The sequence below is a fragment of the Suricata suricatta genome, chromosome 5 (genome assembly GCF_006229205.1).
Source record: "Suricata suricatta isolate VVHF042 chromosome 5, meerkat_22Aug2017_6uvM2_HiC, whole genome shotgun sequence".
NCBI classification, from domain to species: Eukaryota; Metazoa; Chordata; class Mammalia; order Carnivora; family Herpestidae; genus Suricata; species Suricata suricatta.
The window spans coordinates 43821071-43893159 of record NC_043704.1 but is presented as its reverse complement, the minus strand read 5'-3'; the positions used below and the strand labels follow the sequence as shown (position 1 = coordinate 43893159).

Sequence of the window (72089 nt, the reverse complement as noted above, 5' to 3'; positions counted from 1 at the left end):
CCTCATTCACATGTACGCATTATATTGATACATGAGGATTTCATTTTGTCAGAGCAATTGCTAATGGTATTGCATTTTTAACTTTAGTTCCCACATGTTTGTTGCTACTATAGAGAAATATAATTGGTTTTCATGTGTTGATCTTTTATTCTGGAAACTTGAGAACTCACTTATTTGTGCTTAGGGGTTTTTGGATGATTCTTAGTTTTTGTTTTTTTAATGTACACAATCATAACATCTACAAATAGGGACAGTTTTATTGTTTTCTTTTCAATCTGTATGCCTTTGTTTTCCTTTCCTTGATTTATTGTGCTGGCTAAGGCTTATGGATCAGTGGACAGAAAACAAAATCTAGAAATGTATTTACATATTCACAGTTATTTAAAGTTCCACAAATTCCCCAAAGCAATTTATGAAAAATGAAAACCTTATCTACCAGGGTGCTGAGACATCAAACTTATTACCAAAGTCAAGTCTGGGGTGCCTGGGTGGCTCAGTCGGTTAAGCGTCCAACTTCATCTCAGATCATGATCTCACTTACGTGGGTTCAAGCCCGGCATCGGGCTCTGCTGACAGCTAGCTCAGAGCCTGGGGCCTGCTTCAGATTCTGTGTCTCCCTCTCTTTCTGACCTTCCCCTGCTCATGCTGCCTCTCTCTCTCTCTCTCTCAAAAATAAATAAAAAATATTAACAAAAACAAAAACAAAGTCAAGTCTGGACCTTACCTACATTACCCAAACCAAAAATTATCTTGAGCGAGATTAGAGACCTAGGCATAAAACTAAAAATACAAAGCATCTAGGAGAACTACTAGAATATGTTGTCCATCTTAGAGTAGCAAAAATTTACCTGAAAAGACACAGAAAGCATTAATCAGAATGGAAACAAACTGATAAGTTAGGCTTCACCATTTTTTTAACCACAGAAAAATGTCACAATAAGAAAATGAATATATGAATCATGATTTGAAACTATGCATTATACATGTCTACCAAATGACATATATATAACAAGAATAATTCATTAATAAGAACACACAAGCTACTTAAAATTGGCAAATTTTAAACACAAATCATATTTTACATACACAACAAAAGAAAAAGGTTTTGAAAAAACGGTTATGAAGAATATATACATGTGGATGATAAGCTCATTAAAAGGTGCTTAGTCGTAGTAGTCATTAGGACATTTAAAATTCAGATCACAATAAGTCTATTTGATACCCACTAAAAATGCTAAATTTAAGAATACTGATATTACCAAATGTTGGTGATACTACATGAATAAGCACCAAAAACTAGGACCCAAATGAGCTGAAAGCTGGGAGACCACAGTTCACTAGAGAAAGGTTTAGATTGGGGGACAGTGCAGATGGTACAGATTCCCCTACATGTCCCTGATGCCTATTTACTTCAGATATGTTATATAAACAAAGTAAAATTTGTTTTGTGGGCAGCAAAAAAGATTTAAAATTGATTAATCTAATCAATTAACTCTGAGTCTTAACTAACTTCCTAACTTGAAAATTTTCTTACAGAAAGTTACTTTCTGCTCCCCTTTTTTCCTAGCCCAGTCTCTCAGTGCATGCTCACCAAAAACATCATAATCCCTAATATCATCTATAAAGCCAGGGGGCACTATGTTTATTCTCTGGATTAAATATGACATGCAGAGTTTACTGATTCTTTTTTTTATTAAAGCAGGTTATATATTTCCCCAGGCCAACCTTTGGGGTGCCATAGTACAAAATCATAGCTAAGCACATTGGATATGAGAAGGAAAAACATTAATGGAAATAACATGGTTACAAGTAACACTGACTTTCCTACTAGTTGTATGATCAGGCATCAGCTTCTGTCTCTGTTCTTGAATTTTCTCTTCTATAGCTGAAGTTTCAAATGCATCTGGTTTGGAGATACACAGAGCTGATTAAGTCTTCTTCAATTTTTTTTTAACGTTTATTTATTTTTGAGAGAGGGAGACAGAGCTCTAGTGGGAAAGAGGCAGAGAGAGAGGGAGTCACAGAATCTGAAGAGGGTTCCACACTCTAAGCTGTCAGCACAGAGCCTGATGTGGGACTAAAACTCATGAACCATGAGATCATGATCTCAGTGGAAGTCAGACACTTGACTGACTGAGCCACCCAGGTGTCCCAAAGTTGATGAAATCTTAACTCACTGCTCCCCATGATTTGATGGAACTATTAGGTAAAAGCCAGATATAAGCAGTGGAAGGAATGCCCTGAGGAACCTTCATTCCCTGACCTGAAAGATTGAAGTCCCAAGAAGGACATACGAATAACCTGAGGTCCAGCCCCGTGACCATTTCGACCAGGGAGCAAGCTTAGGGTGGGAGACCCAGGAATACAGAGGCAGTAAAGGGAGAGGGTCACGGGTCAGGAGAGCTGGCTTGAGAGGAAGGACTAGAGGGCGGAGAAGGCAGTTAGGGCGGGGCCAGGGCCTCTTGGGTTCCTCCTCACAGAGGGACTGAGATTCTCTTTGCAGGGAGTCCCCTTTGACAACTATAAGGAGAGCCAAGTCAACCCCACATGTTTTCCAGAGGTCCTCCATGTCCAGTAAGGCAAAGAAAGGCTGGACTTAAGAGAATTTCACTCCACTCCTGTTGATTACAAAAGAGATCTAGCTGAAGTATGGGTTGTAGTTAAGGCCCCCATAGAAAGGCCAAACCTTCCTGTCATCCAACTTATTGGGACCACACAGCTTCAGAAGATGAGCCTCCAGACCTTTAAGGTCTCAGGGTCAAAGAATGGCCAGTGGGTGGGCTAGGATCACCTATGAGCCCTTTGCCTGAAGGAAGAAGTTTAAATCAACTGTCACATGCTTAATTATAAGTCCAGAGGTAATTCACTCAATTTTTACCACACACAGTTTAAAGATTTGAGCAATTTTGTATGAAGAAAGCCACATCCTATGGAACAGTGCCCAGTGTCTAGGTTAATCACAACAGCAGCCTCTTCTGAGTGAGAAAGATTACAGAGTCATCTGGTTATAACACAGAACATTAGTGTTTTGATTCAGATGAAATGGGAGTCCAATTATACCTCTCAAAATTCAATAATCATATAAAAACTAATGATGTGTAAGATGATGAGAAATAAAATTAACAAAATATATTACCTTATTCAGGCTTAAATACTGTTTAAGAAATAAATACTTAGGGTTTATTATCAAGGAAGTACCTTGGTAATACAAGAAAAGTGAGTGTTTAGGTATAAATCAAGCATCGAGGTAACTAGCACTATGGAACTATGGAATATGTGGTACATATTTCACCCAGGCATCAGAGCTGACCAGGAACCAGAATGAGTCAAAAAAGGACATGAAGGAAAAGGTGTTCGGTAATTTATATACTTACAGATAGCTAAACTCACCAGTTGAGGACATCTGGAGATCTGAAGCCTTGTTACTTCTGCTGACAAGTTACTTCTGCCACTAACTCTGCCATTTCTGGGTAGTTAACAAGCCTTTTAGCTCTATATCTTCAACACCTCATCTATTCCAAATATTCATTGTTAGGTTGCTTGGGGAAACCCTGGGGTAGGAAAGTCTCACTCTTTTGACATGCTGCACAAATTCACCTAAGATAAGACCAATCCAAGCATCCTACTGCAGAAAGTGGCATCCTTGTATTTATTATCATGGAAATGGGGTATGTTAGTCAACAATATGAGTCAATAAAAATGGCTTATTGTAGATGAATGTTAATCTCTTCCCATGATATGACTATTTCACTATGTTACACTTAAAATACTAATGGCAATTTCAAAATTGAATGCATCAACTTAAAATTGTAGAGCTTCATTTGAAATCTATGGGTCTTGTCTTTGCTTGCATTTCAAACAGACAACAGTTTCCTGATGTGTCAATTTGCTGCTAAATGAATGTTTTCCCTTTTTCTTCCGAACTTCAGAACTGTAGGAATATCACTCTAGAAGGCATAAAAATCCCTTATTTTACTATACAAATATTTAAGATATATTAAAACAATACATTGCAGATAAGTAATTTAGGAATAATCATGTATTTACTTCACATCATTCTGAGTATCTCAGTGTGCCAGGAGATTAAGTATTTCCATGTGGGTGTAGACAGTAACAATCAGTAAGGTCTGATTTTGAATTAGCATTGATCTAATTCAGAATTTGCAGCCCTTCAGCCTTGTTTTAGGCTGTCATTTATCTCTCCAAGCTCTATTAGGAAAGGATTTGTTAATCAAATTAATAGTATACATAAAGTGAAATACTATTTCAAACTACTTAAGATAATAAGTGTTTTAGAGCTCTTAAAGCACTTTTGAAGCTCACATTTGCTGTCAAATAATTGAAATGCTAATCTTAAACAGTTCTTATCTAAGCAGTAAAACAATCCCCCCAAGGGACTCTACAAAGTAAGAATTGTTCCCAAGATGTACTGTATAAATTGATAGTATTAAATTAAAACTGTATTTAAAAAAATATTATAATTCAAGGTTTATATCAGTTTAGAAAGGAATTTTCTTCAATTTTTAAGTTGTCTTTATTATACTGTCAAAATGGAACTATTATGGACACACACAGCTTTTTTTTTTTTTTCTAATTTCTAGGTTGATTTGAATTTATTGATTTGACGTTGGTGTTTTAAAGTATTATAGTATAGGACATGATATTTATGACATTGAGCTACATTTTTTTTTTTTGTAGAGGGAGAGCACCCACACTTGTGGGCAGAGGAAGGAGGCAGAGAGAGAGAGAGAGAGAGAGAGAGAGAGAGAGAGAATCTTAAGCAGGCTTCATGTTCATTGTGGAGCCCAACATGGGGCTCAGTCCCACAAATCCAGGATCATGACTTGAGCCAAAAGCAAGAGTCAGACACTTGACAGAGCCACCCAGGTGCCCCTATGTTTTTTAAAAATAGAATAATCTTGTCAAAGATATCTTAGTCTTGGAGGTAATAATGTAAGGACACAGGTTTGAGACAATAGAAGGGCACACATTGCCCAAGGCAAGAGGGACCACCCTTGTAATACCCTTAACATTCCTAGGGGCAGACCTAAGGCTAGTTACACCCTATGTGAGGGTCCTGGGTCCTGGGTCTACTCTGTGATTGGTTAACACTCTAAATGTTGTAATTGGATAATAATAATAGGATCACTGTACCTATGTCACAATTTCCTGTAACTCCCCCTTCCCAAACTCATAAAAGCCCTGCCCCACCTTTGTTCGGGCTCGCTCGCTCTCAGCATGGATCCACCACGCCGGTAAAGTCTGTGAGCCCGAGTTTAGGCCCCGGCGAGCCTAAACCCGTAATAAAGCCCTTTGCTTTTGCATGCGTGCTTCGGTCTCCTTGGCGGTTTCTGGTTTTGGGGGACGATAAAGAAATCTTGGGTATAGCAGTAATATGATTGTCTTTATTTTCCCAATTGGTGTTGCAGATTAGCTAAAACTTGTAACTATTAATTAAAAGACAATACTAACACAGTAATAGCAACATGTCATATCCAATAGAAATCATATAATGAAAAATTATTTAATAGCAAATTATAATATTATGTTATTTTGAATGGTTTCCAATTAATTTGAGTGGCATGATTTTTATGTATTGTGAATATATATTAAAATAAACAGGGAAAGTTAAATATGTGATCATAGAAATACATTTGACTGAATTATGGATGTGGGAAGATGAAGTGGAAAGTGAAAAAAGCATTTTAGATGTTAGTGGATAGTATGACAGTTCCCTTTCTATAAAATTATTAGCACAATGAGGGCTCTATCAATCATAATCAGTGTTTGATATTATAGCTAGCATAGTCTCTCCCTCAAGAACTGATAAAAAATAAGACCATTTTACTAATAAATCCTTTGTTGCCATATATTTTTTCATGCTTATAGTTTGAAATTTATAGACTATACATACAGAATTGTACAGTTTATTCTAACAAATACATTACACATTCTTCTGGGACAAAGCGTGACTAGATGTTGTAACATATTTTCCTATAGTAGCAGAATGCTTATACTGCTTTTTATTCTATGAAATATTGTTTCCAAACCCCACACTTATTAAGAGGATTAAATAAATAAGCTGTTTGAGCACTAGTTATTCTTTTGTATCTTAAATGTATAATATTACGTAAAATATAATAAAGTTCAATGTAAGATATTTAAGCATATCTGTATATTTTTAATATAAGAGGAATCAATTTTACAAAAATCGTGTGACTTGGAATCTACATGCTGGCTGATGGCAGAACTAGGACTCAGCTCGAATTTTTCTGACTTCTTACTTGGTGCCTTTTCAGGGACTGCACAGTTTTAAAACAAAACTAGACTTTCCTTAGAACTATAAGATAGGCATTGAGCTAATACATTGAAATGGAGAAGGGGGATGCGATGGGAAAATATGATTAAGTTTTTCTTACTGGAGGGATCAATACAGATTTCTTATAGATACATGCCCTATAAATAAGACCTGAAGTAAGTCTGCAAGGAAGCAAGGTCTTGGACAAAGTCCTTGGGAAACAATATTCCAATTAAAGATACCAAAATTCATAAATAGCAAAATTAAAACCACCAAATGAATAAGTACTATTGAGCAAGAATCTATTGTGGATATAAGAACACTTCACAAACTGGGAGCTTCCAAATTTAAAGCTGGTGTAACTGGTGTGAAGCTCAAGTCCATGACATTACAGGATGGCTTATAAAGTGAAAATGATGGAATGCTTTGACCTTTACAATGATTGATTATTAAAATGGAAGTTTCTAGATGACAGAAGATGGGTGAAAAGTGATGACCTTATACCATTTTTAGGAAAATGACTTAAGTTCTGTTGTGATTAACAAAAGGGTTTATAAGAAATAACCTAAGTTAAGCTTTGCTTAGGTGCAGGAAATAAGCTAGATTTAGTTTTGCTGAGTGATTTAAATGGATTGTCTGCTCAGATAAGTTTTAAGTCTGACCCTTATTTTATATTAATCTTAACAAAGGAATCAATGTGTGAAAAATAAAAGAATCTGAAAAATGTAACTTGAGTTGGAGATAGTTTGAATAATAAGACCATACTCATTTGGAAGCTTGAAGACAAAAAGCTGGGCATGTAAATATATGAAAAAGATTAGAGGCATTGATTTCAGTTCCATTTATATTAAAAACTGCCTACTATGAGCCAGGTAGCCAGACACCCTCCTGGGCTTTGAGAGGCCAGAGAAGAACATACATAGTCCTTTTTGTGAAAATAACTGACACATTTACTGATGAGTTTTATATATTATGGTTAGAAATATGATGAGGTCACGATGACATAGGAGTTGAGAAGAGTGGAACACAGCACAATTTGAGAATTTTAAGGCAAGCTTCTGGAAGATGTTACCTCTGAATGTTTTGGGAAGTATGAGATGAGGTCGGATTAGCAAGAGAGAAGAAACAACAAATGTTAAGTGTAAAGGTATTAAACAGGAAAGACGCTGGAGGGGTCCCCTTGAGGCCTCCCATAATACACCTTCCATTTCTTGCCCCAGACATGTGCTTGAAACAACAGAACCTCTCTTAGATCTCTTTTCTAGTCGGGAACCTTGTGTCTTAAGTTGTGTGCTCTGAACATTCCTTCTCTATGGTTCCATATCCATGACTATGAAATCTCTCTTCCTACCTCCTATTTGCTACATTTCTCTTCCCCCCCCAGTGTAATATCCTCCCAGGGCTCTGTGCTCTCTCCACTTTTTGGCGGTGGTCTCATCTAAATTAACACTGATGCAATGATTGAAGAGTAAGGGATTCATCTTGGTGATTTTGAAAGAATTTTCAAACTCAAAAATGTTTACAATTCACAAGAAAAGAAAAAGTATTATTGTGACCGTCTTATCCAAGAAGAAACAGAGCTTCAGGAGGATAAAATGTCCATGCACATGGGCAGCAAGAGAGTAGAGTAATCTGGACGCCATGCCTTGGCTTCTGAATTCTAAAACCGTACAAGGATGGAGTGATCTCGACATCTGGGGAAGACCTTTCTGCCATCACTACAGGCTCAACAGATGCAGCCAAACTGTTGATATGAAGGCTTCATCTTCAAATGCAAGCATAATTGTCTGACATATAAGGTGTCTCACTTCTGAGAGTATGCAATTTCATTCATTTACAACAAAGCGGTACCTCAAGTGGCAAAATTAGTAAGAAAACTTCTTTTAAAATGGAGTCAGGAAGCCAGCAGGGGGAGCACTCACATCATATCACTGGTTGTCAATGGCAGATCCAACAAGAAGAAAATTCCCTTGCAAGTCTATATTACTTTAATTACTTTACTATCCCAACAGTAGAATGAAGAGTTCTTTTCCTCAGCTGGCATCAGTCCGGCCAATGGAAGACTTTTACAACTCATTCAGTGAAAAGCAACTATACTTCAAACTCCAAGTTTATTCCCCAGGACTTTTATCTATAAGTCTTTCCAGGTCTGCCTACCTCTCCTCTACAAGAGCTTTCCCCCTCCTTTGTTCTCCAGACTTGCCTGTGGTTTTGCTGTAGTTTGCTTGTGCAGAAATGTAATTCTCTGCTATTTTTGAATAAACCCATTTTTGCTGGTGAAATAACTGACAGTTTTATTTTTAAGGTTAATACAAAGAAAAGGAGAGGGCTCAGTAACCAAGTATATACTTGGAGCATTCATAGCAGAAATGGAAAAAGTTTGGAATAAGAATAACCTTGACCACAGTTTTTCACCTGAATGAATACCTGGCTAAATGGAGCAACTCAAATCAGAAGAGGGAAGGAAAATTGAGTTAAATGACCCCTGCTGTATTCCCTGGAATTACGTGAAGGATTGTCAGAAAGAAGAAATGGAACAGGTGAGAAGTGGGGCAAGTCATAAGGGAAGTGGTGGTGGTGGTATTTAAGGCCTAAGGAAGAAGGAGCACACAGGGAGAAGAGCACATATACTAATGTTCAGTGCAAATCAAGCCCCCAGGTCAGTAGGCTGGGAGTCAGCAAGCCTACTTTCTTCTGTAGTCAGTAATACCATGACCCAACCCCTTCCCATGCCCTTGGGTCATTTCATATGTCATATGACATACATCAGGAGTAGGAGTCAGTCTGTATTATAATTGTAGCATCTTCAGGATTCCAGGGTCTGTCAGTTACTAGATTCTTACTTGCTGTAAACAAATCCTGAATTCTTAAATGTGTAGTGGAGATTAGGGAAGACTCTTCACCTTTGATATTGAGAACTGCTAGCCTAAAATGTCACTATGTTACCATTTATTTGGGTTAAAAGTTAGAGCCAAATTACATGAACTTCTTAGTAGAAATTACAGGCCACTTAGGGAAACAATTTGTTGTCATAGTGTATCAATTTATCCTTTACCCCTGATGGTTCCACTAGGGGCTTTTGTAGTGTCTTGAACCAACTGAATTCCTTCTTACAAAACTGTAATTCCTATTTCTATACTGGTGTTCTCTTTCTCTGGTTGTTTAGACAGCAAGCATCTTCTCACTTATCAAAAGTTAGATGAGCAATGCTTCTAGTGAATTCTTCCCTGTTTTTCAGTGTCTCAATTCCCCTATAATACTCTTACATTAAAAATAGCTATATTATTAATATATTCTTTTAATGGAATTTTAAAAATACCAAGTTTTTTATTTTTGCACTTACACATATATATTTTAATATAAATATCTAGGTTTGACATTATTTGTTTTTCACCACCCTACTAATGATAAATATTTCATTTAAAAAGATCCAAATGTCATGGTATTGGCAAGTCCTCAATGGGATTTTTTAAATTTAAATAGTGATTTCTATTTATAATGAAACTTGATTCTTATTCTTTTAAATAAGTATAGAGAGAATGCTAAAAACAATACAAGTGTTCAGTTCATCCCCCTTTATGTTTCTTATGCATTATACTGTGTTACAAAAATATATACCTTCATGTTTATTCATGAATAAGATGATGAAAAAATTCAAGCATGGTCACATCAGTAGAATTTGATTCAAAATTTGACTTTGTGATGGGAAAACTTACTTTTTCTTTTTCTTCTTTTCCTCCTTCTTCTTCCTCTCGTCCTTCTCCTTCTCCTCCTTTTCCTTCTTCTTCTTTAAGAGAGAGAGAGAATGTATGTGCACATGTGCTCAAGGGAAGGAAAGAGGGAGAGGAAAGGAGAGAATCTTAAGCATGCTCCATGATGAGCACAGAGCCCAATGCAGGGCTCTATCCTACAACCATGAGAACATGACCTGAGCCAAAAATCAGGAGTCAGTCACTCAACCAACTGAGCCACCCAGGCACCCCCAAATTTACTTAACTTCCATGAGACCTTTTTATTCCAAACATAAATTATTGTTATTTCTTCTGATTAAGTTGATATGGCATACAAAATATACATGACAAAAAGTAAAACAAAGTAACAACCATGCAGTAAATGATATGCACTGATAGTGTTTTACCCTGTATGCTATTTTGCATGTAATTGTTTTTCCTAACTATAAACAAGGAAGCATATCTCTTCATTCCTGGGTTCTTTACAACCAACGGGGATGGCTATAAAGTAAGGTAATTTATGCTATTTGGAAAAATTAAAGACAAAACTAACATAAATAGATATTATGCTAAGAATTATGGGCAAATTTCCCATGACAACAACTAAAGAGCAGTTTTAAGGAACACGGGATGCTTTTTTCTTTCCATCTTTAGTACATGTTTGTTTGTTCTTGGTTAAACAGTATCCAGTTTCATAATGAATAATCCCTAAATATTAATAAGTATTTTAGTTAAACCATTAAACAGTGAAACCAAAAACTGAGTTTTAGTATGACAATCTAAGCAGAATTTTTGGCAAGGTAAATAGAGGATTTGATTTAAAAATAAACTTCATTTCATAATAAATTTTTATTCTCTATGGGATTATATGGTACAGTGCCTTTATGTGATTATTATTATTAGGATAGATAATTAGCAGTTTCTTTTTGAGCAACTTTTGGCAGGAGATCTGGAATAAGGGAGAGTATATAGACCTTGATTCTGAGTTATTTAGGAGATAAAGGAAGGCAGATAGTATATCCCATCTCCTAACCTTCTACATGTAGCCAATTAAATTAATTTCTTAATTGCAAGATCTTCATAGTAATTATAGTATAAGAAATAATGCAGCCAACTGATCTCCCTTTCTTGTCCTCAAAGGAGCTTCTTTCTTGGCCTTGGCGTCTTCATTTTCCACAGATGTGGATGACAACAGTTGTGAGAGTAATAATTTAACCCAATTCATGACTTGTTTGCTGCCGGGCTTCAGATTCCAGTTAGCATTTTCAAGAAGGAAATCAAGTGTGGCAAAATGACCAAGCTAATATGGTGTTTGCACTAATTATGTTAGTATTATAACTATAAGTAAGCTTCAATAATTGAAGATAAATGAGGAAGAGATACCTTCTCTCCTACGATATCACTATCAGGTAACATATCAAAGGAAAGCAAATACAAGGCTGATTTTTTAAGTGAATTTAACCATTTATTAAAAAGCAGTTGAGTTGCAAGCATGTGCTGGCGCGTGCGTGCACAACATACACTCATCAGAGCATTACAATCTCATCCAGAAGCTCCTTTTAGTCACATACTCTATCTTTATAGACACATTTAAACATCTAGCCAAAAATATTTTTGTTGTTGTTGTTTAAGGCAAAAGGATGGCTTTAATGGTAAAATTCAGTGAAACCTTACTGGAATCATATGAGAGTCCCTGAACGTGAGATGGCTGGCCCTGGAGAGAAGGCGTATTTTAGCTCCAGAAGAATTCTCGTGGATGGACTTCGGTAGCCAATAATCCCAGCAGCTGGAAGGTGAGTGCCTCTGTCCTGGAGGGGAATCTAGGTGGAAAGTGACAATATTCACTACAACCTACATTTTGCACCTTTTGAATCCACTTATATAGTATAATAAATTCAATACATCTGGGAAGGCATCTTCAGGCATTTTGGTCAGTCTCTCTTTCTGGAAAAACCTAAAAATAAACTTTTTAAAAACTTAAAAATAAAACTTTTCAGTGGGGAAAACCACAGTTCTCTCTGCTGTAACTGGTTTTAAGATAATTATTATCTTTTTCTTCTGATATCAAGTCCAAATTCCCCTATAACTAATCTAGATAAGCGGAGGTATCTAAGTGCCTTACTTGGTAGGATACCTGGACACTGTTTTGTGGTACCTGATCACCAACCCCTTCTCATGCTGTGACTGTACCAAGTAATTTCAATTAAAATTGCTTAAGGGAGTTGGGGCACTTGAGTGGCTCAGTCAGTTAGGCATCCGTCTTTGGTTCAGGTCATGATCTTCCTGGTTTTGTGGATCTGAACCCTCGTGAGCTCTGCTGACAGCTCAGAGACTGAATCCTGCTTAGGATTCTGTGTCTCCCTCTCTCTCTCTACCCCTTTCCCTGGTCACGTTGTCTCTTTCTCAAAATTAAAAGTAAAAAAAAAAAAATTAATTGATTAAGGGAGTACCAGGAGATGGCTCAGGAGCTCACTTGGATGAAGGATGTCCTGGCAAATGTTTAACAACTAGCTCTCTGGAAAGAAAGTAAATAAAAGCCCTGCTTCAAAGCATTTTCCAATTTCTATAGTGAAATATTCCAACCACAGCTGGTTTAAAGCCTTTAATACTGTGTAACTGAACAAGGAATTGGGGAGAGAGGTGTAGAGCAGGCTCTGATGAATCGGTTGTCGAGCTTACACTGGCAAACCACTGCCTCGATGCCAAGCCTGTTCCTCTCTGCGCTGCTGGGTAGCAGCAGCTGCACTTCCTCCTGATGATCAGTCAATAATCTTCCAGGGTGATGTCTCCTTTCCTTGCCTACTGGTCCCTTGGCACGGAGTCCAATTAATTGGATGGCAGCCATCCTATAAAGTTTAATTCTTGATCTGTCCACTGATGGAAGAGGTTTCCCTCTGGGAAACAGAATCTTTAAATCTTCTCAGTACAGAATGCAAGGACAAGAGGCACCACCAACATCACTTACCCCTGGCCAGCAATACGTCACAAAGAGTAATGGTAAGCAGAACTTCTTCCACTTGAATCCCTCAGTACCCAGACCTTGTATGAACCTTTTGGGGACATAGCACCACAACGTTGCCATGGATGATGACAACAGATCTTCTCAAAGAATCATCTCCATGCTGGCATTACAGCAGTGTCTTCAAAGGCTTGTTTATTGCTCTCTCAGACTGGTAGCTTCTTAAAGATATGGCATGTGGTAAAAGTAGATTGCATACTCATATATGTAAAAAGTTTCCTTGCTCTATAATTATGTCATGCAAGATCCCTTGCCAGTAGATGAAATACTCTGTAAGCTCTCAGATTATTGTTGTCAGAACTATGGGAAGGAAAGTCAAATCCAAACCCAAAATTGCATTCATGAACCCATGTACCAGCCTGAGGTGGTCAATGACAGATGGTTGATGTCAAGTAGCTGAATCATTCTGTCTACTTGGTTGTTTTGTGGCTCTTGTGTGATAGTTGCTCTTTGGTGATGACAAAAAGATTTTATACTTGGTTGAAAGAACAGGTAAGTTTAGATATATTCCTATATTAAAAAATTAACAGTCAAGATCTTTTTCAAACTTCATAGACCCTAAGTACTAACAACTGGAAGCATCTATCCAAATTAAGGGTATAAAATAAATCTATAATACAAATTAAGGCTATTTCTGCTAGAAAATATTAAAATTATTTTTATAATTTTGCTTCTGAAATTAGTTGACTACAAGTAAAGTTACCTTCACATAGTCATTAACCTTTTGGTCACCACTTGTATACTCAGAAATTGTCTCAAAGTAGGAACAACAAGATTAAAACTGGTTTTCAAATATACTACTATGCTTAAAAAATGAAAGTAATGCTTTTCATATCATGTAACTTTTTGTAGTTCTTTTATATTTTACATTATTTTGGTTGGTAAACTACTTTTTGTGTGTTCTGGAGAACATTATTTATTTTTCAAGTCCTGAACAGTTTTGTTTTTTGATTATTATTTGTTTGTTTTAGAGGAACATGAGTTAGCTAGCTCAGACACCCTCTGCCCTGTGTGACTCATGAGCAAATCCACTTGTTTGCAGTGATCATGACCTTCTCTCCAATTTATTCTTTTCCTCTAAGTAATTATTCACACTTTATTTTATTAATAACAACAGCTTTTCTACCTTTGAACTTTGCAGGGTTTTGTTTTCTATAGAATGTTAAATATATTGTAATGGAAGCTTAACTTGGAAAATTTACTAAATCTGAATTTTCCTTTACAAAAATACCCTTATAAATTCCAAAAAGTGAACTCTAATCTATCACTTGGGGAATAATTCATTGTAGTATTCTACTGTTTTCTGAAGTCAGTACTCCTTATTTACTAGTCTTGAGGTTTCTCTATTTGTGAGAATAAATGTACTCAAAGGTGGGAAGATTTGCTGCAAAAATTGAGTGGGTTTGCACCCAATTTTTTCTTCCTTTGACTTGTCATCTATTGGTGCCTTTATGATGTAGGTTTCTTGATAGAATTCCTCTGGATGACCTATAACATATGTGAAGATTTTCACATATATTATAAAACTCTCCATAAAACTGTCTCCAACAGTATAAACCACATATTACTCATGTTCTGAAAATGCAAAGATGAATAGAACTATTATATAGGAAGAGTTTACTTTGGGGATCAATAGCAATGACAAAAATATAAAATGCACGGCACCAGTGTACTTCAAATAGCAGTTTGTGTTGTTAATCAGCAACATCAAAATAGACAAATTAAGTCTTTGGGAATTACTACTCTATTATGTCTTGGCCATGGTCAAATGGAAATATACATGTATGTTTAATATATATATATAATATAGATAAACACATATATATGTGTTACACACACACACACACACACACACACACACACACAATCCATACCCGCAATAGAGTTTTATGGTGTTTTTGATGACTGGAATAAGGAAAAATGTATCCTTTTGAAGACTATGTTTCTTTGGCTATAATTAGAACTTACATTCTTTCATGACAGAAAAAAGGTGTTTTGTTTTCCAGTTGTATGGGTAATAAAAGATAAAAAGGTTTAAAATAGTGTAAAAAATAGTGTAGACCAGTAATGGAAAAAATTGTGTTTTAATCTAACAAGATTCATTTTGTGGATGACTAATAAATGGTGTGTATGTTTTTAATACCACTTTACATCCATGCCATGGGAAACTGGTAGCATTAGAATCTTGCACTGAAAACGGAAGAATCTCTCGGTTATAGTCAGCATAAGAACTAGAATTTTCCATATACACTGATGTAGAGCTTTGCAGTTATAAAACAAAATTTAACCAGGTGCAACATGCTACAGACTATTTAAAAGCTTCTCTCCATAAAAAGACAAAAGAAGAGTATATGAGTAGATAGAAGTACCACCTTTTATGCAAATCATATTATATCCATTACACTATTTTGAATTGGAGGTAATTTATTATATCTCATTTTTAATTTTTTTGGTTTAATTTTGAGAGAGAAAAAGAAAGACAGAGCATGAGCTGGGGAGAAGCAGAGAAAAAGGGAGACACAGAATCCAAAGCATGGTCCGGGCTCTGAAGTGTCAGCACAGAGCCCAACGCAAGGCTAAAACTCACAACCTGCGAGATCATGATCTGAGCGAAAGTCAGACACTTAACCGACCGAGCCACCCAGGTGCCCCTACTTCAACCAATTTTAACATACAGAATGGTTTTTATTAGAAGAGTATTGTTTTGATATTTATCAAAATAAATTTAAAATAGTTGTTTGGTATCTTTCATATATGCAAAACCATGAATTGTATTCTGAGACGGCTATAAAAGTGAACAAAACCTCTCAGTTCTATTACTTGTAATGCCTCCGTGAGAGTGGAAATTAAACAATAGAAAATATTGATAGTAATACAAACCAAAATGCGATATATATTGTGAATGAAAAATCATAGGAAATTGAAAAGGAAGAATTATCAAGAATGAGGTAAATAATGAAGCCGTAAGTGAAGAAAAGGACATTTACTCTCATCACTAAATAATGGAATTATTGTTTCCACCGTAAAGATGTTCTAAGACAAGAATACATGAGTAAATACATCAAATGGGAAAATGTGGTAATACCACTACTACTAGGAGCAGCTGTGGACATCTGCTCTTCTAGAGTTGGCAAGTTTCTCATAATTTGTCTGGAATATTAGTAAATGGGCAAGTTAAACAAAAAGTAAATTGCGGTTTAATTCTGACTACCAGAAAACAAGAGAGAGAGTAGAGTTAATACTATACTAAGGATTTATCTTTATTTAGTAGGCCTTGCACAGGTACTGAAATATTTGAAGACCCAAAAAAACCATGTCCCTTTACATGCCACATATATGTACTGAAAAGTCAGCATATTGTAAATTCTACCATTTTTTTCCTGAAGATATATATGATCTAAAAGTAACCTTCTCCATAAGAAAATCTTAAAATCGTAGTAATGCTAATAGGCCTCACAGACAACCATACACATGACAAGGAGTCTTATAAGAGAAGGACAAAGATACTCAAGTGGAAGAATGAGAAAAAGCTTTTTGAAGGCTATATCTTTGAGATAAATGTTTGTGGATTTTAAAAATTGATGGAAGGTAGAGACGTGTGGTACACTTCAGGTCTGGGTAATAATCTGTAAAAACTAGCAGGGGGATGACTAAATGGTATGATGATAGGTGACAGTTAATGGTTCTGTGGTTAGCCCAGAGGTTCCATGCAGAGTACGTGGAGGCAGCAAATTTGTAAATTCAGGCATAGGCATATAGTAGATTTCTTTAGAGGTGATTTGGATTTAATTCTATTACTGTGAAATGAAAAGTCACTGATAGTTTGGCAATGACAAAACTTAATCTGTATTCATAAAGTCTAATGATCAAGGAAAGAATAAATTAGAGTTCAAAAAATTCTCATTGAAAATGATAGAGTAAAGCTGAACCATAAAAGTTCCCTCTTCCAAAGCATAATTAAACAATGAAAAATAGTAACACCACTACTACTAGCATCAGCTATGAACATCTGCTGGAGTTTTTGTAGAATTTATTTTATAAAAATAATGTAAAGAGTACTGGCTAGTGCAAAGTTTAACTGAAATGTTATTAGATAATGCCTTGGCAGAAGGGTGGGGAAGGACAGTTTACATTGAAAATAAAACAGTCCAAAATTGTAAAAAGTAGTGCAAAGGACAAAATAAATTGATTTTTTTAAAAAAATGGATACAGTAATAAGGAGAATTACTACTATGGACAATTAAATCAGTGATGGTAAGCAAAATTCTCCCATACTATGGCAAAAAGGGAGACTAAAGATGAAAGCTAACAGAACCTGTGACCTCTACATAAGGGAAGCAATGCAGCTTGAACAGTTTCAAGGGGTAAACAATTGGAAAGAACAAAAGAAGAAAGAAAGAAAGAAAGAAAGAAAGAAAGAAAGAAAGAAAGAAGGAAGCAAGGAAAGGAAGAAAGAAAGAAAGGAAGAAAGAAAGAAAGAAAGAGAGAGAGAGAAAGAGAAAGAAAGAAGGAAAGGAAGGAAGGAAGAAAGGAAGGAAGGAAGGAAGGAAGGAAGGAAGGAAGAAAGAAAGAAAGAAAGAAAGAAAGAAAGAAAGAAAGAAAGAAAGAAAGAAAGAAAGAAAGAAAACACAACAGTGCTTGTTTCAGTATCCATAGTTTTCCAACAATGGAATTGCCATATGATCCAGTAATTCTACTACTAGGTATTTATGCAAAGAAAATAAAAACACTAATTCAAAAAGCTGTAGCACTCTTCTGTTTATTGCAGCATTATTACAATAGTCAAGATTTGGAAACAGCTCAAGAGATGAGCGGATAAAGAAGACGTAAAGAAGGCCTGAGTGGCTCAGTCAGTTAAGCATCCAACTCTTGATTTTGGGTCAGGTCGTAACCTCACAGTTGTAAGACTGAGCCCTATGTCTGGCTCCGTGCTGAACATGGAGTCTGTTTGGGATTCTCTCTCTTCCTGTCTCTCTCTGCTCCTCCCATGCTTACACATGTGTAATGCATGCTTGCTCTCTCTTTCAAAATAAATAAATAAATAAATAAATAAATAAACTTAAAAAAAAGTGCATTATCTTGATGAGCACTGAGAAATGTGTAGAATTGTTGAATCATTTTATTATATACCTGAAACTAATATAACACTGTATGTTAATTATACTTGAATGCAAAAAAGAAAAAAGAAAAAGAAAAAAGAAAAAGAAAACAACAAAACAAAATGATCAATTGTAACAGAAGGAAAAATCAGTTTAAAGACAATTCCTGAGATAAAGGAAAGGCTGAAAAAGGTCTGGGGAGAGGGGTAGGATGGCAGTGGGTGGGGGAGGCACTGTGGAGGGAATGATTTTCAAATATCCAGGCTAATTATCAACAAAGTATCAAAATCTAAATGATCATTTCAAGAAGGATGTTTTTAAGATACAGTTATGTTTTTACATATAAAAGGGCTTCAGAAAACATTCTTCACACAAATAAACAGGTAAGTTCTTTAAAGACACAGACAGTATCAATCTTATTTATCACTTTATCACCAGCGATTAGTGAGGAGGCTAAGGAATAATGGCTCTCCAAACCCCCTTTAGTATATGCTTCTGAGGTTTTCTATTGGCTATGCTGCATTCTGTGGCAATAGATAGCTAACACAAAGTAAATATGTAATGTTTGAGATGGCAATATTTTCCAGGGAGAAGACTTAGCAGGGCAGTGGGGACAAGGGAATACTGGGAGCGGTGGGGAAGGTTATTTTGTAGAGACCAGCCAGGGAAAGTGAGAGAGGCAAAGTGACTTTTAAGCAGAAATATGAAGAAAGTCAGAATTCCAACCAAGATAGCTTGAATGTTCCCCTCAGCTTGACTGTTAGGAGGCTCCTCTAAACTCCTGAACTACCTTTTCTTAGAAATATACTTCAGAAAACTTGTAATTGTAAGTCTTTTCATTGCCTCTTTGAGATGCAAATTTTTTTTTTTTTTTTAAAAGGCTTCTGGCCAGTTTTAAAACCCAGACCTGTCTCTCTCAAGGATCTGGGAGGCATCTCTTGAAATATAATCAAGGAAAATCAATTTCTCTCTCTCAATTTCTGTGGGAAGACTGGGAGCCTAACTGTGGCAGATACCTTGCTCTGAGTTACAAAACTACCTTCTGCCGTGAAGATAGGAGAAAGTTTACTTTTAAAGCCTCCACTTGATTTGCATGTAGAAATTCTTATATTGTTATTTGGAAACCAGTGCTAAATGTAAGTCCATAGTAATTCTTAATTTTTATTTCTTAATCTCAGGAATGTGATATCAGGATGTGAATGTGCTTTTCTTACAAGGTTAAAACTCTGAAATAAAGCCCATAATATAAGGAAAAGCAAAAACCAACCTCAAGGTAGGCCCAACAAGTAAGCATTGTGGTGTTGGGTCTGTTGGATGGGTCTCTGACTTAAATTATCTTCCACATAACTTTACATTAAAAAAAAAAAGTGGAGGCAGCTGTTGATATACAGGGTAAATTTTCAAAATAATTTTTATGTCTTTATTATTTTATTTTGAAAGACAGAGACAGAGAGAGGGCAGGGGAGGGGCAGAGAGAGGGGGAGACACAGAATCCGAAGCAGGCTGCTCTAGGCTCAGAGCTGTCAGCACAGCACCTGACGGGGGCTCAAACCCACGGACCGTGAGATCATGACCTGAGCCGAAGTTGGACACCGGACTGACTGAGCCACCCAGGTGACCCGATACATGGTAAATTTTTAATCTAAGCCATTTAAAGGACACTATAGCCAAGTTTGGATCCAGGCTAAAAGACATATAGGACATTTATTTTGAAAGAAAGTGAGGGAAGCAGCCATGGTTAGAACATAAGGTGCTTTGTAGAACATAGAGGAGGAGTTAACATAGGAGATGTTCTGGGCAGGAGAGCACTGAGCCTTTGCAGTAGTTGTAAGGGTGAATTAAAGGTATTGGAAGTACAGAGAGGAGTCACTGAGAAGTACATTCACTATTTGGTAGTGTTACAATTTACTGTGAAAAAAAATTTTTAAAGCCCCCAAAATGTGACTTTCAATATAGTACATTAAGACAGTTAACATATCTCCTTTATTTCCACTATCTGAATATCATTTCCTTGGATTTTATTTTCTTTTTATTAACTAATTGGTTTCCTCTCATGATATGGTAGCATTCACTAAACAGTATATATTTTCAATGGATGTGTGGTTATTTCATCCAGCATAAGATTACAGATGCTTTGTAATGACACTAACAGCTAAGTAATCTTGTAGAATAATTATCTGATCTAGATTCAGTTTAGTCCTCACCTACTGTGCCTGTTCTTACCCTGGTTTCTGGACCGGAACAGCTGTTCTGAAAGAAATAAGAGATATCCAGCAACAGTTTGTACTGTGGGATGGAGGGAAACAGAAGAGGTCCTTGGAGCAGATACCCTGAGGCCATTATACCCTGTCCCGTGTCTTGCAGTGCTATGAGTGTTAGCTCCTAAAGTCTTCTTCTGATTATTGTTCTCAGCAACTGAGAACCACCTACACTGGGAACTTGTCCCCTCTATCCCTCCCACGATAGCCCATTGCCAATGATGGGTTGCCATATGGGTTAAAAAATCTAACTCTGTTGCCTGAAGGGGAGGGAGCAGCTGTCTGGTGCTTGTGGTTGAGTCTTCCCCTTGTGAGTCAGACCAAGGCTAACACTCCATCACTTCTCATCTCTTTCTCCTTCTGTAGCTTCCTCTACTCCATACCTTAAGGGTTTGTACTGAAGGAAAGCCTCTCAATCTGCACCACATTCCTATCTTAGATGCTGCTCTTGGGAATTTCACTTGAAAAGATAATTTTTCATGTTGTGTGTGGACACAGTGGGATTGTGCTTCATCTACCTGTAAGAGGAGCCTCTGTGCTCTCACTCCAGGGCTTCTCTATTTCTGTTGTGGCGCAAGAAACTCTGAGTCTCTTGTACCCTCTATGAACTTGAAGGTGAAGCGTGGGGGGATTAATATGATCTGAGTCAAATTTTGACTTTGGGAGAAAGGAAGATAAAATATTCATCCTTCCTTCTGAACTTCCCTTCTTCACAGAGATGAAGCCTTCGTTTTACTCTTCTATGATGTCCCTAAAAACAACATAATATCAAGCACTCAGCTCATCAAAAATGTGATGCTTCTTCCCCACACTCTCTGTCATTTCTCACTGTTCAGCCAGGGGTACCAGATTAAATTATAACCTGTGACAAAATCTGTTTTTGGTAATTTTTGCAACTGTAAAAATCATTTATTTTTCCCACAACAGCCATTGGTCTACAGATAATAACAAGGGTAAATGAAGGAAATGAAGAAAAATCTGTGGGAATTTTAAAATTGAAGAAAATTGAAAGGAATTAGTACAGTTAAGAAAGTGACATTCAGAATGAAAGATACATATAAATTCAATAAGAGACATGGAAGAGAAAATCGCTGTAGTTCTTATAGAGGGAAACCAAATTGACATTGAACTTTATTCAGTCACACATCAGCATGATTGAGGGGCAATTGACTCATTAGGACTCTCTTTGGTTCAGAGATGAAGAACTTTCTGGGTAAGGACTTATTTTCATTGAATGGAAAATAAACTTAAATACACATATAAAGACAATGCCACCATTCTGAGCACTACACAGTATCCATCACTGAAATCATAAGAACTTGCCTGAATCTTATGAAAGATTAAAGATAAAAGTTCCTTCCCAGTACCCACTGATCAGGAATCTAACACTGCATTTCTCTGTGGTCTATTCAAGTGCAGCACCGCAGAGAACTAATGTACATTTTCTCTCTTTGGGGGTAACAAACACAGCAAAGGGAAATAAAGAAGGCGAATTTAAAGGTTTACAGCATAGGCTGGTGATACAAGGAAACAGTAAAAGAAAACATTTTCAATACATTTTAAGGGGGAAAATGATTGCAGTCATTTAAGTGACAGAAGTATTGAATAATGTTAATAGCATCTTCAGTTTCTAAGAAAATATTTAGCTTTTTAAATTCTAATTGTGTTGTTAAGATTGTTGTTATTATTTCCTTGTCTGTAGTGAGCATCTATCCTGTAGAGTGAGCCGAGTGCTAGGAATCTTTGGCCCATAGGAGAGGCCCGAGGTGTTCACTAAGAAACAGGAGACAGCAGAAAACAAGAGACAGGACAGGAACAATGGAAAATGATGGATATCATGCCAAATGCAATACGAGTGTTTATAAATATAGTGAGACAATTGCCAGGGATTTCAACCAAAGGAAAAAGAAAGGCATACATCATGAACAGAACTAGTAAAAAAAAAAAAATGATATTGAGTAGAGCAGAGATGGTGTAAAGGAAAAGCCTTCAGCTTCCTTGTGGCAATTACACTTTGTTTTCTGGTCAATTTGAAATTTTCCCTCTGTCATCTTCTCACACAGTTTGTGTCAAAGGAAGAGGATTGGATCATTACCTGAAAGAGAGAAGAGGGTGATGCTGTTGTCAGGTTTCCATCATGGAGTCAGAAATATGGAAATCGACATTCCTGTTAATCACAGATAACAAACCAGAGGCAAGCATGGGAGCTCGGTCCTCTGCAGTCAGGGCTGCTCGCACACAGCATTCCTCGTGTGGAGCTGCGGGAGTTGGAAAAGTGATGCTATCTAGGCTAATGAGGCAAAACAAAATAAAGGCTAACATCACAGCACAAAGGGTCTTAAATGCACAGCTGTGTCTACTGCTGCCTCTTTCTGCACCTGGTTTTCAATTGCAGGTTAAATTTTTCTCTGCTGAAATCTGCTTGCTTCCCCTACACGGCCCCCTAACATGAGTCCAGTCCAAGCTGCTATTGATTATTTATTGTGGGTCCCCTGTAACTGACAGAATTTGATTTTCTCTTATTGATGGCTCTGAGCTGAATCAACTATTTGTCAAAAGCCAAAGTCCATGCAAGAAACGACATCATACTAAGGTGCAAAAGTTCATTTTAACTATTAAACATGACTTGGCTGGAAACTATACACACACAAGTCATTTATTATAAGGGCATGCTATAGGCGATATAAGGGCATGCTATAGGCGATATAGGGGCACGCTATAGGGGATATAAGGGCACGCTATAGGGGATATAAGGGCACACTATAGGCGATATAAGGGCATGCTATATGCGTGGGAGTTTGAAAGGACAATAAATAAAATGGTTTTCTTTCTTTCTTTCTTTCTTTCTTTCTTTCTTTCTTTCTTTCTTTCTTTCTTTCTCATATTTGGAACAAGTGGTGAAGGTGAGACACAGGAGATGAACAGATGTCTCTGTTGCCACCAATGCTGATTTGGAAATGTGGCTTTAGGTTCTGGCTAAATTGACAGACTCAGACTTTATGTCTGAGGTAGAAAGCCTTCCTATCTGAGTCACCGGCAGACTGGGACAACTTAGGCTTCTCATGGACAGAAATTTTTATACATGGCTCTCTCTGAAGAATATGTGCTTCCTACAGAGACTGTAATACTAATTACCATGTAATATAATGTAATAATAATAATAACAACAAAAAGACAATACTAAAACAATAGCAGAAATATATTCTCACAATGTCCCTGTAGAACCTAAAGTGAACACGTATTTATTCCTCCACCCTGATAAAGTCTGTTAAAGAAAAGGAGCCTGGAGGGTTTTCAATATGGAAATGTTCTCCTCTCCCCAGAAATCTGAGGAAGAAGGACTGCCTCTCCTTTCCCCAGCGCCCCAACAAGGCAGGGTCCTTAGTACGAAGCCAAAGACACAGATGGTGCAGTCCGGCAGACCCAGGATGTGAGGAAGGACACCCATGTATGGTGCCTTTTCCACCAGGCCTTGCGACCATCCTCAGACTCTAGAGCAGTCTTCAGGCAAAGTAGACGAACGGGAGTCACCTTCTTATCACCCTGAGAGCTGTTTTCTTTGTGGGACAGTTAAGGAACATAAACTCATAAGCTTGGGAACTCCTACTGCACTCTTCTTCAGCTTTCTGGTAGCATTTGCTTCAAGCAACCTTTGAAAAGCCCAGATTTCTAATTCTCCTGCAGGAAACTGCAAGCACATATTAATAAAAGATTTTCAGGAAGCTCAGTTTCCACCAACTCACAAGAACTGTTGAGTTCCTCAGAATTTAAAACCTTTGTTTACTCTCAAATCATACTAAAATGCTGCTTCAGCGCACTTTCATTTGATTGCTCTGGTCTTCAACTCTATTGTTTTGGCATAGAATTAGGATTTGGGCATGATGATGGGTGGTCTGACATAGAATGTCAGATGTTAATCTTGAGAATGAAAACATAAGCTAAAGATGGTGGAATCAAAAGACGAAAGGTTTGAGCCGTGATGAAAAATATTTCCGCTATATCAGTCCTAATACAGCATACCTGCAGATGTGTTTTCAAGAGAGTTAAAACTAATATGCATCCCTTAACTTATATCCTTGGATGCTTTTTTGTGTTTGCAGTTAAACTTAATTCAACAAATAAAATATTGGTACCAAACCTAAAATGAGGTCTTGGTTTAATGACCAATGTAGGGAGGTATGGATAAAATATTTTGATATTGTAAGCAGAAAAGCTTTGGCCCAGTTATTTCATGGCAAAATGCTTGGTCAAATCATTATCCTTTGTACCTTGGAAAGCATCGTTCAAGGTACAGAAAGGTGTCATTACCTGAAAAGATTTCCTTCTGCCAACTCTTTATAGCAGACTTTTCCTACCACCCCCAAACTACCAGTAACTATTAATCTTTTCCCATTTCTACCATTTTGCATTTTATATAATGCTATATAAATGAATCATACATTTTTATAACCTTTTGAGTCTTGCTTCTTTCATTTAGTAAGATGTGTTTAAATTTCATTCATGTTGTGTGTATAGTTTGTTTCTTTTTATTTGCCAGTGGTATTCTGTTGTACAAACATACTGCCCTTTTGTTTAGATTGATTCAAGGAGTGAAGGACATTTGGATTGTATGTATGTATTTAATTTTAATTTTCATCTTAAGTATGTACTTAACTTTGCAAAAAAAAAGCTTTTTTACAAAGTATCTATTTTAATTTTGCATTTGCATCAGTAATGTGTGGTCTGCACCCTTACCAACACTTAGTGTTGTCAGCTTTTTAAAAAGTCACTTCTGATAGGTTGTAATAATATTGCATTGTAGTTTTAGTAGCATTTCCCCAATAATTTATTGTTTCTTTTTATGTGCTTATTATTATCCATATATCTTGTTTAACTGTTTATCCAAATTTTTTTTTCATTTTTAATTAGATATTTGCTTCTTCGTGGTTGAGCTTTGAGATTTCTGTATTATGAATACAACTTATCTGTCAAGTATGTGAATTGCAAATACCTTTGTGCTTTGGTGTTATATCTAAGAACTCCATCCTTAACCTACTGCAATCAAAATTTTCTCCCAGAATTTGCAGGTAGAGGTTTTGCATTTTTATGTTTTACATTTAGGACTGATCCATTTTGAGTACGTTTTTGTTTAAAGTATAAGATATGGGTAAAGATTTTTAATATTACTTTTAGCACGTGGATGCCCAAATGCTCCCACCAGTATAGCTTTGTCTAAAATCTCAACATATTTGTGTGGTCGGTCACTGGATTCTTTAGTATGCTCCATTGATTTGTGTGTTTGTATGTCTACTCATACTAAAATGTCTTAATTGATGTAGATTTTATTAAGTCATGGAAAAAGCTTTTTTTTGGTTACCCTGGTATCTTTGCATTTCCAACTAAATTTTAGGAAGAGCTTGTTAATAGCTACAAAATTTCTCTGGGGATTTTGTTTGGGAGTATAATGAAGCTATACATGAGAGGATTGATATCTTAACAGTTTTGAGTCTTTCAATTCATGAATTTATTTAGCTTTCTCTTTTATCTAATATTTCATTTGTGAATTCTCAATGATTTTTAATATAAAGAACTTGCAATTTTTAAAATATTTATACCTAAGAATTTTACTTTTTTTGTTGCTGCTATTATTTTGGCACTGTTTATTTCTAGTATATGGGAATAAAATTGATATTTTCACATTGATATTATTTCCTACAATCTTCTTAAAGTCACTTATTAGTTTTAAGAGTTTTTTTGATATTTTTTGCTCAATTTTTAAAAAGTAGACAATAATGTCATCTGTAAACAAAGACAGATAGTTGTTTTCTTTTTTTCCTATTCCCATCTGTTTTTATTTCTTTCTTTACTGTTTTGTTTTGTTACTTGTAACACTGGCTAGGATTTCCAGTATGATGTTGAATGGAGTGTTGAGAGAAAACATCTTTATCATGTACCAAATTACAGAGAGAAAATATTTAGCATTATAACTCTTTGTTTTCGTAGTTTTCTTTCATTGTATCATCAGTCGATAATAAGTTTTGTCCTATATCTATGAGAAAATTATTTTTCTTCTTTAGACTCTTATGATGATGAATTAATTTAATTGTGGAAACAATTTAAATGTTGAAACAGCCTTGGTTCACCCGATTTGTGGTGATATATTATTCTTTTTCTCTATTTCTGGATTCTATATGCTAATATTTGGTTGATGATCTTTCTGTTTTCACGAAGGATATTTGTCTATAGTATTCTTTTCTTTTACCATCTTTGTCTATTTCTGTTATCAGTTAAGGCTTTTGTTTTATAAGGGAGAAGAATCTGAGCTCATTTCACACCTTCCTGTGGGTTGTTACTCTTTCCCTATCTCAGGCCTGTATCATGAGGGGTGTTTTCCCAGGACTTATGCCTATTTTTTATGAGTACTTAATAAAGTCATGAATAAGAGCATGCAAATAGGTATAGATTTCCTTTTCATATTTGATCTCTACTGCTTCTATTTGCTCTGGTTTGCCCACACTTACCCTTGAGCAATTATTTGTCACTTCTAGCAAGTTCTGGTGATGTTTCCTCAGATTCAGGGTAACTATTTTCCTTGAGGCCACAGTTTTTGATGGTGAAATAAAGGCCGTGTATTTTTAGTTTTTCAGCTTTGTTGTTGTAAAGGATAGAGCTACACTCTTTCTAATCCTTTTCTCAGTTATGGAAAGGAATCATTGAAAACGGATCTGGCCAACATTCCTAGCTCTAGGCACATGCACCATTCATTTTAGGAAAAGTCTAAGAACATGGCAGTTCTAGAGTGAGAAGGAATCATCTCCTTTTCTTTAGCCTGGATCTCAGCTGAACTAAACAATATGTCCTCACACCCAGTACACATCTGAAGTACCCTACCAATACTACTAGGCAGCTGCTTTTCATAGACCTTAGCTTTCCTTCTCCCTGTTCATGATCATTTGTTTTCAGAACATACATTGAACCAAATGGTCCATTGTTGTTTTTGGAGAAATATTTGGAAGCATAAAGAAAATACTCTGTTTTCTAATTGGTAAATATCTTGTATTCCTGAATAACTGTGACCCACAAATAATTCCTACTAATAAACCAACTGTCTACAACATAGGAAGGATGAAGGATTTTATGTAGTCAGCTCCACTTTATAAAACCAACATAACATGCCAGTTTAAACAGTCTCATACAATTGTATTAAAATCATCCAGGTTATATGTTATTGCAATGAGTTTCAATTTTGAGTCTTTGCCTTAAAAATATTTACATTAATATTTGAGAGGAAGATTGGAAAGTAATCTTTCATGAACTACCAGCCCGATGCAATTTTGAATCAGACAAATTTAAAATAGGCATAAAACTGAAATATTATTGTATGATTCAGTTTTTCCTAATATCTTTTGTGTAAGTGGGATAAAATAAAAGTATTTTATTAGTATTTATTTAAATTTTTGTTTAAAATAAAAAAATGCTTTGAAATCCCTAATTTTTTTATAAATATTATTTATAATTAAAAAATAAGAAATTACTTGAAGTGCATACACACTTGAAAATCATCACATACTTTAGTAGTATAAGATTCAAAGTAAAGTTCTCACTGTGAAGCAGAGAAGAGGACTTCATAAAATTGGAAATAACATTTATCTAAATTTTATTTTACAGATGCATTGAGGAATTTTTATATTTACTGAAACTGTTACAGTAATATTGTTTATTCTAAAGAATTATTACCAGGCAATCATAAAAATTATTGCTTTCTACCACAAAAACTTTTTAAAATAATGAATGCCAAAGGAAAATAGTATTAAATGTCTGTTTATCTATCAAGCTTATGAAGTTTAGTAGAAACTTCGGGAACTTTTTCATACTAATCAATAACATTTTGAAATGAACTTTTAGTAAAGACAATGAACTCTGGTAGTGTCTCGGAAAGTACAGGGTAATTGAACATTTAGATTAGTAAATGATAAAATAGTCAAAGTTTTGGCATGCTTTATGAAAGCTAATAATTCTGAAGTGAGTTGTTAATGTAAATTTGATTCCTATGTGGAACTCCATAAAGGATTGCTTCTTGGAATCATAGAATAATGTACAACATTTAATATAATTTTATATAGTCTTCTATTATGGAGAAGAAATAAGTGCCTACACATTAAAAATACAGTCAAATACCTCATAGTTGATATTTGCTAGAGTAATTCATAAGACCTTGGAAATCTATCTCCCAAGAAGATATTTTTTAAGGTGATAGTTTTAGGAGATTTATTTTGGCACTTAAAATATATATATTTTGGGGTACCTGGCGGGTTTAGTCAGTAAAGCATGGGACTCTTGATCTTGGGGTTATGAATTCAAGCCCCATGTTAGGTGTAGACTTTACATTAAAAAAATATATACATATATATATACACATTACTATATACAACATTTTTGTTAGTGAATATATTGACTGAACATGCAAATATAATCTTTCTAAGATATATTCTAATGAATCATTGGCTATTTCATTTATAACTCAGTGATTAAGGTTATTAAAATTAACAACTGCAACACAATCTTTTTATAACAAATTGATACTATGAACTCAGTCTAAAATTTATTGATAAGGCATATAATGTTCATACATTTTAAAGAGTTGCATTAAGTTAATTAAAAGTTTTTTTAGTTTATTAAAACATTCTAAAGCTATATTTAAGATATAGCTTTTTTGATTCAAAATTCTCAATATTTTCAAAAATATTTCTAGTTATCATATTTTAATATTCAAAAATCATTTTAAAAATAAAGTACAAATAATAATTATAAAAGTTCTAAAGTTTTTGACTAAATGTGTCTTTGACATCAACATGTTTAATATATATTTTAATATATATGTTGTACATGTTATGCAGTATGATAATTATATAACATAACAGTTATAATAGCAACATAAAGTATAGTCACAATTGAGAGATTTGACTTGAGAAATTACCAACAGTAGTTACAAAATGAAAGAAATGGTTGCATTAGTTTACTAGTTTATATATTCACATCCTTTAAATGTGTTTTGTTTGGAAATTTCAGGTCATATATCTTTTTTAAAAGTGTTTTTATGTATTTTTGAGAGAGGGAGCATGAGTAGGGAAGATGCAGAGAAGGGGGTGACAGAGACTCTGAGGTAGGCTCCACACTTGAACTTGTGAACTCAAGATCATGAACCAAAGTCGGAAGTTCAGCCAACTGAGCCACCCAGGCACACCTATTTTTTTAATTTTATTCTTCCAAAAGACATGGCAGTTTTTAACAGAGTGGCAATTTGCTAGCTCTTTTTTGGGGGGATACTTTGCATTTGTACTTTGTTATAATTTATCTCAGCTGATAGAATAGTACAAAACAAAAACAAACAAACCGACAAAGAAAAGAAAAATGTATTTCCAAGGAGCAATGGATATATAATAAGTATAAATCATTTTCCAAGAGTATCTCATTGAAGAACATCTGAAATACAGTTATCTCTACCTCAATTTGTAAATGTATGATGGTAAAAACTAATACTGAACATGGAGATAGAGGACTCAGTCAAGAAACACCTGTTGTTATTAGTGTGGGCTTGGGCCTGCTATGAATTCTTTAATCTAAGTTTATTTTTATAAAAATAATGTCTAGTGGCAGCGCCTTGATTTCCATGTTCTTGTGATAATTATATGAAATCAAAGATGTGAAAATGTTTTAAGCTTCAAATCTAAAACTACATCTGCTATTAGGAGTTTTCCATATATTAAAATTCATTAATCTGTCTTTGCTTTATTTATGGTATTTGTATACTTTGGTCATTAAAACAAACCCAAAACACATGGTATATAAAAGTTTTCTTACTGGAAAAAGCCTGACATAATGAAGAATGAAACATAAAATAAATGGTACATTTAGATGTATAAAATTACTGAATCACATCATTGTTTTGAGTATGAAGGGAGATAATGTGTGCAGATTACTTAAGCTAATACCTTGAATGCATTATGTACTCAATAAAATGTTAAAATCATAGTAAGTATCAGTCGCAATAGAATAGAGGGTTTTTTTTAATGCTTCTGGCATTAGTGTGATGAGGCTGAAATTCAACATTTTTTGTCTTTAATATATAAAGCACCTCTTCTTTAATCATTTTTTTACTTTTTAGTGAAGTACATGAATTCTAATTAAGTAAATATGGTTGAATGTGGAAGGCAATTTTAAAATTCCTCCAGTATTTATTTTTATTTAATAAAAGCCAAAAAGCAACACCAACAGTTCATTGACACACGTAATAGTCTGTAGCCCTCTTGTTCTCTAGTTCTAGAGTTAATTGGTGAGGCGCTTGCAATTTTATGATTTGTTAGAAATATTTATTCTCTTGAAAGTTCTCAAACTTGTTTTTCATCCGAAGTGTGAATTTAGATGGGTGTATGTTATACTGCATCATAAAAAATTTTAAAGTAGCAGCTGGACCTGAAATCTGCTTGGAGTATCTGAGTCTATAATCTGTTGTTTACCTGATTATCACCATTTATATATGCAGTTTATGCAAAATATAAAGATTATAACATCTGAAGTAAATATACTTAACAATCCTTATAATTTTGTAAATCTGCATGCCAAAAGCATATATGTTTGATTGTTTGTTAAAAAAAGATTAATTTACATGAAATTAGATGCTTTCTTTAATAATGAAGTTAATCCATTAATTTTTGAAATAAAAATATTAATACTTGTGAAGTTCACATTCTGTGGAAGTCTGAGAAAACTATGTATTTTAAATTCAAACAATATTTGAAGTCAGTAAACATAACACTTATTGTATGGACAAAAAATCCTCCCAGATGAAAAAAATACCATAAAGTTATTTTTTTAATATAATGTTTTTCTTGTATAAAAATTTTATAAATGTGAGTTATTTATTTATATTGTCTTTTAGCTTTTGCTATTTCTGTGCAATTACTATGTGTCTGTTCTCTGGTGGTAGAAACCACTGGGCCATGTTCTCATGTCTCAGTTATGACAAGTGCTTGGCCATATAAATACTTGCTGGAACATTATAGGATCATAAAATGTTATAGTTCAAAGGGACTAAGAAATTATTTGATGCTGTTTAATCTTTTATTTGGATGAAAACTTCCATTGATTCAATTATATAAAAACCACTACAAGTGTAATTGCTTAGTTGCAACTGGGCAGGAGGCCTAGAATTCAGCCTTGTTCTCTTTCTTGTCTACCTGCTTACCCTCACTCCCATGGGGCCTTGGAGGTGCCTACTCCAAGAGCATACTAGAGAGGATATGATATGTCTGAAGCTCAGAGGTCAAGTACATGTTGATGGTCATACAGCTAAATAGTGATGGCCTTGGTTGGAATCCAGGTGTCCAGAATGAAAATATAATATCCTTACTTCTTCACTGCCTGTTACCCCACCTGGTTATGCTTAATTCTTATAAAGAAATGCAGCTTCTCAGGAGCAGATTGAGTTCCATTTCATTTGTCCTGTTATGAGACTTTAACATGCTCTAGAATGTCATCCATATATTCCTTTAAACCATATTTCCCAAACTGAACAATCTTTCCTTCTGCAGCAGATACTGAGTCGTTTCCTACCTATTATCTTTTTCTTTTCATCTTCCTTGGTTACAGTTTTACTTGATTTTTTTAAAGAATGCCAGTTGTCCAAGCAGAAGAGTACATTTTCTAATCTCTCTGGAAGTTGATGTGGCCTTGTGACTTAGTTTTATAAAATGAAACACTAATACTAGCTGTTAGAACTTCTAGGAAGTCTGGCTAAAAGAGGGACAGAGAGGGGTGCCTGGATGACTTAGTTGGTTAAGTGTATGACCCTTGATTTTGGCTCAGGTCACCATCTCACAGTCTTGAGATTGAGCCCCACGTGGGGCTCTGCACTGACAGTGTGGACCCTGCTTAAGAATCTCTCTTTCTCTCTCCCTCTCTGCCCCTCCTCTCCTCTCTCTCTCTTTCTCTCTTAAAAAATAAAATAAAAAAGAGGGACAGATTGCTGGAGGAAGCATTGTATATTCTCTTCTACTCAGATGCTCTATTATTCTGTTTAATATCACCTGTCTCAACATAGACCATTTTCAACACACCAGCCATATTGGCCTTTCACAAACATAATTCAGACAATCATCCCACACCCCTGCTTACCACTTTTAGTAGTTTTGAATCTCACTTCAGTTAACAAAACTCCTTAGCTTTGCAAATAAATCTATGTGTCTATGCCCTCTATATCTCTCAGAACTCACTCTTATTGGTCTTTCCTTTTCTTGGTCCATGAGGTTTCCAGTTTTCACATATTTCAAGATCCTTTCTACTCAGAGTGTTTCTGGAGTGATCTTCCCCAGATCTCTCTATGGCTGGTTCCCCCTAGTCACGGGAATCTCAGCTTAAAGTCATCTATTTGGAGAACCTCCCCTAACCACCCAATCTAAAGATTCTATTCTGTCACTTTCTGTCCCTCACACTATTTTTATTCTCTATCGAGGGTGGTGTTCTCTATGTAGTATATTTCATTTGTTGTTTCTTTACTGCCTCACTATAGCAGCAACATTGGCCACTCTGTTCTCTGCTGAATCTTAAACCATTGTGGGCACTCAGTAAGCATTTGTCAACAGAATGTATGAAGGCACATCCATGTGGTTTGATATGGTACTAATCATTTTCTACATAAAGCCAATAGCTAGTCAAATGTATCTTTTGCTAATTCTATTAAAGTATAAACTCCAAAACAGAGCCACATTTCATGAATGTTTCATTTTTCAGAAGGCCAGTTTTACAGTAACTTACTGTCTTTACCCCTTGAGTCATGTCATGAAAGCATTATGAGTTGGTTTAAGGCAAGAATGTTCTTTCACCTTATTTTAGTATTTTTTCACTTTATACTTTATTCACACTCTCATTTTCTTCACTCTTTTGGGAACTTTATCTAGTGTATTAAATGCATGCTCTTCCAGTATAGCTTTAAAGGGTTTTATGTTTATCTTTGAATAAAAAGTAACACGGTTTTATGTGTATGTTTAATTTATATAAATTGTTATGTTAAATCTCTCTCCATTTCTTATTTTTAATACACAGAGCTATGCTTGTGAAATCTATGTTGCTTTCTGTACATCCAATTAATTATTTCGTAATGCCACGTAATAGTACATTGTAGGCAAATACCATATTGTAACTGCTTTAGAGATAAAAATATTTTTGGTAACTATTTTCTATCATCATATCTAAAATTTCTTATGTATGTCTTATAGGGATGAGTAAAAGGCTAGAAAAATATTTTTTTAACATCCACAATCTACAAGAGAATTATACTTATAATGGTCAAGAAATTTCTAACCCCATGCAAACTCAAAAGTAAAATGAATACAGAATATAAATAGATAACTCTCTTCTCTTAGTTTTTCACTTTATTTTCTACCTAACACATTGATATTCCTTTATAAATATCTCATGTAAAAGTCACACACAAACACATACCACTCATTAATAACAATGTATGGATATGTGAAATGTGGTATATTGATAGATAATGACATTTTTAAAGTTTATTTGTTTGTTTGTTTGTTTGTTCTGAGAGACAGAGACAGAGAGAAGGCATTCATCAGCAGGAGAGGGGCAAAGAGAGAGGGAGAGATAGGATCCCAAAAAGGCTCTACACTGTCATCATGGAGCCCGATGTGGGGCTCAAACTCAGAAACTATGAGATCATGACCTGAGCTGAAATCAAGTCAGACGCTTTACCAAGTGAGCTATCCAGGCGTCCCAATACATGACATTATTAAATAGTCTCTTACATATATATAATACAAGTAAGTCAGTTCTCTTATATAGATTAGGAATAAATGATTTTAACTCGTTTATATATTAAAATCAAATATTACATAAATGAATTAAAAATTTAAAAAATGCCATTAAATTCTACATGATGTTGAACACAAGGTCCACTTAGAAATGTAAATTTTAATCAAGTTTAAGGAGACCAAAATACCACTGAAAATGTGTCTTCAGAAAATGAAAACAGATGTTTATATATTTATCTCCTTCATGATACTTTTTTTTTGTGACTTTGTACTTAAAAAATACTTGGTTTATATTTGCTCATCTTTTTTTTCTTTACTATGCTTGCATTGGTATTCAGCATATTTTCATTTTATTATTTGATATTGCATTGCATTACTTAAGCCTCCAAATGCCTTTTTTTAAAACAAAAGATCCCTTAGCATTTTACTCCTGCCCTTTAACCTTGGCTCTGTTGAATCAGTCACTGCTGGCTCTTCCTGCACAGATTGACACAGGAGGACATCTTGCAGAATGATGGCACTTGGAACAAGTCTCTAAGTCACAGAGTTGATTGTAGGCTACTGGACATTTTTTTTTCACTATAGAGTCTGTTATTAACAAAGCTGAAGAAACAAATATTCAGTAAAGAAAGGAGAGAAAAATAGCTTTATTTTCAATCATAGAAATGTATTTGTATTTTATGTTTTATATTTTAAGGAAATGTATTTATATAAACAGAAGAGCTAAAGCATCAACAGGTGATAGAGCAGACCGTTAACCTTGGGTTACAGTGTGTGTTGGGCTAAGGAAGTCAGTTTGTTTTGAAAGTATCAGCAATTCATTTTTCTACCAACTTTCAAAACCTAGACTGCAGATAAACTTCACAGCAGTTTTTGAAGAAAATATATCACGGCTTTAAAACAGAGTCCAGATTCTCAGGTCAGCAGTAAAATAAAGGAAATTACATCTGAAGCAAGATCCATATGGAGGTCACTAGCCATTCTCCTGATGTTTTTCCTAAAATTAAACTACAAATACTATAAATGATCGTTCATATAACATGAAAGAAATATTGCTTACCTAATATGGTGACCCCTGAAGTGATATTCTATATCTAAGTAGCACTTTATTCTCAGATATAAGACACAAACAACATGTTTGTGTTCAAGGGGAAAAAATAAGCTACTCTGGTGTCAAGTAGAGCCAACTAAAAGGAATTCAATAGTAAGTGTAAAGCATTTACCAAAGGAGAAAGTCAGGTCTTCCTATCTAAAAGGTTACTCTGCTTACTAATACTTTATTATTTATTTTTTAAATTTATTTTTGTTTATTTTGTAAATAGGTATTAGTACACATAGCATGTATCATTGAAAACCTCCAAAAAGTGTTTATGGAAAAATAAATCTCCCTCTCAATCCTTCCTCAACTGACATAGCTTTACTTCTGGAGACATCCTCTAGTGAGGCATTTTGGATATCCTTCTAGAGAGATTCTATCCCATATATCAGGATGTGGTAGGATAAATTTAAGACTGTACAGTACATGTACACTATTTGTATGGGTCACATGGCCCTGAAATAGATGACTCTGCTATCACCAGAAACACATAATTACACAGAGAGCAGCATTAAATACACCCTGTTCTGCATCTTTTCTTTTCCACTTGCAATGCTTTGGAAATAATTTCATAGAACTCTGTAGTTTCATTGTTTTTCAGTAGCTGTGTGGTATTCCAATTTATGGATTTGTTATAATTTATTTACCCAACATTTATTAATATGTACTTATTTGGTTTCCATACATGATATTTAAAGCAATGCAACAATAAATTTCCTTATACATATTTAATTTTGTGCATAAGCTTGTATATCTGTAGTATAAATTCAAGTGTCAGAATTTCTGTGTCAGAGTATATACATTGTTAATTTTGAAAGATATTGTCAAATTGTTCTTGACAAATTTCACTCATTTATAAACCCAGTGGCCAACATTGCAATATTTATCTCTGATCATCCATCTAATAAGAAAGAAAATATATCTCAATAAAATTTTAATTTGCATTTCTTTTAGGCTAAACAAGCAAAGTACTTAAGACTATGGTTTTTTTCAGCAAAATGTCTGATTATATTTTTGAGACATTTTTTAGTTGTGATAGTAATTGTTTCCTAATTGAGCTACTTTGCATAAAGTTTTCTAATTCTTTATATATTAAGGATAACAGCCATTGGCCTGAAATATGAGTTTCAAATATTATTTTTTCACAGTGTTGTTTTATTTTGATATTTTGATGATGTGATGTTTTGTTTTCTAAAGTGTCTTAATTTTATGAAGTCATGTTTCTCAGCTTTTGATGGTTTTGAATTTGTGCCACATTTAGAAAGTCTTTTCTAAATTGAGAACAAAAAGGAAATGTCTTCAAGTATTTTTTCAATATGTTTATTGACTTATTTTTCACTTTGAAATATTTTCTTTGTTTCAAATATTTTTAAGATGCAATCTGTTGTGGGAGTCCAGTTTATTTATTTTTTACATATGTCTATTAGACCCCCTCAAATTTATCAAATCATGAGTTTTCCCTTAACATTAAGAGGATGTTTTAAAACTTATAATGTTTAATGCATTTGAGATTATATCTGGAATTTCCATTTTTTTCATTGATCTTTTTTATGCATTCATATGCCATATAAAAATACAACCATGAGTTTCTGATTTAATATATGACAACATGTTTTCTTACTACCATTTTCTTTTCAGAAATATTTTCCCTTGCTTTTCTATTTTTCTCTATGATTGCATTTGTATATATATATATATATATATATATATAGAGAGAGAGAGAGAGAGAGAGAGAGAGGAAGAGAGAGAGAGACACCATCTACACTTCTATAAAGTGTATTTCCAGTTATTTTTGAAATTTTTAGATTTTTCATTATTCAAAAGATATTTGTGCATCACTTTTTATGTACCAGACACTGCTCTAGGCATCAGTGGAGACCTATAATTACAACAGAAGACAGCCCTCTGATGACTGAGCACTGGTCTCTTTAACACAAGACACAGCACCATCACTTCTCTGCTAAGAACAAATATAATTATTCATGGATGAGAGTTTTTTAGAAGCAATATTTAAATCTAAAATTATTTTAATGGAGAAGTCAGCCTTATTTAGATGCTCTGCTTCCCTGGTCAGCACAGGCACAGTGATTGTTAATTAAAGATGGAGGTTTGCCAGTAGGGAAAGGGAAGCAAAGGAAAGAGCTTCAGTTGGTGAAAGGGAAGAGGAGATTAGAAATACTAAGAAAAATTATAAAAGGAGGGAAAAGGTAACTATCAAATGAGACTTTATTGTAATTTTTTAACTATAGGGAGAAAGAATTAGGAAAAAATATGCAGTCGTTCTTCAACTCTTTATACAAGAATAAAGGTAAATGGATAAAATAAATTTTATTCCAGCCCAAACTCAGGAAACAAGGAAGCAAGAATATATACCATCCTGAACTCAGATACAATTTAGCTCCAATTAAAGCATATAGATCACTCAATAATGTGCTGAGAGCACATACATCTTAAGTCAATTGTTCTTAAAAATTATTTTTAAAAATGTTTTTTAATGTTTTATTTACTTTAGAGAGAGAGAGAGAGAGAGCGAGCGAGCAAGCGAGCATGAGCAGGGGAGGGGCAGAGAGAGAGGGAGACACAGAATCCGAAGACAGACTCTAGGCTCTGAGCTAGCTGTCAGCAGAGCCTGAAGCGGGTCTCGAACCCACTAACCATGAAATCATGACTTCAGCTGAAATCAGACGCTTAATCGAATGAGCCACCCAGGCACCCCATAATAATTCTTTATAAAGGATGAGTTTATTTAATAATTTAGGAAACTGAAACTCAAAGGACTTAATGCACCTGAAGATATCCAGTCAAGGAGCCAGCCGTCCACACCTAGAATTTGCTATTATATTCTAATATACTTGCTTTATCACATATTTTTCCATGTATTCTTCTCTCTACCCAACGATTCATTTATTTATTGGTATTTTGCAACTTAATTCACAATATCCATGCATCTTGTAAAAATACTTCACTGTTCCTACCTTTTTAGAGATCTACATTTGTTCATGCCTCTTTTATTTTGAACTTATGGTGATATAACAATACTATTTGATACGTGTAACCTTGACCTCCATTAAGATATAGAACATTACTATATTCCAAAAAGCTTTCTCGTTCTTCTTTATAGTCAGTCCCCACCTGTAAGACCACCACTGTTCAGATTTTTTTTCATCCACTTGCTATAGCTTTACCTGTTCCAGAATGTCACATGACTGAAAGCATACATTATGAATTCTGTTGCATAAAGCTTCTTTCATATGTATCTTAGTATTTATGTGTACTGTGTGTTTATCAGCAGATCCTGATTTTTATGGCTGAGTAATATACCATTGTATGAATATATCACCATTTATTTATCCATCTTCTATAGATGGACACCTGTCATGTTTCTCGTTTTTGTTTATTATGATTAAAGCTGCTATAAACATTTTGGTAAACTTCATTTTTGAGGAAGACATTTTCATTTTTCTTGATAAATATTTAGGATTAGAATTGCTGGATCACCATGTAGTCATATGATCATACCATGCTATATCCCCACCAGTAATGGATCACAGGGAAAACCCAACGCAGTACAACATAGAGTAACAATCATAACTGCCATTCTATGTGCATGTTTTCCAAGTTACCAGACCCATAAGTATTCTCATTGCTCACTTAATGACTTCCCACACAGTTGTTTGTATATACATTACTATTTCTTCCATGCAAGGATGCCTGTGAACCTATCCATGCCCAACGCCATATGACCCAAACAGATAAAACTGTTTCTTGATTACTCTTGCCCACTGGTTCTTCATCGCATGGGCTTGCAGCTTTGCTCTCCAGGGGACTTTTAGTAATGCCTGGAGGCATGTTTGGCTGTCACACCTGTAGAGGATGGTCTACTAGCATCTTAAAAGGTAGAGGTCACGGATGCTGCTGCATATCCTACAGTGCATAGAACGGCCCCTCTCCCTCCCTTCTCCATAGTGCAGACGTTGAAAAATTCCACTTTAGCCTAAGTATTATTTCTTCTTAGTTTCCTGTCTCAACATGTCCTCTTCTCAGAAAGATTGACATTGAAAACATGTACTGTGTCAGGGAATCCCACACACATATACAAACCATCCCGCACTAGAGAGAATCTCGATTTAGTGTCACTCTTTGTTCCTCACAAAACAAATTACTTCAGAAACCCTTCAACATCGGTACATTTGGGGTTATTCTGAATTAGCATCAGCGATGGCATGTAATTTTTTTTAATGTCCTTTTCTCCACCATGAAATAAAGAACATGCCCTTTTATCTCTCTGCAGTTCCCTTTGTCCTATCTTGTCTTGAACTGGAAACAACTGTTCAAAAAAGAATATAAATAACTTCAAGTGAGTCTTCCCTATGTCTTCACAAGACCATCTCCATTTGCATAAAGCTGAGGAACAGTTCTTTCTCTGATAACATCGAGAGCACACTCATCTCACAATTCAGCTCTCATAATGAGAGAATTGGTACAACAATAAAAGGAAATTTATAAAATAGTACTGAATTTCTTAGTTTATATTAATATATTGACATCATAGATTTTTCTTCCCAAAGTATACCTTGCTTTACAATCCTTTAAATGGATCAATCAAGTATTTTTTATCAGAAAAAAAGATGAGTGAATTCCAAAATGGATTTTGGTAGTTCTGCTGTTTCAAGACCAGCACTGCTTGCAACAGCCTGATAATCTGTGCTGAGTCCTGATCCTACTCAATTTTATCAATTTGTCATTCTTTGGTGGGAAAGAGTGCTTTGACTAGAAAATAGGTGTTCCGGCAATGCCCTGCTGTCAAACAGACCTGCTGATTCTACGCAGTCACTGTTCTTTGGGATAAAAAGTGGGTTAGATAGTCAAAAATGAGCTTGCACCTCGGAGGCTGGATGTTGAATTGTTTCCATCAGAGGCATTAATCAGGCATTTAACAGCCTGATGCACTATCCTTTTACATCTGAAATCTGTCTCTCTAGTTTAACTTAAAAATCAACTATTGAGCCACTTACCCTGCTAAGCACTCTGCTAAGAGTAGAGAATAAACATTTTACAGGCTGTAAATCTAAAATCTCTTCTCAATCCCTAATTTTGGCCTTTGATGCTTGTGAAAAATTGTTCGATAAAACGAATTTCAGCCTTTTCTGTTTTATCGCCACTCATTTTCTGAGCTCTGCGTTTCTAAACTGAAAACTTATTTTAACTATCCATCTTGATTTGTTTGTCTGATAATTTATCCTGGAATTTCAAACTCTGGTGCATAATCTGCCTTCAATTAACATGGATTCTTCAGGAAAGCCACTAGCATCTTTTTCTTATGTGGCTACAGTAAGTCCCCCTTATCTGCAGGGGGAACCTCAAGATCCCAGTAAATGCCTGAAACTTTGAATAGTATCAAACCCCGTAAATACTATATTTTTCTATACATCCCTACCCACGACAAAGTTTAATTTATAAATTAAACACAGTAAGAGAATAGCAAAACCAATAACATAGTAGAACAATTATAACAATATGCTGTGATAAGAGTTATGTAAATATGGCGTCTCTCTTCCTCTCAAAATCTCTTATTGTATCGTACTCATTGTTCTTGTGATAACGTGAGATAAGATGCAGTGAGGTCCGTGACGTAGGCAAGTGGCAGAGCGGTAGTCTACCCGCTTACCTTCTGACACTAGGTCGGAGGAGGATCATCTGCTCTGCAGAGTACAGTAAGTGCGAGTAACCGGAACTGTGGAAAGCAAAGCCGTGGTTCAGAGACTACTAAATGTTTATTTTAAAATCGTGATTTTTCAATGTATAGGTTCTTGATGTTACTTCCACAATAGTAGAGATTACACACTATCATGCAAGAATGAAGAAATGAATGTGTGTATAAAGAAATGAAACATTTTACAATCTTTAAAGAAAGTAAGGAACAAAAGTGTTATTCAGTTTTAGTTATTGTTAATTCTATATGAGACTTACATAGTTTTAACTTTCTAGGTTCTGCCCAGTTTTATTATGATTCACAATTACCTTTAAAAAATTGACATAGGAAATATAGGATAGATGTGGAAATAAGTATAGTTTTTTTGTTTTTACATTTTAAATGTGTTCTCTGAAATTTTGCTTCAGAAAAGAGTTAGCATCACTCATTAGATACAAGCCTCCTTGGAGGATGGCAGCTTGATTAACAACTCTCAATCTCCACTTGTCATTTATAATTTGACAAATGAGTCGGCGAAAATTAAAAGACGTGTTAACAATAGATTCCCTTTTACAAAAGAAAACGCAACCATTTCCACAGAGAGGATGATAACCTAAGACTCTAAACATTTTTAGCAACATGTAACTATGAGACTCTTCGTAAAGCAAAAGAATTTTCTGACCAGATAGGTAGTAATGAACTGCAGATAGAAGACTCCAGAGGGTCTAAAATTAACTTCGTATGATTCTCCCATTTGAGCTCCATCTCAGCCATTAATTAGTCAGAAGCAAAAGACCTTTAGCGAAGGATATTAGGAAAGGAATCCAAAGGAGAAATAAAGAATATTTACCTTTCATACATATTCTTTGTATTCTAGAATCCCATTCATGAAGGGACTTCATATTTAATGTGAATTGTTTAGTAATGCACCTTGGGAGAATGTAAAAAAGTCTAATGTGTGTTATTTGCATAATTCCCATCAGAGGTAACATATTTACAAAACAAAGAAGCTTTCTAAAGTATGTGTATTAATAATAATAATTGCAAGTACCTGGCAAATATTGATTGCTTACTTGAGGGCCAGCACCATTCCAAATCCTTCATGTGTATTCATACTCTCCCTAAGCCCTGTGATAGGAGTGAATATGATGCATATTTTACAAATGAGGACAGTGAGAAGCACAGTGATGTAAGGAATTCTTGCAAATCTGATGTTGAGCATTGTTCTTCACACAGTGAAAGAATTTGATTTGGGAAGCCTGTATATTCTAAATGGTTGTGTTGTTTTGGGGTTATTTGTTTTTGCAAGGGGTCATGTTTTAGTGATTATTTGAATTTACTATTAATTTAATATCACATTAATGTTCTCATGAATTTAAGTAAGTCGGCTTTGTGAGTAACATGTTTTGTGAATTTGGGTAATGCAATGCCATAATTAATAAGGATATTTTATTTCAAGAGTGTGAATCTGACTTTTGACAGATTCAAATTTTAAGAACTGGCAATTAGGATAATCTACCACTAGTTGACAGTGATGTCTTAGTCTTGGCTCTATTACCTAGTTAACAATTTCAAGCAGTAGGCATGATTTATTTCTGGTTGAGACATTTTAGTATAATTAAAATTAAAATAGATGTATAGAGCAATTTTAAATTAAAAAAAGTCAAAGCACATTTCATTAATTTTGCCACTACCTTCCATGATTCCTCATTTTAATTGAGTTTCCCCTTTTTAGTAAACGCATCCTTAGTTGGTCTTTGCCTAATTAGATGAGGAATCAAGGACATCCCACTCTCTCCTGACTGTCTGGTCTGACTGACTTGTGCTCTGCTGAAGAGCGGCAGCTTCACATAATTCTCATCCTGTCTCAAGTTTAGCATCGGCTGCTTGTCTACCTGCTGTGATACCCCAAGCAGTGCAGGGGCAGAAAGGAAATTGTATTCAGAGAAAAGAGAAGGGCAGAGGAGAAAGCCAGGGAGGGTGAAGAGAATTGCTTCTCTAGTGCAATGGTCTTACTTTTATGAATATTTAGCCACTTAGTAGAAAGAACCCTGTTATGGCTTTGACCATCTATCAACCTATATGGATTTTTAAAAAATATTTTTTAATGCTTATGTATTTTTGAGAGTGAGAGACGGAGTCAGAGTGCGAGGAGGCAAGGAACAGAGAGAGAGACGCAGAATCTGAAGCAGGCTCCAGGCTCTGAGCTCAGAGCTGTCAGCAGAGGCAGACATGGGGCTCAAACCAACGAACCGTGAGATCATGACCTGAGCTGAGGTCAGACGCTTAACTGACTGAGCCATGCAGACGCCCCAATATATGGATTTTTTTTTTACTCACCTCTAACTCATTATACTTTTCCATAAAGCAGCTTTTTGGGGGTTTTTGCTGTTTTCCCAGATTCCCTAATTCAACTCACTTTGCCCATATGAGCTTCTGTCTCAGTGTTCTCTTATTATTTTTTAATTCAATATTTCATGCAAATAAAGAAACATATGTACCAGTATAAGAAACCCTTGTGCCCACACAGAGCTTAATACTTAAACATTACAGATGTAGCTCTAACTTCTTTTATTTGTACCTAATTGATTCCATTCCATCACATCATTTCAGAGATGACTGTTACTCTAAATTTGGTATCCATTACTTCCATTCTGTTTTTATAACTTTAATATTTTATGTTTATATATTTTTGAGTGGGACAGAGATAGAGTGTGAGCAAGGGAGGGATGGAGAGAGAGGGAGACACAGAATTTGGAGCAGACTCCAGGCTCTGAGCTGACAGCCCAGAGCCCGATGCGGGGCTCGAACCCATGAACAGTGAGATCATCATCTGAGCCTAAGTCGGACTCTCAACTGACTGAGCCACCCTGGAGCCCCTAAAATTTAAAATGTATATAACACCATAAAAATATTTGCTGTTGTTTTGTACATTTATAAACATATGGACATGTAAATCTGATATGTACGAATTCTTTCCCCTTGAAATTTTCATACAACATCACTGTGTTTGAAGAAATATTTTTAGTTACATATAATTCTAGTTTATTATTTTCTGAATTACATTTTAAAAGACATGTCAATACATACGTTCATATGTCAGAATTTCTCCAGCATACATACCTACCACTATATTTGCTGGATTAAAAAATAGATTTTAGTTTTGCATCATTAAATATTGTTGAATTGCTTCCCAAAGTGTTTAACCCTGTTTTACTTTCCCTTCTCTAAATAATGTTGTTCTGCATGCAGACTGAAATTTTCTATTTGTGAAATTTTCTATTTTTGTTTAGAGTAATGGATATGAAATGATATCTTAGCATTATTTCAATGCGTATCTCTTTGATTACCTAGGTTTTACCTGTTTTCAAACTTTTATTGGCTATTGGAGTTTTCTCTGTAACTCGTCTGTTTTTATATTCTGTTCTTTTAACATAAATTAGAATTAATTTGTAGACATTAATTATTTATTTTGTATACTAACCTTTTTTTTCTGAGGGGTTTCTATCTCTACATGTACATTTCTATTAATCTACCATCTATGTGTATCTGTATCTTTCATAAATATTCTCTCACAAATCTATTAATTTTCACTGTGTTTGGTGTTTTAGCAAAGATTTAGATTTTAATTTGCTCTTATTCTTTTCTGAGCTTTTTTTTAAAGGATTTTATTTAAATTCCAGTTACTTAACATACAGTATAATATTTACTTCAGGTGTGCTGCATAATGATTCAACATTTCCATACAACACTCAGTGCTCATCACAAGTGCACTCCTTAATCCCCATTACCTATTTCACCATTACCCCATCCACCACCCCTCTGGAAGCCATCAGTTTCTTCTCTATAGTCAAGAGGCAATTTCTTGGTTTGCCTCTCTCTTTGTTTTCCCCTTTACTAATTTGTTTACTAAATTCCACATATGAGTGAAATCATCTGGTATCTGTCTTTCTCTGACTGACTTATTTCTCTTTGCATAATAGTCTCTAGCTCCATCTATGTCATTGCAAATGGCAAAATTTTGTTCTTTTTCATGGTTGAGTAACATTCCTCTGTGTGTGTGTGTGTGTGTGTGTGTGTGTGTGTGTGTGTGTGATCTCTTTTTTATCTATTCATCAATTGATGGACACAGGCTGGGTCTCTTTCCATAAATTGGCTAATGAAGATAGTGCTGTTATAAATATTGGAGTGCATGTGTCTCTTTGAATTAGTATTTTTGTATTCTTTGAGTAAATACCTAGTAGTACAACTGCTGCATTGTAAGGTAGTTCTATTTTTAACTCTGAGTAATCTTCATACTGTTTTCCAGAGTAGGTGCACCAGTTTGCATTCCCATCAACAGTGGAAGAGGGTTCATTTTTCATCAGTTTAGTTATCATTTAGGTATCTGATTATAGTTGTAAGTACTTCATATCCTAAGGATACCCTGTGTTTTTATAATGATGAAAAAAAAAGTAAATAAAATTCCTGTCCTTTTAGGACTTTGCTGTCAATCTTTCTACTCAATTTTTTCTTGTACAACCCACTCCATGGGATCTCCAGAGCACTTTGCCATTCAATCCTTCATTCATTCATTCACCAGTAAGTGGGAAGAGACCTGGCTAGGAGAAAGAATCAGAGAGAAAGTGGCAGTAGATAAATGAAGTGACTTTGAAATTCATTTGCTCTTTCTACATTTTACCTTGTATTATATTATTATCACTGGTAGTGTAAATGGATATTATTTGGAGCTATAAAAGATAAAGACCTTATAATATACCTATTGGACCTAATGGGCCTTCTATTCACTGTTTTTCCACCTAATGGGCCTTCTATTCACTATTTCACTACATACTTAATCTAGTGCAAGCCCACTAGAACTCCCGACACTGTAAAGTGATGGTAAAAAACAATTAACCATCTGCATTGGGTGAAGAACTTCAGAGAAAATGAACTAATACCTCTGAACTTGGGCAATCTATATATTTTTGATGGTTTACTACTTTTCAGATGCTATTCTTGAGGTTGAAAATATCTAGATATAAAATATATGTAATATAATATACAATATACAACAGGACTTAATCAGACTATTATAATTGAACATTTTAGTATATTTTTGAAAGTAGATTTAAATTTAACTTTTTTATAAAAAATAGACTTATAAAAATAGACTATAAAAATTCAATTATCGTTTTATGGTTAAGTTCCATTGTAGAGTTGTATATTAGAAGTGAATGATGTTTCTAACCTAGAATAGAAAAACTTTTTTGCAAGAGTCCCAGAAGGTTCTCAGAAGATACCATGATTAAGCTGAATCTTAAAAGATTAGCAGAGATTCTTTTTTAGAACAAGGGCAAGAGTAAAACAGACAAAGGGCATTTATAACAGAAGTAAAAACATATACAGACAGAGAAGCATTTGACTGGAACATCCTCTCAACCAGGGGGCAGGAGATTGCCGTCAAGAGAGCAGGAAAAAAACAACAGACAAATAATAATCCTTTTGTGAAGTTATTTGATAAAGTGAAATTAGAAAATAAACTCTACATTCAAAGTCAGATAAGAAAAAACAAACAAGCCAAAGTAGGATTACAAAACGGATCTAACAAATACCGATTAATCAAAACTGAGAAATTTCAACCAGTGGTTATTTAAGGTAGAGTGATAAAGAATCTAAGGCCAGGCAGCCAAAGCTGGAGCAACAGTCCCACTAGCCTCTTTAAAATATTAGTTAAGAAATGTATACATATTTTCTGCTTAATTTCATTGAAGAGAACGTGTCACACAGACGTGTGCACATGCAAAGAGAGTATTTGGCTAGGCAGCTCACTCTTGCAAATTTCTTACTTAAGGAAGTTGGAGCACAAATTATTAATGGAAGTTAATTGTCTTAACGACGCTACCTGACTTTATATTTAATCTTTACCTGTTTGGAGTCTCTCTTTCCTGTTTGAACATAAGCTTCACAAAATCAAGGACTCTGTCAATAAATACACTTTACTTTCATTTGGACCATTCAGGCTGATTCAACCATATTGGTACTTAGCTAGGTCAGACAGATTTCTCATTTAAAAATGTATTATTAATATCTATTTAAAATTTTCCATTTAAACTAGGAATTTGGTCTTTAGAACAGTTGTATGATGAAAAGAACATGATGTCTAAGCCATTATTATTTTAAATGATATTTTGCATATATGCAAAGGCATTGTATAATCACAAAGATGCTTGCAACAAACATATCTAGGCCTTTGTCATTTTTATAAGCTGGGCCTTTAAATTCTGGTTCTTACTTTTCTAACTCTAAGGCTCTCTGTATGGTTCTGTTTTGTTTGCTTTGCATTTGTCAATTTATACCATAGAATTAGTAAAACTTAAATTTTTAGTATGTATATTCCCTCCCATGTAACAATTTTAATTTGTAACCTGGCCATTTTGAAATCTTTAAGAAGAAATTACAGAAACATTAAATAAAAACTGCTTATATATCAAAATAGGAAGTAAGTGTCTTAATTTACTTGTTGTTTTAATCTAGGAATATCATGTGGCTTAGAAAAAGATATACCTGTAATTGTAGGCAATGCTAATGTCTTTCAAACATGAGTGAATCGAAGTTACTCATACAAATTTAATGTGATTGGGTTTGGGTATATTTACCTTACTTAGATCCTATTGTTAATGCAATACAAACAAAATAAAATAATTATTTTAGTAAAAATAATCAATTGTCTCATTTATAAAATTTTATATTGTTTTCTACAAAAAACATTTGAAGTGAGCTATGTACTCAAGGTGTTCAGTAATGATTGCTCACTAAAATGCAATATACTTAATATATCTAATTATGGAAAACCAGTTAAATCTCCTTTTTTAATGTTTGTTTATTTTTGAGAGAGAGAGAGAGTTTGCACTCTCAGAAGAGGGGTAGGGAGAGAGAAAGAGAGAGAATCCCAAGCAGGTCCTGACACGGGGCTCAATCCTATGAACTACGAGATCATGACCTGAACCAAAATTAAGAGTTGAATGCTTAACTGATTGAGCCACTCAGGTACCCCACCAGTTAAATCATTTAAAAAAATACTTTTTCTTTTTACAGTGAAACTTTTAAAAACTTTCATTGTAAAGTTTTAAAATAAATTCAGAACCTGAGGGTCTTCTTTGTCTGGTTCTGATTCAAAACATGGCAATTTGAATTAAGATCTAGAATAGCTCCAGTCAACATAGACAGCCATTTATAATTCAGTGTTTAAACCATCTACATAAGAGGACAAAATAGAATGTTCTAAAAGGCTCAGAAAGGAAGGTTTCAGTTATACAAATGATTCACTTTAAACTGTGCTCTTCCCTGGGGAGTGGGGTGCAGGATGGGTAGAACGGGTGATGGGTCTTACAGAGAGCACTTGCAATAAGCACACAGTGATGTATGGAATTGTTGAAACACTATATTCTACATCTAAAACTAATAAAACACTGTATGTTGAAAAAATGTGTTCCTCCCTTTAAGCACTTTTGTGCATGTGTGTGCACACTATTTTACCACTTACCAACCTGTTTTGATATTTTTCTTCCATATGTCTGCTTCTCCACACTTCGCTTTAACCTCCTTGAGGACTGTCAAAGTAAATGGATGAATAATCTTTGTTCCTCAAGTAACCAGTTGTGTCTGACATGAAAAATATCTGTAGAACTAAACTAAACTACATCATAGGAAGAGAAGTTACTATGGTGGTAGGTGTCTTCATAGTTTCAAGAAAAGATGAATCAGAATGAAGATGGTGGTTTATTGAATTACACCTCAGGAAAAACATCAGAGGGAAGTCCAAGGAGACTGTAAAATCTCTTAATAGAGTCAGGCATTTAAGAAAATGGAAGAAAACTGAGACTTTGGGAAAGATTCTTTGGTTTTATAACTTTCTCATACTTGTTATTTTTTTATCCCCCATGTGTTTCCCTGTAATGATTAGGGGGGAAAAAACCACCTAAAACTCAAACAGAATTTTTGCCTATTTGTAAAAAAACGCAAAGATGTATGACAACGTTTTCCACAGCAGAGACTTTCAAACTGTGTATCATAAAATGCCCTTTGCACCAATTTGGAAACCACGGGGGCCAAGGGTGCTCAGCCCTATGGTGTCCGCTCCAAGCTCTTCAATACATTTTTATGAACTGAAGTTCATGGTAAGACTTTATTGGAGGAAAGAATTCCTGGCTTTAAATTTTGAAAGCCACTCTTCTTAATGAAGGCAAATAATTTCTTTTCTATAAAATAAAAAGTAATCTGCTCTTGATATTTCTTTTACTTTCTGTTAAGTTGTTTCTTCTCCTCCAGAACTCAAGTTATTACTTATAAAGAGACAGAAAGTTCATATGAAGTAATAACTTCACCTTTAATTTGAGTTTCAGTAAGTAAAATCTTTCTCAGTATATGAATTTTTTTAAATTAGTTGTAAACATTAAATAACTACACTATAATTTAATAATATTTATCAGTTTCACATGAATAATGGGATTTTTATTATGTCATTGGTGTGTCATAGAATATTACAGAACTGTCAAATTAACAAGTAAGCTTTATTCTTCAACAGACATACACGTTTTTGGCAGTTATTTAAAAAGTTATGAAAATATGCTCTAAATAAAATTGATAGCTATCAGTCAATTTTTTATTAGCCAACACATAAAGTCAACGAATTTTATTTTGGTTTCTTAAAAGGAAAACCATCATTTTTTAAAAAGTTATGTGAGAAAAATAGATCTTAAGGTCTTAGTAGAACTAATCTTTTGTAGTAGCCTCAAGGCACATGGTATGGAGAGTGCAAACAAGATAAGTTCATTAATAATGAGTTCATTTATAAGATAAATAGAAAATATGCTCTATCCACAAAATTAGAAATCTGTGGCAGTAAATGGATGATCCATGACAAAAGAAATACAATAGATAGTAATATATGAACTCTTATAAGTTGTTTATTAGACGTTCTCCCCCAAAAGGCCTGTAATTTGTCAAGACTGTCTACTGTTCCATACAATTGTCAATATCTTCAAATAAATAGGCGTATCTACTAGTGCTGATGGCAAATTTTCAGCTGAGAAAATTAGACTATTGCAAAGTAGTTCCATTTTTTCTTTCTTAACTTAACCTTGAAGATTTTCCAGATTATATATGACTCTTTTATCTTAATTTCTTCTTTCAAGGTCATAATAACAAGTTGGGAAATTCATAACAATGTAAACACACTAGGTAATAAATCATAATTGATGTATTTCTCAAATGTCTATCTTCTTATAGTTTTCTCCCTGCAAACTAAACATATTTTTTAAAAAATGTAAAGGGAGTAAGTAAAGCAAAAGAAATAAAACATAGAAAAATGTGCTAGTTACACATATTAAATGAGAACAAACTATTCTCACATAATGGACACTGTCAAAAAGTAATTCTTTGATGATGAAAAAGTCTCTATCTCTGTATGTCCTATGAACACTTGAAGTATTTCCAGTACAACTAAAAGATTGAGTTTTCAATTTATTTTATTTTAATTAATTTTAATTTATATTTAAATAGCCACCTGTGGCTAATGGCTACCATATTGGACAGTTCAATGTGTTCCAGTATGAGCCAACATCTATCATTCATTTTTTGAAGGTCAATAAAAGTATCTCGGTGCACCTGGGTGGCTCAGTCAGTTAGGCTTCCGACTTTCGCTCAGGTCATGATCTCACGGTTTGTGAGTTTGAGCCCCGCATCAGGTTCTGTGCTGACAGCTCAGAGCCTGGAGCCTGCTTCTGATTCTGTGTCTCCCTCTCTCTCTGCCCCTCCCTTGCATGTGCTCTGTCTCTCTCTCTCACTCTCTCTCAAAAAGAAATAAACATTAAAAAAATTTAAAGTATCTCAAAATAGCTATGTATCTACAAACTATGTAAGGAATTCTTTGCTATTGATATGACGGAGTCTCTTGCTTCTTCTGATTGTGTCATAGACCTTGGTTTTGTTTTCACTTTATCCATTAGTGATCACATTTCTGTTGAGCTCTAAGGCTCTCTTTAAGTACTATCTAAGGTCCAGGCTTGAGTTTATCCCTCTGATTTTCTTAAATACCATCTACCTTAGACAGCTCATAGCACAAGATAGAAACACAATAAATAGACTTGAATAATATATATGTATAAAATAATATGAAAAAGAAATGAAAGACCAGACATCTTGTTTACCTTTTAACTTATTTTTCTAAGTATAAGTTTTCTCTAAAATTGACTTAGTTTCTATGAATATATATATTACATATACACATGTGTATATGTATTACATATTTAAGTAAAGCACACATAAAATATTAGACATTTAATGTCTTTATTTCCTGTAAAATTTAGCAATATTCTTTCTATCTGTCTCATTTTCTCTTTTTATACATATGTTTATTTGGCTCAAAAACTGGGATTATAACTTTTATAATTTAAGAAACTTTATAATATAATTTATTAATAATTTTCAAAAGTGAGGGCTACCTGAGTGGCTCAGTTGATTAAGTGCCCAACTCTTGATTTTGTCTCAGGTTATGATTTTACAGTTGTGGGATCGAGCCCCGCATCAGACTCCATGCTGGATGTGGATCCTGCATAAGATTCTTTCTCTCCCTCTCCCTCTCCCCCTCCACCAGTCTGTCTCTCAGTCTCTCTCTCTCCCAAAAAACAAACCAAAAAACAAACTTTCCAAGAGCAGAAACATAACATACTCACACAATAAGAAGTAAAGATATTTCAGAATTCCTGACACATAAACATACAGGCACATAATTTATAACTTCAATTCTACAACTTAAGCCATGTGTCAATGGTAAACAAAAACATTTTAAAAATCACATATCTAGTTATCAAATAAAGAGCTGTTTTCATTCCTGGTGAAATGAAATCCTTAAGTGTAAAAAATATCTAAATATCTAAAACCCTGGGAAAAATATTACAAATCACGGCTACTAAATGACAGCTGAAACCTGCAACAAATGTTAAGATTCTGACTCTTTCTTATAAATTTACATTTATTTCCCTAATTTCAATTACTTAATAATTGGAAGTCAAAAATGCCCAGTGCAATCATATTTTTAAACATGAAAGCCAAACATGGTCTAATTTTACTTACCAAATTATAATACTTAATGTTGAAAATGATATATTGAAGCAAATACATTTTCTTGAATAAATTCATTTTTTGTAACAATGAATTATGACAAGCACAGCTATTATGATTCTGAATTATACTGTAGTTATATCACATAGTACACATTGACCTCTGAGAGTTAGAAACTAATCAGTACATTTCCTTAATAAATTATGTACACTCATTTTGACTTTATTTAAAACCAGATATTTATAGAAATTTAAGTTTTACTGTCACTATGCCCTTAGAATCTGTTTAATTCCCCAATGAAATGTTCTAATGCAGCTTACTAAGTATTACTTATAATGTCTACTATAGTCTCAGTCAATATGATGGTGGTAAATTCACAATAAGATGCTTATAAAACTTAATTATTAATATAATATTTAAAAACTAAAGAATTATGGACAAGGTGAGTAAAAAAGGACAATTTGTATTAGAAACCAAGATTAAGCATATTTTCCTTTATTCATTTTCTCTAGGTTTCTTAACAATCATGCCAAAGGAAAATTATAGATTATGTACATGCTATTATCAATTATAATAAGCATGTTTATTTTTCAGGATAGAGAAACATTTTTATTTTGTCACTGAATTCAAAGAGAAATATGCTGTACTGATTTTATTTAAAAGTTCTTATACAATATAATGGACCGTGTGTTTAATCATAGATTTATAAAAGTTTCAAAAATATTCTTATAGCTTCTGTTAATTTCTGTGAGCATATTAAATTATGATTTTATGGCGACATTTTCCTTAACTTCAAGAGTGTAGATAAGTAGCTTTGTTTGTGATCTAATTGATTAGAATGGCAGATTTAATTTAATTCAGTGGAAGAATTGAAGGTTAGCATGACCGCTAGGCTATTCTTTTCAGAGATCATTTGTTTTTAAGTGTCATTCCAAGCATGCTTTAAGATTTAGTAATGGCATTTCTGTTAACATCTTGTTGTAAAACTACTTGTTCTAATAGAACATTTTTACTGATTCATAGATACATACTTAATTATTATCTAATAATACCAATAATGTGATAAAAATAGTGGTCTCTCCATTGAGCTCACTCTGTTGTCCCACTGACAACAAATATTTCTTAGAAATGCCTACTTCTGTTCTAATTTAGTTCAGTTATTTTCTCCAAAAATGTAATAATTATGATGGACCATTGTGGGGCCATTATTTTGCTGTTCTTTTAATACTACCTTTTTTCCCTCCAAAATTTTTTTTCTGATCTTCTCTTTACAATTATGGCCACTGTCTAACCCATAGTGGTTAGACTAATGGCTTTCAATGGAAACTTTCAGGATACAGTCACTGGAGGTCACCTTTCTCTGGAGGTGTCTGAGAATCCTACTTTCTGATCGTCTGTGGTCAAGGGTATCATTGACTATATGGTGTGCTACAAACACCCATTTCCTTATTTCAAGGTAGGAAAGACTCTGGAATTCCCTGTGCAACAAGAAAAGCTGAATTTTTCCTGAGAGTACTCTCAATAATCCCAAACGATTTCCATGTTAGGCTCTGAACCTAGTGAATCTTACTTATTAATGTTCTAAATGATTTGAATGTATTTCCATCACCATTTTTACTCCATCATGGTGTATTTTTCCTACATCAGGCAGAGTTATCATTCAAAAAATAAAATCTGAGCAGTCATTTCTCTAATTAAAATCCCATTATAGTGAGAATGATATAAAAGTCCTTACTGTGGTTTATAAATATCGATAAAATCTTGGCTCTGGTTAAATTTCTGCATTATCTTCCTATTAGTGATTTTAATTTCTAAAATTCTACCTATAAGTGTTGTTTTGTTGTGTATGAAAAATAGGAAGCTTATTTCTGCCTCAGTTCATCTGCATTATACTTAGTGAACTTTTCCCCAAGGTTTTGGCTCTTTCCTTCTCACTATTTACTTCTCAGAATGCCTTCTCACCATTCAGATCACTCCATAATTCATCATTTTATTTTTTTTAAATTTTTTAAATAAATTTTTGAGAGACAGAGAGAGACAACACGAGCAGGGGAGGGTCAGAGAGAGAGGGAGGCACAGAATCTGAAGCAGGCTCCAGGCTCTGGGCTATCCGTCGGCACAGAGCCCGACGCCGGACTCGAACTCACAAACTGTGAGATCATGACCTGAGCTGAAGTCTGACACTCAACCAACTGAGCCACCCAGGCCCCCCTAATGTCATCATTTTAGAGTGGACTCGCTTGAGGACAATATCTAATTTACTCCCTTATATTCAGTGATATCTTTCTTGTATTCCTGAATTTTTATTGTAAGTACCATGTTTAACAGAATAGTTACTACTGATCGCTGTGAACATTGCTTATTGTACTTATACAGTATCTCCAAATCCCTACCAGTGTTTTATGCACCATAAACCACAAATGCATTTTGTATAGTGAATAAGTGATATAGCATCAACCAAGTCACTCAAATAGATTTTAAAAGTTTAAAAAATTTTAATTTAGATGCTTGACACCTTAAATAAAATTTTTAAGCCTGCCCATATTTACCATTTCTTTTTCATTATTACCATCTTTCTTGCTTTTGCATTACAACTTGTATCACATGGGACATGGAAGAAATGTAATTTATTGTGCTTGTAAAAGCAAATTTGATTATACTAGTAATGTGGGTAGTGTTTCTGTATCCACATACTATATAAAGAATGTTAAATTATGGTCTATATAAAACATATTTTTGTTGTTAAATCCAACTTTAATAACAACTTTCCCCCTTAGTATTTCAGTGAAAATATCTATCAAGTTTGTCTACTTATTTGTAAATATTAGTAGGAAGTAAAATACAGTTATTAGTTCATCAATTCATAATATCCCCATAATATATGAACAAGAAAAAATCTTTCTATATTAACACATTTTTTACTTCATTTATTTTCTCTACAAATATAGCAATTATCATGATAGATCATGTATAATGCCAATGCTTTATAATATCGTTTTTCCTGTGAAATTTAACTTTCTAGCTTAACAATTTAAGATGGCAAATTGATTTGTATACATGAGATCCAATCACTACAAAATTAATACAATGACAAAGAGAAAGTAAATACTTGAAAATATATGATAACATCATACACAGTCAAGAAAAATCTAACTTAAGGTAGTAAGTCGAGGGGACATTTGCTGTCTAGTGGGATATTTGTCTCTATAACTGTCTTTTCAGGTTCAGGTAACTTTTCCCTCCTCATCACGTTTTAATCCTAGAAGTGATAATGACTCCAAGATGTTAAAATCCTGGGGTATTAAATGATCCCTTGATGCTTTTCCTCAATCCTGCCTTCAGCTTTATAATTTCTTTACTAAGCTATCTTAAAATTATCTCATTCGAATGTGACATCTGTTTCTTGTCTGGTCTGTTACATTATTAAACTGATACTTTTTGGCATAATGGTGATCATATGTCCTCACCAACATGCAATAAAAGTAAAATTTAATAACAAAGTTATTAAAATAAACTTATTTAGAGGTAGGAAATGATAGCCTCCCATAGCTGAAAATATATTTCAGAATAATGTTTCAATCAAGGGGAAACTCAAACTATTAAAAATTAGGATAACGATTTTAAATAAAAACATTTATAAGGTGTTGTCCATCTCTGTAGAGAAGAGATCCTTAGATTAAGAAATCCAGTTACATATAGTAACTACTTTGATTCATCTGGATTTTGATACATGATCGAATGCAAGTATATTTATACCTATATTGGTTCTTTTTTCCCCTTTACAGTACAATGAGTATTCTAATCACGTTTCATGGATTGCAATTAACTTGACAGATAAAAAAGTGCTTGTGTATTATTTTCAAAAACACCCTGTAATTAGACTTATTGTTTCAATTTTCTTGGAACAAGAGGACCCTGGTTGTGGATGTTGCTTAACTATCAAGGAACATGTAAATAGAGTATTTTGTCTTCGAGTCAAATAATCCTTAATTTCTTAATTTAAAAAATCCTCACGACAGACTTGTACCTTTTTGAAATATTTTCAGCAGTATTTTTCTTATGAAATTTATTTTCTTAACCATGATGCAAACAAACAGACACCTCCCAGAGGTCTCTGCAGCTCAATCCCTGTTTACCACTCATCACCATGACCAAAAATAAATTGTGGGAGGGCTTGGTCATTTTCCCAGTGGGAATGACCCTATATTGGTTCTTTATATTTAGGGCTCTCAGGATGACTTCATCTAATTATTCATACGTTTTTGCTTATGTAAATTTGAAGTAGTAATTTAAACTAATGTGTCTGTGTGTGTCTGTGGTGTCTTTATGCCCCTAGGTATATCAACTTGGTTACAATTAGACTGACACAAACATAAAAAATTTAAAGATCAATGACTTTTTCCTCTACCTAAGTTTCATAAAATAGATTAATATTTTAGTTTTTATTATGATTAAGAAGCTAAATACCATGTACAAGTTCTAAATTAGATTTTATTTGGGAATTACCTCTATAACATATTATGATAAAATGAGTCCAGAGTAGAAAATTAGCATTCTAAAAGAAGGCAAATCATTATTTTTACTCTAAAAAGATGTATTTAGATCATGAAACTATATTGCTGTTCTTTAAAATTAGAAGACTTATCTTTTTGTAAGAGAGGTTTTCTTGAAATGATTTCTTTTTTTTTTTAATGTTTTATTTATTTTTGATACAGAGAGAGACAGAGCATAGAGGGAGAGGAGCAGAGAGAGAAGGAGACACAGAACTGTATGGAAGCAGGCTCCAGGCTCTGAGCTAGCTGTCAGCACAGAGCCTGATGCGGGGCTCGAACCCACGAACGTGAGATCTGACCTGAGCCAAAGTCGGAAGCTCAACCGACTGAGCCACCCAGGCGCCCCTTTAAATGATTTCTTAATTTTGTCTCACTTTATATGCCCTTGTTACCTTTGTCCAATCAAATACTCTAATTACAGCCTATTTGAATGGGTTCATAATTTTTATATATTTCTTTTTAAACGAGCTTGGTAAGTGATTATGAAAAGCTGTATTTATTTTCAAACTTACCAATTAAAAAAAAGACATTTAGTATTAAATGTTCCTATGTGTTGCTGGTTCTAGTAGATTTTTCTCACAGACCTTCTTTACTTGATCTCAGAAGTATTCAATTTTTAGAAGAGAAGCTACAGATTAAGAACAAATTTGAAGTATAAGGATGTAAAATGGTACTGACATTTTGGAAGACAGTGTGACTCTTCCTTATAAAACTCAACATACCTTTACCAAAGGGTTCAGCAATCATGCTCCTTGGTATTTACCCAAAGGAATTAAAATTATATTCACACACACACACAATCACATACCTATACACAAACACCTACACATGGATGTTTATAGCAGTTTTGTTCAAAATTGCCAATACTTGGTAATTGTCAACACAGATAAACTGTCTTGCATTCAGACAATGGAATATTATTTAGTGCTAAAAATAAATAACTTATCAAGCTTATGAAAGCCATAAAGGAAACGTAAATGCATATTACTAAATGAAAGAAGAGAGCCTGAAAGATTACACATTGTATGATTTAAACTATATAACATTTTGGAAAAGGCAAAAATTGAAGACAAAAAAAAGATCACTGTCTGCCAGGGTTACAGTGTCAAAGCACAGATTTTTAGGACATTGAAAATATTTGTATGATACCACAATGATGAATACATGCCATTATGCATTTGTCTAAATCCACTGAAGGCACAACACCAAGAATGAACCATAATGTAATCTACGGAGCTTAGGTGATTATGGCGTGTCATTGTAGGACATCAGTTGAACAAATATTCCACTCTGGTTAGGGAAATTGATAATGTGGAAGGCTGCACATGTGTAGGAGCAGGGGATATGCAGGAAATCTATACCTTCCCTTCAATTTTACCATCCAAATTATTGTATTTTCTTCAAAAATATAAGATATTACTAAAAATAAGTAACAATGAAAAATTAATTATATTATTACTATATTACTCATATTCAACTGGTAATTTATCCAAAAGACATGGAGGGAGACATGCATACGAAGAGCTGTATACTAGTGCTCATTGCATATTTATTTGAAATAACTCAAATATGGGAACAGCCCAATTTGTAATTATACTTACAAATTTTGGTGGAGCCATACAATGGAACAGTATTCAGAAAAAATAGAAAGGACTATTGACACAATAACATGGATGAATCAAAAAATAATTATGCCAAATGAATGAAGCCAAAGAGCACATATTCTATTATCCCATTTATATAAATTTCTATGAAATAAAAATTAATTTACAGTTTGTCATCAAGCAGAAAAGGGAAGATCAGTTATTTATTTGGAATGTGACAGTAAGAACAATTCAAAGGATGGGTTAAAGGAAGCCACAAAGATATATTTTGCATTGTTTTTATGTTCATTGTCTTGATTGTGGTTGTGGGCTAATGGGTGAATAAGTAAGTCAAAAACATATCAAACTGTATTCTTTCAACATGTATAATATTTTGAAAAATTATAACTCTGTAAAGCAGTTAAGAAGAGTGAAATAGAAGGTTGTATTCTGATATATGAAATAAAGTAGGAATATATATATGAAGTGAAAATTCCTAATCTGGACCAGAACTTCCTTTTCAAGGACTCCTTGTATTCCATGTATTAAAATACAAGTCGCAATGATAAACAGGCACTCTGAATACTTAGCAAGAAATTAGGTTAAGCTAGAGATTCCCACAAATATTTACTCCTCACTAACACTGGAGAGTGGTTGAATCATGATTGCACTTAAGAAAGTATCCTTTTTCCTGAAGATGCAAAAGAAATGGTTCTTAAAAACAGGACACTGTTTGGGTGATAGAAAAAGTACTTTTTTAATTTACTTATCTCCAACACTATATACACTGACGGATCATCTGTACGTGTCAGGTCTGTTCTGATAACTTGCTACATCAGTGTGAAACCCTACAAATATTGGAAATTCAGACTTTTCCTTTTTTTTTCTTTTTTATTCTAAAGTGAAACCAAGTGATAGAATAGTTTGTAATCAGAATTGGGAAAACTGGCATTATGTACTTCAATTTGTCACGTGTCAACAGTTATGCCTTTTGGTAAAATAAAATTTAAAAACTGAAAAATATTTGTAAAGGATAAGTAGAAAACCCCAAGTTGTATAAATTAGTAAGTTTTAAAGTTTCTCAAAAATGTGACTGACTTATTAAAAACATATGCATGTAGAATCATCCTATTATTTGATATTGCCTGATTTGCTCATTTAGTGAATACTTTAAATGTTTTCATATATTTTTTGAGCATACCAAGTGGGTTGATTAAGGGTTTCTTTGAATTATAAAATATTTTTGATATATTTAATTTTTTATTAATAGTTCATATATCTCAATTTTAAAATGTTTTCTTTAAAATCTGAACAATTTTTTAAATTTTTAGTGTAGAGCTCTTGTACTTTTAAATTATTGTTTTCTATTTTTATGTTTTTATAAATACACAACTTTTTATTTTCAGTATTTTGTGTTGGAATATATAAATACAATTAATTTCAGTGACTATGTGTTACATGACTTTACTAAATTATTTAATTTATCTATATTTACCATTATTTCATGAAAAAATGGATAGTTTTATCCTCTTATTTCCAATCTTTATGACCACCCCCATTTCTTTTTTTCTTTTTCTTTTTCTCTTTCTCTTTCTTTTTTTTTTTTTTTGTCTTATTTCACTTACTAAGAACTCCAGGACAAATGATAGAATAAAACAGATGAGACTGGACATCTTTTCCTAATTTCCAAACTTGAACAGAAGAGTAACTTCCACCATTAAACATGATGTCGTTTGTAGAAATTCCAAGCCTAATAATTTTTCCCATGAAAATTAATAAGAGATTTTAGTTGTAGAATTAAAATTACTTTTATCCAACCATTTAGAAAGGTTTCAGGATTATAAATAGGTCAAAATGTATGATTTACTGAAAAATAGAGTAAGAAAAAAAGAATATTTACCTGACAAATATATGGTTCTTCTACGGGCAAGGAATGATCATATTTCTTTGAATTTTTAGATTTTCTGTTTATTAATAATATTACTTAATAAAAATAAAAACATGCTAATGAAAATATAGACTTTAATCCCTTAAAATTCTTGATGGTAACTGCAATAAAACTATCAATATAAATGATCTCTAAAGAAACCTAAGAAAATACTTGAAAGTTTGGAGAATTCCAAGTGATCCAAGCACTTCTTCATAGTTTCTTCTATCACCAAAATTTGTCCACAGGATCCTGGGACTTCTTTTGCTTATGGGCAGCAAAGTGGAAATCCCTGGCATAATACTTTTCCACCTCAATACCTTTACCTCTTAAACAGTGACTGGAGGGTGAGGAAGAGTGAATGTACTATGATCTTCCTCTCTGATGGGATAACTCTGAGGTGTGATCACTGTGTTCCAGCGTTCTGGGGACCTTGCTTCCCTGCAAGATTGAATTCAAGTTAACATCTGTGGTACTTTGGCTCCCTTTCCTTCAGAGGCCTTACCTTTTTACCATTTTCAACTGGAGGAAGGGAATCTTTAAATAAATCATTTTTACATGAATCTTGTATCAGTGTCAGTCTCTGAGGATCCAACCTGAGACCATGCTTATTAGCCAATAAGCAGCTAGTCACATAAATCAGCAATAGATTGGTGTTTTGCATCAGTCAATATTTGCTAATTTCATTGTTTTTGATGCTTAACTTGAGTAACCCAACATATTAAGCATGTGTTAGAGACATTACCTGATGGTAGTGCTATCAAAAATACGACCATCTAATAACATTTAGACATTAGCTAATTAACTGATGCTGTAATAGTTAATATTATTTAGAAATTGTTATGTCATTTAACATTCTCAGTGTGAATGTAGAGCTAAAAGCTCTCTTCTCTGTGCTTCCAAATTGCTCTATAATAATTTTTAGTTATTGGTTTATGAGATTATTTCTTTTATGTTTTATTATTAAATACTTGGAAGCAGGCAGAATGTCTCATTTATTTGAAATTCAGTACATAATTTTTTAAATTCTCCTTTGGAAAAATGAATGAAGACATAATGAATGGATAGCCAGGATTTGTGGCTCATGTAGCCTTGTGAACTAATAGACAAAATTGAGTCTCAAAGTCATAAATATAAAATCAAAAAAAGTTACAGTAACTGGAGTGTTTGGTCAGTTGCTCTTTACTTTTCCTTCCAATAAATATCACCTAAAACTGCAATAAAACCTATTATTTTTGTGATCAACCAAATGACCAGAAGTGAATCTCATCTGGATGTTATTTGACTTTAGTGATTTATCATAATACCACTTTTAGAATTTAAAGTTGATGACATGTGGATTGATGACAAAAGGTTGACATTTCTTAGTCTTTGACTAATTATGTTAGAGATAATAAAATAGCAGCAATACACAAGAACTGAAAATACTCAGTGCTTCCCTGGTGCAACTCTGGTTCAACTATTTCTCTGAAGCATCCTGCTAACAGACTGACAGTAAGCTAATGCTAAGCCAGTAAGGTAATGTCATTTGAAAGCCAATAGAATGTCAAGATCATAGTATATCATGAAACTGAATTGAGTCGTGGGAATAATTCTCCGAGTGAAAGGAAGAGAAAAAATTCTGAAAGTAGTATTTTGATTTGTACAAAGTATAGTTACTTTATAGTAAAATCAAATGACACTGACTTTATCTTATCACATTTATATGTAAACATTATAAATTATATTTAAGGGCCAGTCTACATCTTTTCTTACACTGTAATTACATATTTTTCATGCAGCACACCAAAATGCTCCATTATCCACTTTTCTATTTATAATGAAGCATCACTTTTGTAATGCAATTCTTTCTTAATATAGTTCTTTATTACAGTATAAAATTTCAGTAATTGGAATACCCGTTTAACTCTAATCTTTTTTTAATTGAAAGTATGTGAACTATAAAATAGCAAAATGTACTATATCTTCAAGAGATTTTCCTTTATCTTCCTGTGCATAAAGGAGCACTCCAACAGTCTAATTAGTAATTGTGTTAATAGCTTTGGGAATATATTAAGGCACTAAAATTTTGGTGAGACTTACAAATAATGGCAGCTGTTTTACAAATATGTAAATTTGCTGATAAGTGTTAGATTCTAGTGGGTAATTCTAGTTTCAAGAGAAGAAAAATAATATTTGCATATTAAGCAAGTTGAGATTGTATTACAGAAATTACCCATATGCTATAGAATATGTCCTTAAACTGTCCTGCATTTTATACTCTTATATGTAAGGAACAGTGGTTAGCATAATGTGCTCAACTGTGAAAGTCTGAAGTGTACACAGACACACATGCATTTCTACCTTTAAAATTTAAAACAATATGCTGCTTGTAAATTCAAATATTTCTAAAAGTAATAAAGTGTAATATTCACATAGGCCTGTCCAAAGCAAAATTCAAAAGCCCGCTTTTTAAAAGCGCGGCGTGACCCACCCTCTCTCTAACTGCATCCCCTCTTTCTCTAATTCTCTTGCTTGCTTCTTGCCAAGTTTTTTGCCCTCTTTCCTTTTCAAGAATGTGTTGAACTTTCATTTTGCCTTGGGATCTTTTCATAAGTCACCCCCTCTGCTTGGATCACCATATCCTGAGATAATGCCACATCTATTGCTCCTCAATAAAAACTTTGTCAACTCTTGAATTTAAAATTACAACCTGTTATTCCACCCTCACATTTCCAAATTACTTTGTTATGCTATTTTTCCAAAGCACTTGTCTTCTGCTTATATCTTGTAAAATTGATGTATTTGTTGTGTTCATTGCATATCTGTTGACCCCACTAGAATGTTGTTCCATAAAGACAAGTCTAATTTTTAAACAAACGTATCACAAACTTTGACTAACATGGTCAATACATAGTAGAAGCTCAAATAAATATCAAATAAATAACTAAATTATAAAAACATTAAAATTCAAAGCTTCAGTCAGACCTTAATAATAAAATATGACTAGAGACTAGGTCTTTCTCATGTTAAGAAATTATATTAACTGTCTAGACTATAACTGTATAAGACTATACAGAAACTAAAGTTAAATATATTTTCAGACTGAGGTTATTTACTTATTTTTTTAGAAATTCATTTTAATAATTTTATGATTATACACAAACATAAAACATTGGAAAATAGTGTGGAGAACAGTGTGGGGAACAAAGATTACACTTGATTGAGTTTTGACCTGTAAGTTGAAAAGCTGGAGAAACTAGTCATCCAAAGAGAATCCCTTGGATCTGTAAACATTAAATTTCTTCCGGTGAATGAAAAGCTGCTTTTGGATTCTTCTAACTGAAAATATTCCACAGTAAATTAGAGACGCCTAATCTTGTTGCAGTTCCATTTGTAGTTAATGATGTATGTAATTCAAATGGAGTGAATCACAAGGCAACAAATAATTTTTTATATATATGTGAAAAATAATTTTGAGATAAGAGAAGATAGGCAAATTGACAGAGAGTTTTTGAAAAGGTTTTTAAAAAGATGGAAGATATAAAAAGGCACGATACAGTTAGGGAATAGTGAATTCTCCAGCACCAGTAGTTCCCATGGTGCTTGCTAAGGAGCCCTGGAAGATTAATAAGGAAAAGCAAAGTTTGAGGGGAATGTTATGCCAAGCTAACCTTGTATTGGTTTTATCTGGATGTTTTTAGTGCAAGAAGGTGAGAATTTCTAGGATAGAGATGAAAATAACCCAATGAACATTTTTTAGTTACACTGCATATATTTTGTAGGAGAGTTTTATTTGTGTACATTTCTTTCATTGTTTGATACAAATGCTAATTAGAATAAAGATGTAAGGTGCATTTAAAGACAGAGTTTGAAATGTAATAAATTACTAAATAGAGAGATTTCATTCTTTTAAGCTGGAGGAAAAATAATGCCTGTTTCCAATCAAGAAAAATAAAACAACACTGCCATTAGCGTTTGCAAAATTCGTACAAACGTGTTAAGGAACTTGTGTCGATCATAAAACCATAAAATGCAGTGGTATAAATAAACATTTAAAGTTCATTATTTAGTTCAGTAGAGTGCTTTTTACATTCATTTTAATGCACAATTTAGAAAATGTACTTCAGTACAGTGATGTGTTGGTTTCTCTATTCTATTAGTTAATAGCAACTATGTTTCCTATACCCTATTAGTTTGATCTTTGATTATAATATATTTTGGCTTCAGAAAATTATTCTTCAGTTATTTATTATTCAAAAACAGTTTCATAGTGATTTTATTTTACCCGGTATTTGTCTTTCTAATATAGTAAATTCCATGTTAAAGCCAGTATAGTTAATTTCCTGTTAATTTTTCCAATATTTAAGCCAATATAATATGTTTAGAAGATAACAAATTGCTCCGAGATTATCGCCAAGAACTTAAAGGAAAAGAAGGAATTTGTGGAGGAAGCGGAGAATGGAAGAGACGCCCCTGCTAATGGGAACCCTAGTGAGGAAAATGGAGAGCAGGAGACTGACAATGAGGTAGATGAAGAAGAGGAAGAAGGGGAATAAGAAGAAGAGGAGGAGGAGGAAGGCGACGGTGAGGAAGAGGATGGAGATGCAGATGAGGAGGCTGAGGCATCTGCGGGCATACAAGCAGCTGACGATGATGAGGATAACGTTAAGATCCAGAAGCAGAAGACCGAAGAGGATGACTAGACAGCAAAAAAAAAAAAAGTTAAACTTAACAAAACAAAAAAGGCCACCGTGACCTATTCACCCTCCACTTCCGGCCTCAGAATCTAAAGGTGGTCATATTCCAGTAGAGTCCCGCCCGCCCCTTATGGGCAGCGCCACCCGCAGATGACACATGCTCTCCGCCACCCAACCTAAACCACAATGTGAATTTGCAACAGGGGAGGAAAAACGAACCAAAACTTCCAAGGCCCTGTTTTTTTTCCTTAAAAGTACTTGAAAAAGGAGAATTTGTTTGTATTTTTTATTTACGTTTTATATTTTTGTACATATTTTTAGGGGTCAGCCATTTTTAATGACCTCAGAAGACCAAACCAGTCTTCGGAGCGTTCCTTGTCCGACTTCTGACTTTACTTGTGGTGTGACCATGTTCGTTATAATCTCAAAGGAGAAAAAAAAAAAAAAAAAGCAAAAACAACAACAAAAAGCGATCTTATTCCGAACATTCCAGTAACACTTTTTGTGTCTGTATTTAGCTGTACTACAAGGTTTGTATAAGGTGGTTTAAAGGCCAAAAATAAAAGGTTTCTTTTTTTTCCCCTTTTTTGTCTGTGAAGTTGCTGTTTATTTATTTATTTATTTATTTTTGGCCTGTTTGATGTTTGTGTGAAACAATGTTGTCCAACAATAAACCAGAATTTTATTTTGCTGAAAAAAAAAAGATGACAATTTGATCAGTTTTCGGCTATAATTTTCAAGTTGTGAGAGATCCCTAGAATCATCATGGTTATGAAGTATAACTTTTCAGTTATAGAAATGAATTTTACAAGTGTGCAGTGTGAAGTAGCCTTACACACAAGACATCTCTGGAAGGGATATCCATCTTAAAAAAAAAAAAACGTAGGTATCAGGCATAAAGAATATGGAGTGCCTGTTTTCAATTCACTATTCTCATGGTAGACTTTCTTTAAGAGATGAATTAAGATCAGGATGTTGTATTAATATAGAAGTATAGAAGCAAAATCAAGTACATACATTAATATAATTGTTATTGCTTTTCTGTCTTCCTTTTAAGATATTGAAGAAAACACAAAAATAAAAATTCTCAATAGAAACTGCTAATACTCTCAAATGGCAAGAAGAATTTATATTAATTAAAACTAAGTTAGTACTCTAAAAGAGGGTATAATAATTTGGAAGTAAAAAAGAGGGGGCTGTTTTACATAATGACCAAAATAACTAAAGTTAATACAGCACCACATAAAAAGGTGAAATCTTTAGTAATACTGTGCTTTGTACATTAATTCTTCATTCTAATTTCCATTAAAGAAATATGTCTAAGTTGAATAAGCATAGCCATTTTGGCCCTGTCTCTTGGGATGAGATTTTACTCATAGACTGTGGTGAAAAACACAGAATGAAAGAGTCCAGAGCCCACTCCGGGCTACGCATTTCCATTCCCTTTCTACAAAGAAAGAACTGGATCTCTTTAAAAAGTCCACTAATAAATACCCCTATAAATAGCTGGGAAAGCTGGCAAAGGAAATGAAAGTCCTCTTCAGTTAAACAGAAGGGCAAGTTAGCACCTAATAGACACTGGAAATTTGAACCGGAGCGTTAGCTAGGATGGCTCTTGGAGGGTGTGATCTGAGAAGTCTCAGTGAGAGGGAAGCGGCGTGGCAAGTCCAAACTCCAGAGGGCAGGCTTTGACCGTGGGTAGTTGTCTTGGCTCTGACTCTTGACACGCCTACTTTCTTATGCTATAGTTTTACACATCACTCTTACTCTCTGACCGTGTTTTCTCATTGACAAGATTTTTCACATAGAATCATGAATTAAATGCATGAAATATATCTGCTATGTGGCTAACATAGGGGAAATACTTGAGGAAAAGCAAATGCATCTTCAGTGTCTCATCATTATTGTAAAAAGCAGTTCTAAGACATATTTTAGTAAAGTAAGAGGTGGATCATGATAAAGAATGCATTATAAAGACAATTTACATATTGGAAAGTTGTTCTAGTAATAAAAAATCTAATTTACTTTAGTGGTTAAGAAAAATTATTTCTATTGATATACAATAAAATAAAAAATTCTAATTTATTTGCTGTATTGGTTTCCATGGGACTGATTGGGTGTCTAAAAACAACAGAAATTTATGATACTATTATCCTGGATGTCAGAGTCCTAAATAGGTGTCACTAGGCTGAAAATCAAGGTGTTGTCAAGGTTGTGTTCATTCTATGGGCGGCAAGGGAGAGTCAGTTTCCAGCCTTTTTCAGCATGGAAAGGCTGATTTTTTAGTTCTTAACTCCTTTTCAACATTTTCAAAGCCAATAACTTCATGTTGAGTTTTTTTATGTTGCTATGAAATTGAAACATAAAACCAAAGTAATTAAATGATCTTACTCAAAGATAAATATTATTATTTGCATTACTTGGGTTTAATTTGTACTTATTTATTCTTTTTGTATTATGGAAATATGAAAAGTATTATGAAAATAAAAACAGTACAGAATGTCAATTATAAATATTTCAATTACCTGCTATTACCATGAGATGGTCAATAGTAATATGTTGTATTAAGTCTTTCTGGACTTTTTTTTAGAAATTATTTATAAAAGGCATTATAAAACATTATACACATGTGTTTAATATAATTAAGGATTTGTGATAAAATAAAGACATACATCTTCATTTAAAAGCTTTCATTTCATTATTTGTTGGTGTGTGTGTAGCTTATTTAACCAAATGTCTAAAATTAGACATTTAGTGCTTTCATTTTTATGATACAATGAGAATGCTATGGTAAGTCCCATTTTAGGGGACTTGTAGTTTATGTTAAGTCTCTTATACTCTGTAACTGGACAAAAAGAGCCTATGAAGTCATCCCCAAATAGATTTCTGCAATATAAAGAATACATACAGTGTATTATTATTATTATTGTTATTGTTATTATTTAGAGAGCATACAATTTAAATTGGTGAATAATAAAGAAAGAGTATTACAGAACTAGGAAAAATTAAAAGTATTAGTGTTATCTTTAAAATATGATGCAGGATATTTAGAGAAATTACTCAAAAATCTCAAATGAAAAAGCAAAAATAATGTGGATACAAGTAAATTGAAAGTAGCTTATCACATGACTGAGAAGAAAAACAAAACACACTAAAGACATTCCCTTTAAATTTAAGAAAGGAAGAATAAAAATGAAAAAAAATTAAAGTTAAAGTTAGTAACAGAATAACAAGCAGGGTAGAGATTCAAAATCACCAAATGAGGGATTTCACAGTTAAATTTGGCAAATGAGGCAAAAATATAAATCATGATACATAGCAAAAATAAGATGGCAGCATAAATTCAAATCAATGAATTATGATGATAGGTTGAAATGAAATTTGATGAAATAAAAACTCGTATGTTTTGGGTAAAAAACTATGGCCATATATTCTCCATAAGAGACAAAGCAAAAATTAAATTAAAAAGGTTTTTAGATAGTTATTAAAAAACTTTCACATTGGCAACTTTTGAAATATTTTAAAGAATTGGAGTGTTAACATAAGATAAAGCAAAAAAATCAAGTAATGAATAATTATAGGAAAAAACGCCCATGATTAATACTGTCATAATGGAAAATCCTCTCCAGAATGATATGACAATTATAAAACTATATGCTCAAAATAACATTGTATCAAAACTTTTAATTAAAAAACTATTAGAAATAAAAAGACACCTTGAAAAAACCTAATTATTAGGAGGCAAATATATTCTTCAGAAATTAATTAATTATCTTAGCTGAAAAAGGCCAGATCCTAGAGAAACTTAGCCTTACCCATATTTCCAAACTCCTCTTTCCACACTCTCTATTTGGCTGTGATTGCTAACTGCTCGGCCCTTTCTAATGTGGACTACAAATGGTGAGGTCATTCTTTCCTCAGGGTTTTTCTCATTTCTGTTCCTTCTGCCTAAAATTATTATCCCAGATTATCTGATGGATTACTCCCTTATTTCTTTCATATACCTACTTCAATTTTACTTCCTCAGAGAGATTTTTCTCTGATAACTATGCAACAGTATAATCTGTTTTTTATTATTTCCCCTTAGTATAATGTTAAAAGCTAACACCATATTGTGTGTATGAGTCTGTGTGTTTAATTTTTGTCTCTCTCTCGAATGTCAATTGTCTAAGTATGAGTATTCTTTCTGCTTTATATGTTTATATATCTTCAATCCTCATGACAATCTGACATATAATATCAGTAAATATGGGAGGCTTGAGTGAAAGAATGGAGCTGGGAATTCCAACAAGAAAGAGACTTTTATCTAATGTAAAAATTAATTATAAATGGCAAGGAATCATTGAGGCAAAATAAACACAGACTTGATCCACTTCCAGAAAACTACCTTTTATTCTAAGTATTTTATTTTGTCAGTGATATTTTTAATTGCATTTTTCTTTACATTAATTTCTATACCTGGCATAAATCTTTTTAACATTTAAAATATTTTTTATATTTAAAACATTGATTTTTACAAAATTACCATCAACAAACCAGAAATATATTTTAAAAGAAACTGGGACACTTGGGTGGCTTAGTCAGTTAAGTGCCCAAGTCTTGGTTTTGACTCAGGTCATGATCTCATGGTTTATGGGTTCAAGCCCTGCATCAGGCTCTGTGCTGTCAGTGTGTGTAGCCTACATGAGATTCTCTCTCTCCTTCTCTTTCTGCTTTCCCCCCACATGTGCTCTCTTTTTCAAAATAAAAAAAACTAAATAACTTTAAAATTTTTAAAAAATTAGAGGAAACCATTTGTAATAGCACACTATCAAAGTATGTATATAAGAAAAATGTCCAAAATTTATATGATCAAAATCATACTACTTTATTGAAAAACATTAAATTATTAAATAAATACATGTCATTTGAATGTGAAGAGAAACAGGAGTATTTTTAAATTGTTGATTCTCCTGGAACTGATCTATAGGTTTAAAACAACTTCAATAAAAAACAGTATAGGTTTTTATATGTTTAAAAGAATGAAGAGCTAAAAATTCACTAGCTACTTTTACTGAAGAATAAGGAAGGCAAATTTTTATTTTCAAATATTAGGGCATATTATGGAATTATAAGGTGTGAACAAATCTGGTACTGATGTAACAACAGACAATTGAAGAAATAATAGATACCACTGAAACACACCTATAAGTATTAGAATCTGTTTGATGCAATTAGAGCATTGCAAAACAATAAGGAAATTAAAGAATATTCAATAAATACACCTAAAAACTGGTCCTGTTTCCAGAATTAGAAAAAAGAAGGAAAATTAAATCCTTACTTTATACAGTAGACAGAAATTAACTAAGCATGTATGTTGATGTAAATATCAAAAACAAGTCCTCAGAACTTTTAGTAGGTAAAATAGGTAGATACGTTTCTTCTGATTAGTACTAATTTTGTAGCACCAATTGTAAACAAATAGATTGATTGTTTGATTACATTTATATAAAGAACTTATATTCATTAAAAGACACCTTTAAGAAGGAAAATACAAGTAACTACGTGGTTGAAGATAACTTGCAATACTTACTGAAAAGGCAGAGGGATGCTAGAAATTTCTCAAAAGGGCCAACAAAGGACAAAATCCAATAGGAAATTAGCAAAATAAATGAAAATATTTTTAACAGAAAATGAAACATAAAGATCCTATAAGTATATTGACGTATATTTAATCTAATTAGTGATCAAGGAGATAAAAATCCAGATTACAATGAAATACCATCTTACATCCAACGGTAAATGTTTAGAAATATGAACATTTCAAACATTTGAGAGTGCGTAATTAACAGTATCTCATACCCATTTTTGGTGGATGTGAAGTTGACACAATCACTTTAGAAAAACGTTTGTCATGTGTATATTCTTATATACAGCCCAGATGTTTTACACCTAGATATGTATTTCAAGAGAAAGTCTTTCAATTGTATACAAAGAGATGTAGGAAAAAAACATTGAGCAGCACTACTGGTAATAACAAAATATTAGTAAACTGCAGGTAGAATCCAAAGGCCTATCACAGAATAGCTTAATGAATTTTGCTATATTCATAAAATAGAATATAAACATGTGCTATATTCTAGGTATTAACCAGTGTCATAACCACAGTTAATAACTGTGTTATTAACCAATATAAATAAAAGAAAGCTAATTAAGAATGAATAAATGTCAGATTAGTATGTATTAAACATCTGTAAAGATAACTTCTTACAGAACTTTACATATAAAAGTAAAATCCACCAAATCAAATATGAATTGGTTGGCAAAATAGTAATTCTGAAGCAAATAATATCTTGGAGGTAGTGATTCTAGCATATATGATGATCAAACCATTTCTCTCTCTCTCTCTCTCTCTCTCTCTCACACACACACACACACACACCCCTCTGGTGTTCTTAAAGGTGTAGAGACTTACGTTCTTCTATTTCAAGCCAAGATGGATTAAATTTACCTACATCATAAACAGCTGGAAAGTAAATGAACTTTATTAACTGGAAGTTCTCAGACATTGTACAGCAGTGCTTATAGCAGAGCAATCCTTGATAGAAGACAACAAATTAGGTAAGTCATACTATAGAGGTCACTAGCAAACTGGAGAGATTTTGCAGGCCAATAGAACCTAGTGTTTTCCCTGAGTTAAAAAGACTGAGCTGAGTGTTCAAAAGTTAAAAATAGTTTGAATTTGTAAGCCAGAAAGGAAAAATCTCTGAAGAGATGGCAAAGAAGAAAAGAGCAGAGCCTCAGTTATCTCCAGAGGTTTCTTTGTAAGTCTACAGTTGAATACTACAAATAAATGAGCAAAGCATCACCAATCTTTGGGGAAACTTCTACTAAGATAAAGGTAAATAGAGTTCCTGAAAAAGAAGGGAGAGTGGAAGGGGGTAGAAAACTATTAAAAAAAGAAAAAGGCTAAACACATATTTTTCTAAATTTAATTAAAACTGTTAACCCTCCAGATTCAAGAAAATTAGTAAACTTAACACTCAATAAACATGAAGAAAACATTAAGATATATCATGCTTCAAACAAGTATTAAAGAGAAGCTCTCAAAAGCAATTAGAGGAAATGACACATTAAAAAGGGAAAAAGAAATACAGTAAGGGCAGATATCTCAAGAGAAGCAATGCAAATGAGAAGAAAGTAGAGCAACACATTCAAGTGCTGAAAGGAAAAAAAAAATACCATCACCCTACATTACATAGGAGATAAA

General features: G+C 33.7%; 1 pseudogene; it reads left to right on the top strand.

Annotated features, from left to right (window-relative positions):
* Positions 1 to 49001: 49001 nt before the first annotated feature.
* On the top strand, positions 49002 to 64846 carry LOC115291120 (annotated as a pseudogene).
* The last annotated feature ends 7243 nt before the right edge of the window (positions 64847 to 72089 follow it).